Raw genomic sequence first — 64,303 nt, 5'->3', positions numbered from 1 at the left:
GCCAGGTCGGGCCCTGGAGCCTGGCAGAGCCCTGAGCACAGCCGTGGGGCAGGCCCCAAGGGCTGCCCCTGCTCCGAGGAGGCGATGTTGTCCCAGTGGGTGTGCATTTACCTGGCAGAGCTCTGCATGTGGCTGCAGCAGCCGGCCAGAGCCCCTGCAGCACGGTAACCACGCTCCCTTCACTGAGCACGTGTCTGTTTTACATGCAGCCAGCAGGATTTCTGCACAGCTCACAGGGGAACCGCACCTTGCCTTCCCCAGGCACAACCCCAGCAGTTGCACCTGCATCTGTCCACCATCAAGAGACTTTCTCCTCAATTCCTCGTCCTTTTTCCAGCCCACCTCTCCCTGCAGCCTCTCCTCCCGGCCTTTGGGCACGTTTCCAGGGGCCAGGAGCATAAAGGGGCCTCAGCATAGCGGTCAGATCTCCTGGAGGCAAAAATCCAGCAGGGCCGGGCACCCCGGTCCCATCTATAAAACCTTAGGCTCGCTGCTTGCCCTTGTTAGCCTCCAGTACATTAAATCTTTTTTATTATCTGTCTTTTGAAAAACTGGCCATTAGCTACTCATGCTACCAAGTCTTCCTGGCTCTCATGCACACCACAGATCCGGCATTTGTTGTTGGAAGGTGGTTTATTTGAAGGGCCAAGCCCCTCTCTGCTGCATTCCGAGGCACCTGGGAGCGCTGAGAAAAGAGCAGGAATCTCACACACACAAAACCCATCCCACACCACCACATCTGAGGGAGCTGTGGTGATAACACAAGCCAGCACCCCGCTCATCTTCCTGGCAGATGTCGGATCAAGCAGAGCCCCGCTCCTGGCCTGGCAGCCACAGCACCCACTGTTGGAAGGCCTTGGGGTGCTCCCAGCCCCTCAGGGCTCATTCCCCTCAACTCCTTGTTAAAGATGAAGGAAACCCATCAGTGCTCTGGCTCAGACACTGGAAAGCCCTAAGGGTCCCTGCCCCCAGCTGTAACCAGGACAGCCCCACACAGGAACGGCAGCGGGCTCGCTGCAGGCCGCAGGCCCTGGGGAGCGGAGATCTCCCGTCCTGGTGTAGGGTTCGGGGAAGGCTCATCCATTTCCTACAGGTGCTGCTGGTACATATACACCTGCAGCATTTTGGGTTGCTTTTTGTATTTTTTTTTTTTTCTTTAAAAGTGTTGACTTCCAAGCCCAGGTATCTGCATGAGTTCATGTCATTAAGAGGCTCCTTTCACAGTTGCTGCTCAACTCACTGACCTGTAACCAAGACAGCCACCTTGTAGAGCTGCTTCTAGTGCTAAGAAGCAGGGTTAGAACAGTCCTGCTTGAAGTGAGATTCACCTGCACAGTCACATCGAGGAATCCCAACAAAAGAAAACAGCGTCAGCTGTAAACATTCCCCGAATTCCCCAGCAGCTTCTGCTACAGGAACATAAAGGACTGTCAGGTGCACTCAGGGCAGCAACAAGGCATCAACCAGGCTGCCCAAGCTACAGCAAAACAAAGGCCAAATCAGAAACAAGTTCTCAATTAAATGGAAAAGTGCAATTAGTCATGCCCCTGCAAATTACTGCAGCACAGGAAGCTGGAATGGCAAAGCAATAAGCCGACTGAGGGCTATGAAATCTTCAAAGATGTTCATGGAAGAAGCATTTAAATAACAGGGTTAATTTTAGATATGACAAAGTTTCATTGTCAGGAAAGGCCAAACAGTCTGTCTATTCTTACTCTCGTTTTTTCAGGAAATAAGAAATCTCATCGAAGGTCCAGCCAAGCAGCTGCCACTCACTTCCTCCCAAACAAAGCGTTATCCTGCATCCATGCGGGCCTTGGGCTGGAAATGCTCCATGGGGAAACGCTCCCTGATGCTGCTGCAGTGGGCAGAGGCAGCAGGTGCAGCACCAAGGAGCTGCCAGGAGGCTGATGTGTGCCTCAGGGGTGGGACAGCAGCGACAAGCACCCCGCAATGACACCTACCTGTCCCACGTGTGGTGCCTGCCAAGGGCTGAAGCTGATGTCCTTCCATTGCAGACCCACCACAAATCCGCCCGACAGCCACCTGGTAGCTCTGAGGCTGCAGACGAGGATGGTGCTGGCAATCTGGGAGAAGCAGGGGGTGATTTCTGTAAGCAGCAGATGCCCACAGCTCCCTTCTGGGCCACAAGGGCTCAGCTCCACAGGAGGGCTTTGCAACCACACCACACAGCAGCACAGAGCCAGCCACCGGAGCCTCCCTGCCCAAAGAGCAGCAAGCTTTCCCCAGGGTACACGCCGACAGGATTTACCCAGATCAGCTCTTGCAGCAAAGCCACAAGCCCTACACCAAACCTGGGCAGAAAGGCTTTCGGCACCACCTGCACCAAACACCTCCTTGCCCCATCCCAGGGCACACCACCACCTACCCCAGGCTGTGCAGGAGGTGCAGACAGGCCCCAGCACAGCAAGCAGAAAGGCCCCTGCATGTCCTGCTGCTGCAGGCAGGGTGCTCAGCACGCCCAGGGTGCTGCAAAGCCACCAGGGGCTGCTCCAGGCTGAGCAGCAGCACTTTAACCCCGCTCCCCACAGCCATCAGCTGCAGCTGCTCCCTCGCCCAGCTGGCTCCAGCAGCGGCACCCAGCAGGGTGGGACCCCCCTGGGGGGCACCTGCAAGCTCCAAGCCCCCTCCAGCTGGGCAAGCTGGCAAGGCACCGAGTCCTTCCCATGCCTTGTGGCTCAGCGTGCTGCCCGTCTCAGCCACGGTGCTGGCTCTACCTTCATGTGGCTCACACGGAGCAGTGAGCAGACCCAGCCATAAAGGAGCTGGCTGCGAGCTGGGTGCGGTGCAGCTCGAGCCCCAGTCCAAGGGAAGCCATGCGCCTGCTCTCTTTGCACGTACAAGGCCAGGCTGCAATAAAAGCACAGGCACACAGCGAGCAGCCAGCGCTAACCCCGCTGCACCCCAGGGGCACAGGGTGGGTGGGAGATGCCTTGCAGGCGCCTCCCGAGGTGCTTTCAAAGCCCCTCTGAGCCCCCGGACGCTGAAGCGGAGCTGTGTTATCATAAGGCAGCTCCAAGGAGAGGAATGTTTTCCCCAAATTTGTACAACCACTGGAAAAAAGTTACAAACCACTGTGAAATTGATCTGAAGCCATGTTTCCAGGAATTAGAACCAGGGGTTCCCAAACCAAACTCCAGTTTCCTTTCTGGAGCGTTTCCAGAGATGTCTGCTGCGCATTAGCCCTGGTGCGACCTGTAAGATGGATGTGAGTGTTGGCTCTCTGAATGTAAATATTAATTTCCTCCCTGCTCTGCTCAGTTGTCTCAGACATCGGCGTTGCCTATTTCTCTGTCTCTGCTCCTGGAAATGGGACTAAGACTTTCCCTCGGCACACAGTCCTTTACACCCACTTTTGCCCTGGTACCAGTTCTCCACCCACTTGTCACTATTAGCCTTAGTGGAAATCATGTTAGTTCTCATAATTACAGCAAGGGCACTGCCTTTCCTGGATAAAAATATCTTCAAAAGCAGTTAGCAAATCTCCAAAATCCTGTGGAAATCCCCACTCAACATACTGGCTTTGCCCGGAAATCCAGACAAAGCGTTTGCTCCTGGGGCTGGGTGCTGGGGCCGCTGCTGCCTGGCCAGCAGCCTGCACGCCCTGCACCCTGCAGCACCCACGTCGCTGGTCGGTCACTCTGCAGGTCTGGGGGTAGCACTTGCTGACCCTTCCCTGCTAATTCAGGGCTTGAAATTCTGTTGCCCCTTGGTACAGCCCTGGGGAATGTCAGCCGAGCAGAAGCCGGTTTCTGGGCTCATGGTCAGGACCTGTGGTGCCCGGGGCAGTGGAGGGGGCGTCGAGGTGATGGCACAGCCCTGGGGATTGAAAGGAATCAAAAGAGGAAAAGTGAAACTGCAGGTGGGGTAGGGTACCAGAACAGAGAGGAAGAACCAGGAAACAGGTTTGCATTTTGTTTTCTAAAGTTAATGAGTTTAAGAAGGAGGAGCTGCCCTGCGGGGCAGCGTGCCAGCCCCGTGCTCCTCCAGCAGACAAGCAGCCATGCCAAAAGGCACCAAGCCTTTGAAATAAAAGATGTCTTGTCCTGCTCGAGGGAAGTGACTTCTGTGCCGAGAGGATTTGAGGCGTTCAACTTTTCCTCTCGCTCCCACGCCACCTGAGGAAGCCGAGGCCCCCCCACCTCTGCAGGGAGCTGGGCTGAGCACGCAATCCACCTGCAGCCCGAGGCAGCTCCATGCACGGCTGCACCTGACGGGCTGGGGTGCAGTAATAGTGAGTGCCAGGCTGGTCCAAACCGGTCTAGGGAAAGGGTACAAGTCATTAAAATGCTAATACCCGGCCCTGTGTGGTGCTGTACACCTCGGAGCTCTGCATGGAGCCAAGTCAGAACTGGCGGTGCCCCTGTGCAGGCGAGCAGGAGTCCAGGTACAGGCATGGAGGTGTCCAGGTGTGCAGGTACCGGCGTGGAGGTCTCCAGGTGTGCAGGTACAGGTGTGGAGGTGTCCAGGTGTGCAGTCCAGGTGTGCAGGCATGGCAGTGAGGGACGGGCTCCCTGCATGCCCCGTGCTGCCACCTTCTGCCATGTCAGCACGTGAACGTGTCACCCAGGCAGAAAGCCTGCCCGTCCCCCCAGTCCCTGCAGAGCTTCCTTGTGCTTGTTGAGGAACAAGGTGAAATGAAGCTGCCTGAGGCATTCAGCTGTGGGAGCAGGAGGACAAAACTCTCCTCAGTTATTTTCACAGGCCTATATTTTGTCCTCACCTCAATTATTTTCACAGGCCTGTATTTTGTCTGTTCAAGGTCACCGTGCTGGAGCGTCCTCGCGCCGTTCAGTGCATCTCAGCACATTCAGCCACCAGGGAACGGGCGCAGTAAGCAGATCCACCTCCTCGTGCTGGCCTTGCAGTCGGAAACCCCACCACTGCCCGGTGTTTGTTTTCACGGCAGTGTTTGCAGAGGACGTGCCCTTGGAGCCTGCAGATAAGATACCCGTGATTGGGAGCAATTGCATTCACTACGAAAGCCACAGAGCAGCCGGAGAGCTCTCCACACGCTACCTGGCTACAGGCGCGCCCGCGGCGCCCTCCTCCTGCTCCCTGCCTGCTGCCAGCCGGGCGGCGCAGCCCTTCCCCACCAAGCTGCAACTCTGAAACCAACAACAATTCTTAATTAATAGGGCTGGCGCACGGGCCAGACCCGCGTTTCGTTCCTCTCCATTTTTGGTTTCATCGCTTTCCACTCCCAGCGGCAGGACGCAGGGGAGCGCGGGGTCTGCGCGAGCAGGGCTGCCTGCCTGTTTGTGTTCCCTTGGCCTGGGTTTGGAATGGGCCCCTCTTAGAATAAAAATATGTTATTTACTGTGCAGTTAAATATTTGTTTCTTAGTGGGCTGGACTTCAGTGAGCTGTATGTTCTGCAATATTGCCCAAGTATGACTTATGTTCTTTCCCCTTGCCTTTGTTTTTGTCTAATTAATTTTCTTGCTCATTATGGCTTTATTGGCCATACTGAGAGTTTTCAGTGACTTTATACAAGAAAAAAACAAAACATATAAATCATTAAAAAGGGCAAAACCAAAGATTTTGTTAAATGATTTTGAAATTGAATTCATCTTTCGATAATTTGATCTGTAGGAAGTACAGCGCCCAATTGGATAAAGAACATTTCTTAATTACCCAAGAGCACTTCCTCATGCGAGTCCACTGGCCCAGTCTGGACATGCAATGATTTTATTTTTAAATACCACGACCAGGAGATACCGGCATGAGCCGTCACAGCCTTTGCCAGCAGATTATCTGGACCACCGACCCTTTCCCACCTCGCCTGTTTAGCTCTGGGGCGCGCAGTTAATTACAGGACGGTGGCAGGGCAGGGCTGGGTTTCCGAGGGCACCGCAGCGCCTTGGCGCACACCCCGCTTCCTCTGCAGCGCCAGAGCAGCCTCTGCAAGGCATTGTTCTGCGGGGACAGGAAAAGTCCCCCGGGTCAGCCACGTCTTCATCTGCAGACGGAGATACCGGCTGCCTTAGCACCTCGGGGAGAGGGCACGCCGGCACCGCGAAGCCTCGATGCGCAGGAGGGGCAGTTTGTGGGGCGTTTGGTGCGGTTGGTGTTCATGTCAGCCCTGCTGCCTGAGCCCACACAGCCTGCAGTGAGCCCACACAGGCCCCCTGTGTGCTGGGCTGGGCCAGGTCCCTGCGGGGCTGCAGCACCTGCTCGTGGGTTTTGCTTGGGAGGTTGCAGGGGGAAAACTGGACACGCTGAAAAACACTGTCTGTGCATGCTTTACATCACATTACTCACGTCTGATCTGAGGTGACTGCAAATTTTGATGTTCTCTGGACATCATTGCTTACAAATAGTGCAGAAAAATGAAACATTTGGGTATTTTGGTAACCACTTCTTCTGGAAGCTGGAGAGTTCCTCCTTCGCGTCGCATTTCCCGGTGCGGTGCCGGCAGTGTGACTTTCCCGCACGGCCGGAGTCCCCCGGCACCCTGAGCCCCCGCACCCACCGGGGCCCCGTGCCCGGCACTTGGGCAGCACAGAGAGACCCCGCAGGGAGCCGAGATGGGGGCAGGCAGCCTCCAGGCCATGCAGCAGAGACCGGGGCAGGTTTGCAGGAGGGCACTTAGTGCCCAAGACAAGGGCAAGCTGTGATTCTCTGGGTTAATTGCCAGGATGCCAGCGAAGAGGAGAGACAGAGATTTCTTTGTGCCGGCTCCAAGTGCCTCTGTTCCAGGAGAACGGCCCATAACCGACCTTGCTTTGTGTGGCCAGCCCTGGCTGACACTATTTGCTCAAATGGCTGAGCTGACAAAGAGAACATAAGAAATTCTTGGAGATTTTGGGCAGTGAGGTATCCCCTGGAGCCGGCACTGAAGCCCCATTATTTTTTTCCTCCTGGGGTTCAGATCGGAAAACCCCACACCACAACAACCGGGGCAGCTGTCCGCAGTGAGCTGGGCGCTGCGGTGCCTGGGCTGACCTCCCTCTGCTCCTGCACACCCGGTGAGGAGGGAAGAGCTTTCCTAGGCAACAGGGCAAGAGGAGAAATTTGGACACATCTCCCAACACACGTCTGGAGAGCCAGGCTCCTCCGCCCGGCCTCCTTCCACCCCATACATTTGTGGGACGCAGCGAGCCCTCTCCAAAGGCAGGAGGAGCCTGCAGCAGCCCTCTTCTGGCGGATGGCAGACGCTGCCAGGCTGGGGGAACAAACGGCGCGCCAGGAGCAGGCGGCTGGTCCAGGCTCTGGGCTCTGCCAGCACCCTGAGAGCTGCTGCTCCCTCAGAATGCCCCGGGGAGCCTCAGCGGGGCAGCAAATGGGGCCAGCGTCAGCCCGTGGCACTGCCCATGGATGGCCCCAAGCTCTGACAGTGCCATGTGGAAGTGGGACTCGTCCGTGGTTCCGCCAGCCACCACTGCCACTCACTGACACCGTTAAGGCACAAAAAGCAGATTCCCAAGTGGGAAGAAAGTTGCCTTGGCTCATCTTCCGGCTATAAAAACGTTGGAAAACGCATAACAATCAGAGAAAAGTGATGATCATGGGTAGATAGCAGCTACAGACCTTACCTTGGGTGGGTTTTGTGAACAACAGCAGCCATGGAAAGCTACAGAAGTAAGAACTCCTGTGCAACGCACCGCGTCCCTGCCCGGGGGTCACCTGGGTGGCAGCAGCTCCCCGAGCCAGAGGTGTCCCAAGCAGCCAGACCCGGGTGACCCGAACACGGAGGTCAGTTTGGGGAGATTGGGAAAACTCCAGGGAATGAGAAAAAGCCATTAAGTCAGAGGGCAACGATGGCCTGGCAGCCTGGTATTGGTCTCAGGAAAACAAAGCAGGAGCTGATGCTGGGCTTGGTGAGCCAGGAACCGAAGGGAGGAAACAACACCCAGCAGCAGGGGATGGGGAAAAATGGGTTCTGTCAGGCTAACCTGATCTATTTTTAGATAAAGCTGTAATTAAGTCAGTACTTGATAACAGCAGTACTTTCAGGGTAATAGGCCTTCTGTTATGTATCTGACTTGCACCAAATGCAACACGGCACATATTAAATGAATCAGAAGACGTCTGCTGCCCCCGAAACGCAATTACAGAGCAGAGCCCTCATTTGGTGAGTGCGTCCAGGGGAGTCCTGCGGGATTCATCCTGGCTCTGAGCTAGGGCTGGGCGCGAGCACACAGCGTTTGGTTAATATTTAAGGTCATCCGTCACGGAACAAAGGCCGGGAGCCATTCCTCAGCGGGCAGCGCTCCCTCCCGGGAAACCGGGGCTGGAGGACGCCTGCCCGCAGCCCCCGGCACAGCCCCGCGCCCCCGGCCCCGCGCCCCCGGCCCCGCGCCCCCGGCCCCGCGCCGCCTCCCGCGGCCGCTCGGCGCCCTCTGCCGGCCCCGGGGCTCCCCGCGGCTCCTCGCCGCTCCCCGGAGCTCCCCGGGGCTCCCCGCAGCCCCCCGCAGTCCCCCCGGGTTCCTCCGGGGCTCCCCGGCACACGGCCCCCGAACACCAGCCCGGGCTGCAGGCAGCGCGAAAGAGAAACTGTTCCCCTCGCGGTGTTCATAAGGAAGGGTTTCCTGCCTCCCCGAAAGGGAACAGCACGTTTACTCAGTGCCAGGGAGGTATTCCTTATGTATATTTAAAAATAAAAAATAAAAAATGAAATTAAAAAAAATAATAATGTGCTATTTACAGATTGCAAAATAGCCCGAAGAGGGGTGGGTTTTCCAATTTTTGGACCTTAACTTGTCACTTACCTAGCACGTGTCTGAGATAACCAATTTTTTACAGAGTCCCACCTCTGACTGGAGGTTCACACCGTGGGCCCTGTCCCTCATCCTCTGCCTGTCCCTGGGGCCATGTGGTCGGTGCTGGCTGCCGAAACGGCTTCATCTGGAGCTGTGCTGCGGAGACATCCCATGACAAGGGAAATTCGGGTTTCCCTGAGCTTGTCCGGGTAAGGGTGCCCCTGTTTGCACTCACCCTCCGGGCTGCAAAGGGCCCATCCCCTCCTGTCCTGCTCCACGTTGGCTTTACAGTGCATGAAGCCCCCTTGGGGACCAGCCCCACTGCTTGCAGGATCCCCGGCACACAGGGGAGCCCCACAGCCCCTGCCTGCCCCCAGCCCTGTGCACCCTCCTCCAAGCACAGGTGGGATGCTCACAGCTCACCCGAGGGGATGGCGAGCGGTTTGCAGGGCCCAGCACCAGCTTATGTCAAGGCTGCTGCAAGCTGCCAGCATTTGTTAATTGATTTATCTCCTGTCAGCTTCCTGGCAGGCTGCTTCTGTGGGGAAAACGAGAGGAAAATGGTCTGATGGTGCTGGGGAGACTCCAGCCCTGGCGCTGTGCCGCACCCCGGTGCGAGCCCTGGGGGGACGGGGCAGGGGGTGCCTGCGGGACGGGGCGGCCGAGCACCACATACACACCACAGCCTGTTTGCTGTCACCCCCTGACTGCACAGAAGCACTCTGGGGACAGAAATGGCCTTGCAGCAAGAGAGGAAAGGGCTGGGGAGCACACAGGGAACCAGCACCGGCAGCAGGCGCAGCCCCACCACCCAGGCACAGGCACAGGGCCCTGGCAGCGCTCCGGGCGCACGGGGGAGGCGGGCTGGATTAAATCCTTGTCTTTCACCTGGGCTGGAGTCCAGCCCCAAAATAGCAGTCCAAAAGCAAGATCACATGAGGGGAAAAAAATAGCAAGGCAAAGGATTATCCATACTTCCTCGTCCTATGTGGGCACAGCGCAGCGGCCCATGCCCCGGTGACGGCACCGCCGCGCGCTGCCCCAGGCTGGATTTTGCCCGGAGCCAGCACAGCCCCGATGCCGGTGTCGGTCTGAGGGACATCGCTTCTCCTTGGAGCTCTTCCCACGAGCTGCCGTGAGTGCTGCGGGTGCGGGGTGTGCGGGCATCGCGCCGGGAGCTGCCCGGCTTGGGGGCAGCGGGGCGAGGGGCAAGGGGCAGGGTGACCCCCAGCTGCACAGCACTGTGCACCCCGACCTGGCTGCTGGGCGCCCCATGCAGCACCTCCCTGGTGTCCTCTTCGGGGCATGGCCCTTGGAGAGCCACAGCCCTGCCCCGGGCTTTGCAATCTCTTCCCACAAGGTCTGCAACGAGCTTTTGTGGTTCCTAATCCACCACCAGTTTGCAGCTCGGCTGGGTGTGCGTGGCTGGGGAGCGGTTGGGGTTTCTTTGTCCTCGTTCTGGGCTCAGGGACAGAAAATGGGGAGGGGAGGTGGGGGAGGACACTTCAGTGCTGCCTGCAGGTTGCACTGGACTGAGCAGCACTTGCTCAGCCCTTCCAGCAGCGCAGCTCCGAGGAATGAACCCAAACCCTGGGACCTGGGGCACCTTGAGGGGCTCATTTCAAACCCGACTTGCAGGAAGTTCTGCCTGCTGTCAGCGCTGCGTGACCCTGATCTGGGGGACAAGCAGCAACACACAGTGCCTGGGTGCTGAACAGAAAGCAGCACCTCGTGTTTCCTCAAGGAAAACGCCACTCTATGGTTAATTATTTGCCATGCTTCCAAACAACCCCAAGAAATGTGTGTTATTTCTGGGACTCCTAGCCGAGAAGGTCAGCAGATATTCAAGGCAGAGTGGTGAGGGGGTTCCTTACCTGAGGCAGGAGCAGGAGCTGACAAAAGCCATCCAGAGAGCCTAGAAAACAGCGCAGGCATCTGCTGCCACCCGGGCTTCGCCCTGGGGCCCGGGCAGGGAGGGCAGCACTGCGGGGCCGCGGCGGCACCGTCAGCCTTTGGGATTTGGCCAAGCTGCTCCTCGGCACGGGGACTGTTGCAGAGCTCCCAGCCACTGCTCGCTCTGCGCCTTGTGCGGGGCTGCCAGACGATTGCTCTCACCAGAGACGGCTGCGTCCAGGCCAGGCAGGGAGGGCACAGAGCTAAATTTGGGGGGAGGCAGGCGAGCAGTGCCACCCGCAGTGCCCAGGGCCCCCAGCCACCCGGCACAGGGGGAGGCAGGCAGGGGGTGCAGCCCTCCCCACAGCCCAGGAACAGAAGAAGGCAGCTCTGTAAGGAGGCAGGGCTGCATTTCCCAGCACTCCTCCTTCACGAATAACCCGAATGCCTGCCATCCAGGAAAAGCTCAGCCTAATTCAAGGGCAATGTTTGGCTTTGTCTTGCTTGTTGTTCCCTTCCACTGTCAGCACGCAGCTACAATAGCAGGAGGAAATGTGCAGGTTTGTTCCAACACCCAGACACAGGGCAGTGAGCACGGGGATGCTGGGGAGGCCCCGAGCCCACCCGGGCTGTGCCAGATCCACCAAGAATGATCCCCGCGGGCTGCTGTGAACTGCAGTGAACTGGGACATGTTTGTAACAAAACGTCTGGGCTCAGTGTGCTTTGGACTCTGCTTGGCTGCCCAGACATACAGGCTCCGTGTGAACCAGGACGGAAAACACATTTTAAGCAAGCCTGAGATAACCCTGGTCAAACAAGGCTGCAGAAGGCCGGTGGAGGCAGGCCAAGCTCCGCGATGCTTCCTTCACCCCCGCAGCCAGCACAAACCCTGCGTCGTGTGTGTGGCTCAGCAGGTGCCCATGGGCCAGGCACCCTCTGATAGATCCTACACCTGCACCCGGCACTGCTCCCTGAGTCCCAGGGGATACAGATATCAGGCTCAGGGGGATAATTTATCAGGTTCCTGAGAGCACGTCACATTTAAGGCCAATCTCTGCCACTGCGGAGCACCCCAGCATCATCAGCGTGGGGCTGAGGGGTGCAGAGCCCCCATCCCTGCAGCTCAGCCTGGCACTCATTGGGGCAAAGGGGTTCATTGCATCCCGGGAGGGCACAGGACCGGTGCTTGCCCAAAGCAGCAGGACCGCGGGGATGGGAACGAGAAAAGAGAGCCCAAAAAAGCTGGCTCCTCTGCCAGCTTTGTCCTCTCTGCCCCCACGGTGCCGCAGCACCCCGTACCCACGGCAGCGGCAGGCTCTGACCGAGCCAAACCGAGCTGAGCTGAGCTGAGCTGAGCTGAGCTGAGCTGAGCTGAGCTGAGCTGAGCCGAGCCTGCCCTGATGCCGCCAGAGCCCGGCAGGTGCCTGCCACCAGCACAGCTCGGTGCCCGGTGCCCGGTGCCCAGTACCCGGTGCCCGGTGCCCGGTGCCCGGTGCCCGGTGCCTCCCCGTGCTGCGGGCGGGGCGGCAGCAGCAGCAGGGAGCGCTCGGGCCGGAGCCGCGGCCGGGGGGGCGCTCCCCTCCCACCGCAGCGCCTCACCAATAGGCTCCGCTTTGGCTTTTTTTTTTTTTTTTTCCCTATTTTATTTTTCGGTTCTCCCGTGCGCTCTGACACCAGCCAAAGCCCGGGCCCGCCGGCGGCAGCTCCTCCGCGGCAGCGTTACGGGTACGTCCCCCCCCCCGGGGATGCTACGGGGGCTCGGGGGGCGCGGGGAGGCCGCGGTACCCCCGGGATGCGGCGGGGAGGGGGCGGGATGCGGCCCCCACGGGGCCTGGGGCTGCTCCCAGCGGCCGGGGGCCACGCGGGGCCGGGGGCTCCCTGCCTGCTGCTGGGCACCCGCGGGGCGGCAGCGGCCAGGAAAGGGCCCCCGGGGGGGGTTAGGAGCTGACAGCCGGGCCGGGAGGGGGGAAAGAGCGACGGGAGCGGGATGTCGGGCACCGTTCCCCACCTGGCTGCGCCCAGAGCCCCGGTCCCTGCAAGTGTCACCAGGCTCCTGCCCCCGGGAGGGAGGAATTTCGATTTCAAGATGACTGCAAGTGAAAGGAAGGCGTTGACCAGAAGCCGGTGGCACAATCTGAATCGGAATCTTTAAAATATTTTGCTTTGCGAAACGCGGTATTTGGACCATTTTACTTCCAAATAGGAAATTTGCTGAAGTGATACAGCACTATAAAATGGTCCATTTTAAAATAATAATTATTAATAATAATAATTTCCTTTAAAAAAAAGTCCTTGGGCCTGCCCTAGCAGACACCCAAGCCCCCCTCCAGCCCCGGGGTTTGCCTGGATGTGTGGGAGCATCGCCTCGCCTCGCCGCCCCGCTTTGCTCCCCGTGCCTGGGGGTGCAGGCAGGTCCCCCAGCACCACCCCCAGCCCTGCAGGCTCCCGGCCCCACACGGCTGTGTGGGATGTGCTGGAAGCAGGCAGCCCGGGCCCCTCATGGCCCCAGCAGCGATCGCCTTGGAGAGTTCCCGAGCCTTACGGGCAGGTCGGCACAGCCAGGGGTCTAAAGCTTAACGGGTTCCTAAGGGCAGGACCAGCTTGGTGGAGGTAGGGCAGGACAATGCCTGATTGTTCTCCCCACAAGACGGGGTGAGCAAAACTTCCTCCAGCCGCTGCTGCAAGCACCCTGCTGTCTTGGGGCGTGCAGGATCGCGCGCTTGGACCGGGGCTGACCGGAGTTCGGGTCCACCGAGGTCTCCGGCCAGAGCCAGCTTCGCAAGCCCTTTGGATAAACTTTCCTTCCCAGCTCCACCCGAGCCCAGGGGATAGGCTTTCCCTCCCAAGCTCCCCAAATGACTCTGGCCTTCCTCCCACTCCTGAGACCTTGATCTTCCTCCCGGCCACGGCAGCTCCTCAGGCAGCTGGATGCGGCTCCTTCCACGTTGCTCCCCCGGCTGCAGCCCCACGTCCACCACCACCACGCTGGGGGCAGGTACCTGCCCTCAGGCCTCCCTGCGCTTTTTTTGCCAGTGTTTTCCTCTCTGCCAGACAGCATGAGCAAGCTGAAATGCTCACAGGTGTGGGGGGAGAGGCAGGGACAGCAGGGGCTCGGAGGAGGTGCCCAGCTCCATGCCCAGCACCTGCTCCTCCCAAGCAGGGCAATCAGAGCTTGCAGCATTTCTTCTTTGTATTTGACATCTTTGGTGTCTCTGGTTTGGCTTCAACAGCAGTGAGCAGCTCAAAGCATCCTGACGGTGAGGAGTCAGGGCTAAGTGACAGGGTCCACGATGACATTAACCACAGCAGGCTCGTTTCAGTCTGCCTCCTCTTATTTCAGCGTGCTTCTGACGGCGCACTGATAGAGCAGACCACAGTCAGACCCTCCTAAATATTTGTTTTCTCTTCTGATGCCAAGCCAGAAAATAAATAAATAAATAGAAAACCAGAGAGCTTAGCAGCCAGAAAGGCCCTTTTCTTTCCTTTGCAACAAAGATGGGTATTTTCTGCCTAGAAGAGCTGCGACACAGACGGCGTGGCTGCCCTGGAGCCATGCAATGCCAAGGCAGGAGCAGTGCCCACCCCTGGCTGCAGGGGCAGACCCTGCCCGGGGCTGGCCGTGGCTCGGTGCAGGTCCCCAGGTGTGTGACCGCCAGCCCTGCCCCTGTCCTCAGCTCCCGCTGCTCCCTGCAGCCCAGCAGGTGCCTGCAGGTGCTCGGCATGCCCGGGTTTTTCACCCTGTGCTCGCAGGGAACAAGGAAAATTCCCATCACAAGGAAAATTCCCGGGGTCATTTTAGAAGCGCCACTCCCAGTTTCCTGCAGCAATCAATCTCCTCTCAGCTCCGTGCAGTTTTCAGCAGCTCCTAGGGGCTGGATGAGGCCCTTAATTAGTGCAGGAACCCAACCAAACCGCAAATGGCCCCATCCATTTCGCAGCATGCCCATATTTGCATGAGCAACAGCACGTGGGAGGAGGCATGAAAAAGGATTTTTAAGAGACATTGCAATCCTGAACCACAAACACACACATTTCAACAGGAAATAAGCCTCGCTTTAGGGGACTAATTAAAGAAAGTTGTAACTTTTCAGTGAGGAGGCAATCACCAATTTTCACTTTAATGGTGCAATAACTGCTGGCTGGAGGTTGAGTCGGTTCCCATCTCCTGCTGCCTGCGCATCCCAGGCTCTGCCTTCGCAGGGCTGCGTCCTCCTCGTGGTCCCTGTGAGCACCCCGCTCCCTCTGCAGCACCAAACACCACCGGCAGCCACCCGGTGCCACAGTGGGTGCTGGAGCCCTGGCTCCCCACCGGGCAGGGGAACTTACAGATATTACAGAAACTGCTGTTAGATTTTGGCTTCTCCCTGGTAGGAAATAAATGAGACGATCAGAGGAGGCCACTGCCCTGAGCCTGGCACAGTGTCAGGGTGCAGTGCACACAGCCGTGCTGCCCTGGCCCCCAGCATCTTTGCAGCTCCGGGGTAATTCCTATTGGAGCAGGGTGCCGGAGCCCTGCAGTGGTTAAACACCCACCCGGTAACTGCACAGAGACCTCTGGAAGTAGGGCTGGGGCTGCCTTGGTCTGGCCTCACCCTCTGCGAGAGCAGCACCTTCCTCCCCAGAGCCTCCAGGGCGCCAGCCGCAGTAATGCCAAGTATGCTTGCCTGTTGTGTTTAATCATCCTTAATTTCATAACCCCCAGAATCACAGGAGCTGGGATGAGATGAATGCATTCCTCTCTGAATCAGGGCTCAGAAATGAGAGGTTGCAAGGAATGGTGAAGAAAGGTGGTCATTAACCACAGGTCAACCCAAAATGCAGTCATTAACCACGGGTCTGCCCAGAATGTGGTCATTAACCACGGGTCAGACCAAAGCCAGCAGCAGCCCCAGTGAGATCTCAGCAGGCAGAGCCAGCCCCAGCACCACCAAGCACAAGCAGGCGGCCCCGGCCAAGGTGGGGGCTCACCCACTGGAGAGGGGCGCAGCCCCCCACAGCTCGTAGATGAAGGAAGAGGCAGGGGAAGCCTTGCTAGGTGCCACGAGCAGGCTGCCAGCAGGAATTCGGGGCAGCCCAGGGTTTGGGTACCCGGGGAAGGGCAGTGCTGGCACCGTGTCACACAGCCCCCTGGTGACACGGCCGGCTGGGCTGCGTGACACGGCGCGCACTGATTGCCAGCCGCGGTGCTTTTAGAAATCTGACATTCATTTTGTGCAACTGCAAGTCGATGATTACCGTTTGGGCTGGCGGCCTGGCCGGCTTTGCTTTTTAAGCGGCTCACAATAGAAACCTCTCTGCAGAAGAATTTGTTGAAAACCAGTTCAGCGAGAGAGGGAGAGAGAGGAGCTGCTGCTTTGTCATGCTCTCAGCCCCAGCCCGTTGTGTGGCCTGAATAGACGCAATAATCCTCCCTTCCGCTCTCCATTTGTTAAACGAGAGAGACGCCTGACTCAGTAGTTCTCAGTAAGAGCACTTACTATTTTTTGCCTCGCATCCAGCACCAGATTATCTTATTTGAATGCTGCTGTTGCAGTCGGGAGCAGACGCTGCAGCAGTTCCCGGGCAGCAGGGAGCAGAGCAGCCATGCCCGGGACCTGCAGCTGGCACGGCTCTGCCTGCCACCAGCCCCTCTGTACCTGCTGAAATGTCACACCTGAAGGAAAACAGGGGAACAAAATAACTCCATTCTCCTGGCTGCTCAATGTGGCAGACGGAGGCTAACACAAGCCCTCAGAGCACCACGGTTAATATCTATATTATAGACCCGGCTGTCCCCCAGCCTCCTGGCGCGGGGCTGCCAGCTCGCAGCTGCCCTCCCAAAGCCCCGCTGGTTGCCCACAATGGTCTAGACACGGGGCCACGGTGACTCACGGCCTTCGTGCGCTCAGAACATTTGTCCCTGCTTCTGGCTCTTAATTTAGATCCGAGCTCTAAGAGGAGAAATCTGGGCGTCAGCCCTGACCTTGGGGCTTTTCTTCCCACGCCTCTGGCGTTAGCAAACCGCTGCTCCCACCTCGGGCCGAGCACTCACCCTCGCAGGGCCCTTCCTTCTGCCAAAGTTTCTCTTATTTCCATGCCAGGTGCGCAGGCGCCCTCGCAGCCTCGGCTCCCCGCAGCATCCCCAGCCCACGGGGCTCGGGCAGCTCGCCCAGCCCCTGAGCCAAACCCCCGGCACGGCCACCGCGGGCTGCTCCGGGTGGCCCCGATGGCCCTGAAGCCCTCCTGGGTGGTGTTTGGGGCACAGAGCCCCAGGGAAGGCTCCCCAAGCCCAGTTTCCCCCTGCTCTCAGCCCGGTGCTGCCGGGGCGGACAGGAGGGGGAGATCTTTACCGTAACAAATCCCAGCCTGTGCTCCGGGATGGGGACTCCAGGCTTGTGCTGTTTGCCTGTACCGGGGGCACTCTGCGAGCCACAAACCGCCTTGAAAATGCTGCCGGCTGCTGGTGCTCAGTGCCAGGGCTGCTTTTCTGCACATCTCCCCACTCTGCCCGCAAGCAGCCGTCTGCTCCAGGGGCTTTCTGCAGCCCCTGTGCCATCCAAGCAGGAAAGGGACCACCGAGTCCCCTCTGCACGTCTCCAAAGCTCCCAGAGCTCCCTGTGCAGAGCTCTGCCACCTGCCCAGAGCTGCCCTGCCTTTCACAGACTCACTTTTTTCCCCCAGAGAAGTCATTTGTGATTTTTTTCTGCACGTCTTTACAGCACACATTTATGTTGTACATAAGGCTACTCAAGTGGGTACATTTTCAGTTAATTTGCTGGCATTTTCGCTTAGATCCATGTGTCTCCGCCTCCCGTCACCACCGGCAGCCTTGGCCAGGTCTCTGGGGGCCAGCAGGACCCCGCGGTGCCCCCTCCACCAGGTGTGGGTATCTAAAACTGCACTTCCCATGCAGGTGGTTGCTTACGGGGATGAGAAGGGCGGGGGAGCCTGCAGACCACCACCACCACCTCACCTCTCTGCCAGGGGAACGCAGCGGGGCCGGGCTCTGCTTCCCTCGGAGAGGTGCTCCTGCTGCTGACACCGCGGTGGCTCCGCTGTCACTGCAGGTGTCTCACGGGGACCACTTTGGTGCCAACCTCTTCGCAGGTGCAGGTGCCTCGGTATGCTGCTGTCGGGGACAGGAGGACCAGGGTTAGGCTGGCAGCAGCAGCATGCAGCTCGTGCTCCTCTCCGAGGGGCAGCGGGCACCCACAGGCAGCTCGGGGTCCCTGGGGCTGAGCTGAGAAACCCCAAATTTGGCCTCAGACCATGTGCAGAGAAGCAACCTGCCTTGCTCTCCTGGCAGCAGCGTAGATGGAACACACAGCGGGCTCACTAGCTGCGTGCAGAGGTGTTATCCCCCCATTGACTGTCCTGTGGGGCTTTTTTGTTTGTTTTGTGGCTGAGCCTCTCACCCAAATTAACAAAGATTCAGCTTTGAGCTTGCCTTGCTCCAACAGAAAGATCTCATCTGAAACTCTCCCTGCATGTTCTTGTGCACCATGGTTTCACACTGCAAGGCATTTTCCCCAGCCCTCAAGGCACGCAGTTAAGAAAATTATTATTTATCAGTGGATTTTCCCTGTAATTATTATCTCAAGCTTTTGTTGTGCTGTTAAGTTATTGAGCAACAGTGTGCGTGGCAAAACACAGCCCAGGCCGTTTACTCAGGCACCCGTAGCTACCAGACACTGCATTTCGAGGACGATATCAAGCAGCAGAATTAAGAACAGAATCCTCCTAGGCAGTTTTTCTCAGAACGTAACACGACAAGCATATAGCCCTTACACAAATATTTTAGAATGAGCATAATTAACTCCCTGCGTGTTTTCAGGGCAGTAAATCACTGCTAAGCTCATAGTGAACCCAGAAACCAAGCGATTTTCCTTGGAACAACAGAGACTGAGACTCTGCTGGAGGAAGCCTGACTTCTGAGTGATGATATGTCTACTGATGGTTAACCACGAGTATGGCTGTGAGGTTTCACTTGGCCTGGAGATGAAACCCTCACTTCCAGCATTCTCCTCGTCTAGGGGGAAGGACACGGTATAAAGCCTGAACCCAAACTCCAATCCCAGTTTTTGAAGCCTGAGCCAACCCTTGATTAAGCCTGGCTATTCTTCAGAGGGCCAGCTGAAGGAAGTGTTACATCTGACAACACATGCAAATTGCTGCTTTTCGCTCCTAATTCAAGCCTTGTGCCTTATTAACAACAGCACCCTGACGTTTTGGACCCATTTCAGCAATGAGAGCTTGGCATGGGCCCACAGCTGATAGCAGGGCGAAGGAGAGGGGCAGTGACAAGGCACCAGCCTGGAGCGGGGCCGTTGGCAGAGAGCTTTGCTTGGGCTGGGAGCACAGGGTCAGCGGGGACTTAGCCCAGCAGGAGAACCACATCAGCCCCGTGGCGTAAGAGCACAGCATAAAGTAAAATTTTGGGGCTAGAATCTGTCATTTGGGGTCGGCTGATGGTTTTTCTGGGCAGAGCTGCTCTGCAAGCAGCCCGGCTCCCAGCTGCAGGCAGCCACGCTTTTCCTCTCCGCATCTACTCGCTCCCAGAGGGAGGCAGGGAAAAGCTGGGTAAAAGTGCCACAACCAGAGCACAACCAGACGCCGCGAGAAGCCTGCCCCGGGGCCAGGTGCGGCGGTGGCTGGCTGCCGTCCGTCCGTCTGTCCATCCGTGGGCGCCTGGGGCCGGAGCCAGCGGCCGCGGGGCAGCCACACCTGGGCCCAGACAGCTCCCGGCTCTGTGGTCTGACATTTTGCCCAGCGTCCTGCCTGGACACCGGGGGCGGGTGGTGACATTTGTGAGCCCGGCAAGCGTCACCCAGCTTCACCTCCCTGCCCGCCGGGGCTGGGGGAGCGGGTCCCCAGCAGGGCGCACAGGGGCACCCACTCCCCCATCGCCATCCCCAGGGCATCAGCAGCCCCAGCAGCACGGAGCCTTCGTCCCCGGGCACCCAAATCAAGGCCACGAGGGCCGGGTGTCTCGTGGTGTGGTTTAGCAGTCGGTCCCACCTGTGGGTGCCTCTCGGTCAGTGCGAGCGAGGGGCTGGGGGCAGCGCTGCAGGAAAGCAAAGGAGCAGGAGGGTGGGTGCCAGTGCCAGCCTGTGGGGGGGACCTGGAAAAGGCAGCACGTGCCCTCTGCTAGAGGAAAGGGGAAACCCTCAGTATGCGCACTGCACTAATTACCTTCTGTAATTTCTAATAAATGCTGTAAACAGCACCTTAAAGCATGGACAGGAGCAGATCCCCTGCTGGGGAGGGAGCACGGCGCAGGAAGGAGCAGCAGCCACCCCCAGCCCCCAGGCAGCTGCATCGCCTCCAGCTGCAAAGCCCAGAGGTGAAAGGAGCCCCCTTTGCTACGCATCTCCCACCCCCTCCTTCGCTGGAGAAACTGAGCTCTTGTGCTCTGCCCAGGGTGTTCTTTCCATCACAGGTCCCACACATCTGGCGAGCACCGAGCTTAGTGATTAAATCCCGCACACGAGGCCATGGGAGCTGCATCTGCAGCCAGCGCTGCTCATGGATGTGTCCATGGGCTTGGTCCGAGCCCAGCCAGGCCACGGGGAGTGAGACCCTCCTGGCAGAGCTCCTGCTCCCCGGCTGGATCGGCTTCAGGAGCTGGGGCTGTAATTAAGTTAATCACCAGATTGCAGAAGGGTGTGGGTGGGGAGGCAGGAGAGGCTGGAAGGTAATTAGAAAGCAGATCCTCACTTTGTTTTCCTGTCTCCCCACGGGTGCCACGGCTCTGCTGAGATGTTGTGCTGCAGGTCCCAGCCCGGAGAAGTGCAGCAGTCACACACGGCTCTGAAATGCTCAGCTGCTGGCAGGCCGTTCCCTCGGGGCTGCACAGCTCTGGGACGTGCACGCTTCTCCAAGGGCTCCCTGCTGGGAACAAAGAGGGGATGGGAGCTGAGACAGCATCAGGAGGGTTTGACACGGCCATGGTGAGGCCGACCTTACGGCATCCCAGTGCTGGGCCAAGGGTGGAGAGCAGATGACGACTGTGGGCAGGAGTTAAATCAATTCCTACAGCTTTGGTCACACTTTAGAGCACAAATTCCACTTACAAAGGGTAAAACCTGACTGATAAATACGTCATTAAGCAGCTAATTCTACTGCTAGAAATAAAACCTTCCTACCACAAACACTGCCTAGGAACAAGCCAATGCTTTCTGCTGATCTGCACACAACCACCTACTACACATTTATCGCAGGCTTTGCCTACTCATTTACTGAGTCCTCCTCTGAGGATCCGAGGAATCACAGCCGTGCCTGGCACCTCCAGCGGGGCTCCTGGGCTGCCCCAGCCCAGCTCTGACTCCACCACGCTGTGAGTCGTGGAGCCACTTGTAGGAAACTCTTGCTGAGCTCTGATCCTGCCTGCATCTCGCACGGCCTGCTATTCCTGGGTGAGGAAATCCTTCCCACACAGCGCATCTCTAAGACTTGCAAGGAATGAAATCCCTGTTCATCCGAGCAATTTTTCCTCAGCAGGCTCGGGCAGCTCTTGGATCACCCCAGCCAGCTCCCTGAAGCCGCATCTGTCAGCCCCCATGCTTCAGGAATCCACCAGGGCAGACAATGCGTGGAGGAAAGCCAGAACCTAAATTATTTAAAATATTTTACCTGTTGTAACCATTCTCCTACTTCCTATCTAAATTTCCTGGGAAGATTGCTGCCTGAAGCCAAAAGCAGGGCTGGGAAATGAGCCCAACAGGAGGCAGCGCAGTCTGGTGGCACCCTGGGATAAATATGATTTCTGTTTTAATGGAGAAAATAACATGTTCCAGAGTGAAACCAATTGCAGCGTTCCCACTGAACTCACCAGGGCCTAATTCTGAGGACACTGATCTCATTATGTGGAGCCTGAGAAAACCTTAACAAATCCTGAGCGTGGCTGTCTTTTGTTTGGAGCTTTCTCTACGATCATCATCCGACCATCTCAATGACAACTGGCATTAGCTGCACTGCTCACCAACGCCTCCAGATTGTTCTGAAGGGATGCTCAGAGCCCATCCAGAACATTTCCTCCCAGACCTATAAAAGGACCGTATCCAAAGCCAAGAATAGTCTCAATGAATTTGAGTTGTTCTAAGCCAGGTTCGTGAGACATTTCTGGGTTCCTGTGGGCAGCAGCTGGGAGCTTTACGATGAAGACAGCACAGGCTCACCTCACCTGGCCGCCCCGTGAATCCAAGGGTCACAGCAGTCCTGTGGGCTGCCAGCCTCTCACCAGCACCAGCTTTGTACAGGGAGCAAAGGGAAAAACCGTGCCTTTTGGCCAGTGGAGCCTGTACTGATTTTAAAGCAGGGAAGGACGAGGAGCCCCCTGCTCGCTGCCCCAGCGCACCCGCTGGCTTCTGGGCTCACGCAGAGCTCACCTGGTGCTGGCAGCGTGGCTGGCACCCAGCACTCACTCAGATGCTTTCAGAGTTTGGGATTTCACATCAGAGCCTCTGGGTTGGCAGCTGCAACAGCCGGTGATAAAGCCTGGAACCGACCCCAAACATCTCAGATTCTCCTGGCTCCTGGAGCCTCGCACCCGGCTCCTCTCCCCACTGCCATGGGGAGCACGCACGCGGCCAAGCCCCATGGCTGCAGGCCAGTGGGACATGGTCAGAATTAACCTCCGGGTTCAGCTCTCTTCTTAAGTCCTTTTTTATCTCTAGAAAGCTCATTTCTGACCTGGGAGGTTTTGACATCTGCTACTATTAGATGGGGTAAATCCAGATGCCAGATTACAAAAAATTCTCATAAAAAACTAACATTTTCTTGCCAGAAGTATAATAGTAGGGCCTGGAGTGGTACTGTGCATAGAGTACCAACTACACAGTCATAAAAGTATGAGAACAGCAACAGTATTTAGCAAGGAGAGACAATGGGAGTGGAAAATTGTGTTCATTCAGCTTCTCTTGCGGAGTCAAAGGCAGCTGGCGAGCACTGAAGGTGCCCTAAAAATAGCAAAAAACCTTAAAGGAAATACATGAAAATGAAGAAAATTTCCAGCAGAGCTGCTCTGTTAAAGCTATCCATAGATGCACTCAGCCGTGCAGACAGGCAGTAAACAAGGGAAGCACCAGTCTGCACCTCACCCACGTTGGCTGCGGCACAGCGCTGCTGAGCTCCTGCTCTGAGCCCGTGGCTGAGGGAGGTTTGCTTCTCGCTTCTCTCCACCGCCAGCCCAGGAGGTTTCTGAGAGCCCTTTGCCCTCAGAGGGAGGTTGAAGAAAAGCTGTATTTCCAGTAAATTACACAATGCCACTGATCTTGATTAATGCTCAGCAAAGCACCGGAGCCTTATCTACCACACTGAATGACTTGAAGGCTTTCATTCAGAGAAAGCATGGCAGGCTATCGGTATTAAATCTGAACTACTACAAGAAAATCATGATTTCTCAATAGAAACAAGAAAAAAAAAGTTTTGGGAGCAGAAGGTCTCAGAGGTACCTAATTTCAGCTGCCTGACAACTGTGTCAAAAAAGGATGTCAAAGCTGTACCTTGGGAGCCCACCAGCTGCCCTGGAAGGCCACCAGGATGCATACAGCTCCTCCTGAGCAGCCCTGGGACACTTCACTGAGCTCAGTGCAGGGCAGCAGTGCTAGCACCTTCAGCGTGCCACCTCGCTGTCAGCTTATATCACCATCAGTGAGCATTTCCAAAAATACCGGGCTGTGTCAGACGGGACAGCAGGGGCTTTTGCTTCCAAGCGCACACCATCTGAACGTCCCAGCTCTGAGCCTGACGCTGCTTTTGTTCATTTAAGCAGCAAGGAAACCAAGAGAGATGGTTATAAAACTTGGTCTGACTTCTGCAGAGAAAGGTTAATGCTTTTGGCTTTGCAATTAGGGGCAGAGCAGGACCGAGCCTCGGGGAGATGCGCGATGCGGGGTGGAGCTGGCTGGCAGCCGGTTTTGTGAACCTGATAAGCACCAAAACAGCTCCCTGGGCACATCAGCAAAGAGCTGGGGAAACGCGTCTGATAAAGCACGGCTCGCTAGGCATTGTTCCAGAAAACATGACTCCTGAAACAAGATCAGAGCAGTCCTGCAGAAAGGGCAGTGGGGAAAAGTTTAAAATAATACATGGCCGGGCCCCTGCGCCCTGACCCCGCGCTCGGCTGCGGGCCCCCTGACTTCAGCCCTCCAGCTGCAGCACAGCACCGCGGGCCAGGAGGAGAGGGGCCCGTCGGGAACTGCTCGCTGCCAGCAGGAATTTAGGCCTTGGATGACAGAGAACGCTTCTTCCTTCCCGGCTGTTCTCCCCTCCTAGGAAATCTCGCTGTTCTAATAGCGACCCCAAAGGGACGCATCTGAAAGAAAGGGATGAAGCCTGTGAACTAACCAAAGTCGGTGGAAACAGCTGGGCGTGTTTTTAACAACAGCAACAAAGTCTTTATTTTCAAGGTTTTAGTTTTTAGTTCCCAAAACTTTAAAAGAAATGGGCAGTTTCACATATTTTTATCTCCTGCAGACTTTGGGGATCCGCTTGGAGGCATAGTTTCCCCTCCTTGCAGCTGCATTTGCGAAGTTAAATAGTTAGGAGCTTACAGCCAAAGGGTCAGCCTATTCAAGGCAGATTTTAAACGCAGTTTCTAGGCCAGGTGCCTGGCTCTCTGTTTCAGCTGGGATACAAGGGTGCACCAGCATGATATAAGCTCATTATATCCTCAAAGTTCCTTTTTTCACACGCATTTCCACCCACATTCGTGTGGGTAAATCTCCCACTCACTGCCCAGGCAATGAAATCCTCCTGTGCCCTCGTTTATCACCCACAACATCGAAATTTTGGTCTGGCTCTAAGCACGTCTGTGCCTCAGCCAGGTGAGGTGCAGAACGCCAAGACAGGAAGAAAAAAGTTTGCTTATCTAGCAGCGTGCGTGCAGTCCCAGTCATAATCATGACTGAGGTATAATAGTGGAGAGAGTTATTAGCCTGGGCTTCCTGCCTCCCGCGGGCTCCAATCAGACACTGGGTGTTTTCAGACTTTTTCTCGAGTGTGTAATTTTAGTGCGTACGTCAATAGAAAGCAGAAAGAAAACAGCATTCGCTGCGACACAATTAAAAGGCCCCCGGCCCTGCCGCCGATGAGCAGACGACCACCAGCCCTCCCACTCCGGGGAGCATCACCCTGAGGGCTGTGTCACCGCCACCACCACGTGAATCACCTGCCCCGGCCCCCTCCCTGCCTGCCCCTTTTTATAAGCCTGGCACCGTGCGGGGAAGCTCGCCGTGCCCGCTCTCACCTCCCTGTCTCTTGCAGCCTGGGCAGAGGCTGAGGCATGGCCGAGGGGGAGATCACCACGTTCACTGCCCTGACCGAGAAGTTCAACCTGCCCCCGGGGAACTACAAGAAGCCCAAGCTCCTGTACTGCAGCAACGGGGGCCACTTCCTACGGATCCTTCCCGACGGCAAGGTGGACGGGACGCGGGACCGAAGCGACCAGCACAGTAAGCACACACAGCCTGGCTGCTCAGCTCTCCTGCTTGCTCCTGTGCCTGGCGCTGTCTTGGCTACCTTTTTCCCTAGGAAGCATCCCAGCACGCAGCTGGGAGCGGGGCAGCCACGAGGCTGACTGGTCCTTACTGGGATCAGGGGTGGGCAGAGCACCCAGGGCACAACTGGGGTGGTATTTGCAGCTTGGCTGCTTACGAGCAAGCTGGCAGCTGGAAAAAGGGGCTGAGGAGGAGCTGCACATGCTGCGTATGGCCACAGCCATCACACCTGACTCGATGTCCCCCTGTGCTGTCCCTTGGCTGGAGGATTTGGTGCTGGCACCACACGCATGCAGTGCCTGCTGGCAGCACCCCCACCCTGCTCCCTGCACACAGGGCCCCGACCTTTCTGCGGGCAGCACGCGTTTTATCTGTGCGGTGCACATGGTGTCTTCTTGCCTTCGGCACCTTCCCTTTCCCCTAATGCAGTAAATTAAATTCCTGTGGGATATGCAAGTCCAACAGAAGCAAGAATCAGCCAAAAAAAAAGTTATTTAGTGACTCTCAGTTTTAAAAATGCAGGGACAGCAAGGAAAGGTGCTGTCTGCCCTTTCCAGAAGCTCCCCACGGCACCGACAGTTCCTTCCCTCTCCCTGCCAACAGCCAAGCCCGTGGCCGAGGTGCTGAGCTCTCCAGCTTTGACCGAGCTGTGCCAAGCCACCAGAGGAGAGCTGCACGCCTGGCCTGACGCAGAGCCCCCTGCCCCCACTGCACTTTCAAAGTGCTTGAGAGGATTTGGGAAACTGCACCCAAGAGAGCGGGGCAGGCAGAGCAGCTCCTGGGGCACAGGGGTTAGGGCTGGGGCCGGATCCTGCCCCTCTCTGCTCACCCTGCTCAGCAGCAACCTTTCCACAGCCTGTGTACACCGTACCCTGGGCACTTACGGGAATAGAGCTGGGATCTGCCAGGCTCCTGTTTGGTTAGAAAGGAGCGCTGGGAGGAGCCCAATTAGCCTTACAAATTCTAAGAACAGCATTTTTTTTTTCTTTAAACCACAAGCGTCCACGTGGCTTTCTCCCCCAAAGTCAACCTTCCCTCATGTTGCTTTCAAGAAGAGGCAGTTTGTGCAGAGTTTCAAGTACAAATATCCTTCCCCTGCCCTTCGCAGCACCCTCGGTAGCGTTAGGGAGAGCTCAGCACCCCGGCCCTGAGCCCAGTGCCCCCTCCCTGGGGCTGCCCCCGCAGCGAGCATCTCCCCTCCGGCCACCAGTGCCAGCCCCGGCACGCTCGCACCTCGCCAGCTGCCGTCCTGGCCGTGTGTTTGGGAACCTGTGCCAGCAGGGAACCTCCTGCAAACGATCCCATAAACGTGGATATCCGACCGTGCAAATATTTACAGAGGAAACTCCGTGCAGGGCGGCGTGCCAGCAGGAGGTGTGCCTCTGGGCACCAAACACCGCGCGCTCCGGGGTCCCTGCCTGCGTGCTGCAGGCACCAACGCTGCTCCTTGTCACAGTGCCCCGGGGTGTACCAGGAGCAGAGCAGGATGCTGGCCTCCATGGGACGCTGCTTGCTCAAGGAGGATATCTAATGGGAAAATAAAAGCCACTCGTCCTGGGCACTCAGCACCCAGCCCTACGTACTGATTCCTTCCCTGGTCCTTTGCTGCAGCAGTTGGGCATCCCGAGCCTTCACCGTGAAATGAAAAGGAACCTTACCAGAGCATTTTTGGCTCTTGAGGACGAAGCTCAACACATTCCCAAAACCAGCCTCATCTTCTCTACTTCATAGAATTACTTCATGGATGGAAATCTCCGTACAGAGACGTGAAAAGACCTGCAAGAACTGATGCACCTTCCCCTGGCCAGTTTTGGGGGCAGCTCCATGGCTCTGGTCCCACCGCCCCTTCCCTGGCCAGGCGGGTGGGAGGCAGCCCCGCGGGATCACCAGGCAGGCTGGGGGCTGCAGCCCCACTGTGCCCCCACCAAACCCCTCCAGCTGAGCAGGGAGCACCAAAAGCAAGGAATGGACCCGTCGCAGTAAAGATTTCCCTGGGACCTGCTTCTGCCACACCAAGAGGTCACACTGCACGCTGTTCCAGAAAGGATTAAACAAAGTAAATTAAGAAAAAAAAAAAAAGGAGGAAGGAGCTGGAGTGAAGGAGTCTGCTCACACTTCACTCAAACCAACCCCAACATTTCTGTTACAAATCTCTACAGGAAAAGATCAGGAGAAAGAGCTGACTTGGAAATGGGAGCAGTATTTTGGAAGAGCTGGGGTTTTGCACGACACCCCAGGCGCACCCACAGCCCCCGCAGGTGCCGATGAAGCCGCTCAGCGTGTGCCCATGGTGGTGATGTGCACGCTGCTGGAACCACGTGCAGGAGAACCACCCCCGGGCTGCACCCTCACTGCCTCTGCCCTTCTCTTCTGACAAATCCATTGATCAACAGCTAGAGCCAAGCTGTAATCACTGTAATTAGCTAAGGAAGGAAGAAAGAAACCCACGGGGGTAAAATAAGTAACCGCACAAAGGGGAAGGCTAAACAGGCTGGGGAGGGAGGTGGCACAGACACTCGGCCTGCCGCTGACCCAGCTCATCTCCCACAACAGGAGGCCAACGAGGAGTTTGGTCTTTTTTTTTTTTTTTTTTGCTTTGGCATTAGGAGCCTGAGCCCAGCACTGCTCAGGGTGCCCAACCCCACGGGCTGTGCCAATGGCTGTGCTGCAGCCCAACGCTCTGCACCGGCAGGCCCAGATCCCAGTCGCTATCAAAGTCATGCCTCCTGCTCACTTCAGCTGCAGTGATACCAGGCACAGCTCCTGGACATCTGCAGGATGCCCGTGTTGCTCTCCAGGATGAAGGGCAGCGCTTGCTGCCCCTCTGCAGCTTGCTGGAGCTCCCCAGCTCCCCCACTGCGCCCGGCAGCCCCGGTAAGGCAGCCTCCGACAGGATGCTTTGGGGCACGGTTTCGAAACGCCGGCATCTGAAGCCTGTCTGTCCCCGGTTTAGCTCTCAAAATACTTCTTCGTGTGTCACTCCTCAAGTGTCTTGTCGAAACCACATGAGAAATTTATAAATTAGAGCCAGAATTAAAACCCCAATCTCCTGTGTCCCATTCCAGCGTCTTAACCAAAAGGCTGCCCTTCCTTTGATGTAAAATAAGGAAAAAATTGGTCTTTGGTTCCTAAAACATGGCTGTGGGGTTTCTTTGAAGGGGAGGGCACAGGGAGATGTTTTCATTACGCTCTGTACTGTTCCCTATAAACTCTTTATAACCCAAGCTTCAGCACCAAAATACCCTGCTAACTTTCCTAGCAGCTTAGACATTATCTCTCACTTTTTTCGCCCCCTGTTTTTATTTTCCTCTTATTTTTGTTGTTGTTTTATTTTTACTTTCAGTTCAGCTCCAGCTAAGCGCGGAAAGCGTGGGTGAGGTTTATATAAAGAGCACCAAGTCTGGGCAGTACCTGGCAATGGACACCAACGGGCTCTTGTACGGCTCGGTAAGCGCGAGGCTCCTGTGGGACCGGGCACCGAGAGGTTTTGAGGTCTGCAGAAATCTCGTAGCTCTGAGTAATGCAAACCGCAAGCAACAATTAGCCTCTGTTTGTTATTTTGGCAGCTGGACGGCCACTCTCCGTCCAGCTTTATTTTGGGGGGCGGGAGGAACAAACAAATAACCCAATAGCACCATTTGCAGCCCTGCCTCGAGCACCGGGCAAACACCACGAGTTGTGCTTGGAGCAGCAGCTGCTCCCTACCAGCTCGGCAGCTGCTGGCTCCAGGAGCAGGACCCCCACAGACCCCGAGCTGTGCCAGCTCCACAAGGGGGCTGCGGGCTGCCAACAGGGCTGTGGGGAAGCAGAAACCTGTCTGGGTTTTCCCTCTGCATCCTCAGTTCTCCAGCCCTGCACCAGAGGTGGTGACAGTGCCAGCACAAGCAGGATGGTGTGGGGAAGGAGCTCCTGTGCCCAGGAGCCATAGGACACAGTGTCACCAAAAATAATCCATGTCTTTGGGAATAGTCCCATTTATAGCAAAGTGGGTGTCATGTAATCCTGTCAGCAGGCTTCTGAGCCTCGCCAGAGAGCTGCTTTGTTCCCTGTGCTTGTCTTCTTAAACCCACGGCCAGCACCAACCACTGCCAGAGCAGGAGCGTGCACCAGCACCAGCTTACGGAGAGTGGTGCTCGGCTCAGACATTGCCAAATGAAATGCCTGGGTCAGGGACAGGGCCCCCAGGCCAGGGAGATAAATCAAGGCCACATACCTTCACGCTTCCCATCACCTTGGCAGGGCACAGAGACGGGGCAGGGGCTCACTGCCGCCACGCGCGGCTCTCTTCCAGCAGCTACTGGGCGAGGAGTGCCTGTTCCTGGAGCGGATCGAGGAGAACCATTACAACACCTACATCTCCAAGAAGCACGCCGATAAGAACTGGTTCGTCGGCCTGAAGAAGAACGGGAACAGCAAGCTGGGGCCACGGACTCACTACGGGCAGAAGGCGATCCTCTTCCTCCCGCTGCCCGTGTCGGCCGACTGAGCCCCCACCACGACCCCCACCCGAGCCCCCCCGTGCCACCCTCCCTCTCGCTGCCCCTCTTTGGCTGGTCTGGCAGAGCCAACCAAGCGTTAGTGCTCCCAGCTTTAGGTAAAGGCTTTAACAAAACCAAAGCAGAGCTACCCAGCCCCACACGATGCTTCACAGAGGTGGTGGAGAACTGGAGAATCCCGGCACCTCGGCCTCACCCTGCGGGGCTGAGGACGCCCCGGGACATGCACCTTCCCAGCCCAGCACCTCTCTGGGTGCTCTGTGCTCAAGTATTTATCCATCCCAGCACGTCGCTGCTAGAACACCCTCCGAGCCATTCCGAAGGGCACTGTTATTCATGCCATGGAGTCAACGCCTGGTGAAAGGCCTGCAGATAGCCTCGTCGTGCTAAGCTAAACTAACAGCAGCCAAAAGCTCCGAGTCCTCGAAATCTTAGCCTTCCTTCCACCTCAAATATTGCTATATTTCATGCTAGTATCAGCCATATGTTACTCATATTTATTTATTAAGTAAACCTGTCTCTTACACAACCTGTCCAGAAGTGGCACCAACACCCTAATGTTATCCTGGAGGTGACAGAGCAGAGTGGGAGTGACCAAAGCCTGATTTGGGGGCTCTGTGGAAAAGGCACCGGGGCCCCTCAGTGAGTTTGGGGTTCAGCCATGGCATGGTGCAGCCCGTGTTCCCTGGAACACCACACAGATGTGGCTGGGCACTGAACAGACTGAACGGAGCAAGGATGAGGGCAGGGAGCTGCGGGGAGCCCTGCACATGTTGCAGTGAAACGGCCGTGCTGCAACACTACCAGGCAGGCTGCTGGCATCACGGCACAGCAATGTGCTGGGGCCCAACTTCAGGTCAGCCCTCTCCGTCATAGATGGAAGTTTCAAGCTGTAAATATGATGTACCGGTACAGTGGCAGAGTAATAAAGTTTGATATGAAATACTGGGACAGGCTACACTTGTTCTTCCATTCCCCAGGCCCCGGGGATGTGGGGAAGGCGCTGCCCTCTCCTGGCACAGCCTGGCAAGCCAGCTCCACGTGGGAGGTGGAGACAACAGGCGCTGCGGGTCACATATTTCTGCAGCAGTAATTAGCCACTAATTACTGCTCTCTGGCATTGCTCTGCTAATTACTGCACTCCTGAAGCTCTGCACTCGCTGGCTCTGAAGCCTCTCCCATGCTGATGGCATTGCCCCCACCAGCCCTCCCAGCACACAACCATGGGAAGGGGGAGCGTGGTGGTGCCAGCACCATGGGGACAGCACCAGCACCCTCCCCACACGTCCCTTCCACATCCCTCCAGTGCCCCACGCCTGTAGGACCACGAGGGCACCAGCTTACCTGGGATTCCTGCCCTCCCTGGAGGGTCACATTCAGGCAGCAAAGCCTCCACGCAGATGCCCACGGGGAGGGTCAGCTGCACACTGAAAGCTTGAAGGACTACAGGTAGCACTTTGCAGCTTTCACTTACAACCCCCAACAGCCAAAAAGGCATGTTTTTGCTGTATGCAGCAATGAAAACATTTTAATTAAAAGGAAGAAGAAAATAATACTCATAAAATTCTACTCAGTACAAACACCTTCTCACCCCCCCAAAAAAAAATTTAAAAAAAAATAAAAATGTGATGGTAGCATATCTTGGGGTTTTATCAATATTCTGGCACCACAGGGAGGCAAGGTGACTACCCCTACACTGGCAAATACCTGGGACTATCTTGTTCCCTTATTTTATACATCCCAGCACATGCACCCTAACTCATAGCAGGTGCACCCAACCCCATCACCAAAGGCTAACAACTAACAATTTACCAGCTGTGCCACCACCAGAAACCTGCACAGGTTCTTAATTACCTGGGCAGGGAGGTGAAATGCACCCTTCTGAATCCTGGTGGCACTGTGGGTCCCGCAGCAGTGCCACTTTGGGGACAGTGCCACAGCTCCCCACCAGGCTGAGCCCTGCGGTCTCTCCTCTCACTGCTCCTACAAACTTGCTATTCCTTAATGTCAGGGGATAAGAGACAGGAAGCCAGACATTTAAAGCGGTGCTTAGCAGTACCCAGCAATGACCCAATATCTGCCAAAATCCCGGCTTTAGGCCATTGAGCTGCAGGAGGAGCGGGGATAAGAGAAGGGCCCGGCCACCTGCCCTGCCCCAGGCACTGCCAGTGCTTGGGAAATGCTGCAGACGATGTTTGCAATGGCAGACACAAAGATTCAAGCTGGAACAAGATGGAGCGATGTGGACAGCAAGCAACATCAACAGCTTGCTGAAATATTGTGATAATTCTCCCCGTGAAATGCTGGGCTGTCACTCAACCAAAGAAATGAGTGAGTGCATGAACAGGAGATCCGGGTTTCTAATTAAACTGGAAAGTTGGAAAATGCAATACTGGATTTAGCTGTGCTGCCTTCCAACACCTCATTAACCGCAGGGCATTCCTCTCATTAGACTTCTACGCTCAGAAATTACCACCTCAGATACGCACTTGACGCCCAACTGGGGGAAAATGTCAACACTTTGTCTGAAAAATAATCCCTAAGGAAGCCACAGTAATTGCTTCAGACAGATGAACAAGCAAGGATGACGTTACCCAGAGAAACCACACTCAGCCTGGAGAGTTTTGTCCTTAGGGTGAGAGGTGAGGGGGGAAACAAAAAAGACTTGTAGGATGTAATAGCGTCGTTGTGCTTGAAGCTCTTCCCCAGCACGCGCGGAGAGGGCAGGTGTGCTGCACGGGGCCACCGCTGGTGCCACCCCTTGGCCACCACAGCAGCTGCTCACCAGCACGACAATCCAGCACGGTGACCCAGCACGATGATGATCCCACGTCGAGGCTTCTTCCAGCATCCTGCAGCGCGGGAGGAGGCGGCGCAGGGCAGGTGCGGTGAGGGGGGATCCCACAGCCCCCTCTGCCCGCGCTCCCTCTTGCTCCTGCTCTGCGGGGCTGCGTGGTGCAGCAGCTTGGCCCCGTCCAGGTCTGCAAATCCACAGAAAGCTCGGCAGCCTGCGAGTTCGGCCAGCGCGCCGGCAGCCACGCACAGCACCAAGCCGCAGAGCTCTAAATCTCGGGCGCTCCCGGCTTTTGTTTGGCTCAGGAGTCCTCTGCCGAGATTTAAAACCCGGCTGCTCGTTCCTGTTAAATGTTTATCCTGCACCAGGAAGGGCATGAAAAGTCACACAAACTATTGCGCTGGAAGGGCTGAAGCTATTTTTTTAAAAATATCACACTTTACATTAAATAAACAACCCTCTGACATGCTGCCATTTGTTAGGAAAGAATGTAAATCCGGGTCTAATGGCTCCCATATGTTCCCCGGGGATGACATGGAAATGCCCATGAAAGGTAAAACGCTGGGAAGGGCCGGGCAGCTCCGCGGGGCTTCGCTGCAAGGTACGCTAGGGGGTGGCAGCACCCTGGGGACAGACGGACTGCCCGGTCCTTCTGTCCAACGGAGCTGCCTTTAAAGGCGAGGAGGTGCCAGCTCAGACCTTACCGGTCCCTGTGCCCCTGGGGAGGTTATTCCCTGCAGAAGGGACTTTTTTGACAGCTGAGGCGCTGCCTTCCCTTGCACTCGCTGGGGCTGCTGCAGCGTGGGACCCAGGGTGCAGGGACTGGGGGTGGCAGAAGGCTGCTGTGTGCCATAACCCCCCCCACACACACAGCCCCTGGAAACAGCCTGGCAGTGTGGGCTGATGCTCTGGAGGATGCAATTGGGGTCAAAACCCCAAATCCTGGCGGCGAGGACCGGGCACCTGCTGCCCCCCGGCCGTTCCCAACAGGACCGGGGCCGGCTGGGCTGTCGGGCAGCGCTGTGCTGGGGCGGACTGACCCTAAAAAAAACCCACAAGATGCCAGGAGCCCCCTCTGCCGGACCCCCCCTCGCCGTGCGCTCCCGGTCCGAGGCCGGCAGGGGGAGCTGCGGGGGCGCGGCTGCGGAGGGGGCACCGCGGGGGGGGCTCGGGGCGCACCGGGACCCCCGGAGCTGGGACGGGGGTCGGGGCGGGCTCGGGGCTCCCAGGGGGGTGCTTGGCCCAGGGGACAGCCCCGGCCCGAAACGGCAAAGCAAGCGGGGCGAGGGAGCCTGAAATGATCCGTGATTGAGCTCTGGGAACTGCTGGGAATCGGAGCAAAAGGCAGGCTTTGGGTTTCCGCCGCTTTGCTGCGGTTGGCATTTTGGAGAGGCTGCCGGAGGACACACACATCTCGGCGGTGGGCGGCCAGGGCCAGGGCTGCAGCACCCGCTGTGCCACCAGCAGCTTCCCCCTGTGGGCAGGGGCTGCGGGGAGCCACGGGACACCGTCCCCAGCATCGGCCCCAGCATCGGCCCCCACCATGCCCACCCCAAACCCCCGCCAGGGATCTGAGGCAGTGCCAGTCGGTTGTTTAAACGGGACCAATTTCCATGGTGAGGGTCACATTAGGAAGGGGGGGGGAATTTGCAGGAGCTGGAGCAAGATCCTGCACACCCTCCCCCTGCAGCACCGCCATGGTCCCCATACCTGCTTCGCCTCCCCAAGGCCCTTCCTGGCTCTCAGGGTTTTCCCTTCCCTGCTGACTTGGTGCTGCAGGAAACTCTGCTTCCCACATTAAGCGCACTGCCTGCACCAGCACAGACAAATACATTTATCACGCCGAATTCCCGAGCTGTTACACCGCGGAGTTTCCGGGATGTGAATCCTCTGCCTCTCACATCCTCCCCGGCCCCGTTTCCGGAGCTGCTGTGCATTCATCACCCCCAGCATGCAGTGTCCCCAGTGTCCCTTCCACGAGGGGACAGCCCTGCTCCGAGGGCACAGCCACAGGCCCAAGCTGTGGGAACGCTTGTGACAAGCACAAAGCCCTCCCCAGCACCCCAAAGCTGTCGTTTCACCGCAGAGTGCCCCCTCCCCATTTTTCCAGCACTGATTTCCTCCCCCTGGCAAAGGGGCTGGGAAGGAGGATGGCACCTGCCACCAGATGTGCAGGAAGAGCTGGGCTCTGCAGCCTGCCTCGCAAAGAAAAGGTGCTGCTGGGTTCAGAGCCAGTCGGTGAGCTCTGGGCTAACCCTGGAGGAAGGGGCTCCGTTGAGCACTGCAGGGCAGGAGGCTGCGACCAGGCTTTGCAGCCCCATCCCCGGGTGCTCCCGCCGCTGTTTTTGTGTCTCAGACATACCCGTGGTCCTGGCAGCAGGCTTCTCCTCCAGCCTGCCCTGCCTCAGCCATCCGAATCTCATTTATCCTGCAGCTGACGTGCTTTTTTTTTTTTTTTTTCTTCTTCTGAGATGCGAACGATTTCTGTGGATCCATCTGGATGTTATTAGGGAAACGTCTTGGGTCCACAGAGGCTGCTGGCAGCAGGCTCCTTCCTCGCTTCCTCTGTCCCGGACACGTGAGGCGAGGAGCCGGCCCGCATGAGGAGCCTGCAGCATCCGTGCACAAGGAGCAGCAGCCAGGAAATTTTGGGCACGGGGCTCCCAGGACTTCCCATGCAGCTGCCCCACAGCGGGGCCACACAGGGACCCACCCTGGTGACAAACTTGTGGATGAGCTGGGGAGAACATAAGGTTGGAAACCTCCCCGTCGCCTGCTGTTCCCAGCACCTCTCCCCTGTCCCAGCCCCACGTCCACAAGCCCCCCAGCTCCACAGCTGGCTCTGGCACTGCCCTGCCCTCTCCACCTGGGGACACAGCAGGACAGAGGGAACTGTGCTCATGGTGACTGCAGGGACCCCTCAGTGCTGCTTTAAACGTGTCGTAAATGTTCCTCAGCAGCACTCTCACCACTCGGCCCCCTCTTTCTGCACCCCCTTAGTTCAGTCCTTTCCCCTCGTTCTGCGCAGTGATTTGCAGTACCCACAGTTTGCTTGTACAACAGCATGGTTCCCTTGGGCCTCGGCTGACAGCTTCCATGGCTTTGGGTATGTTTTTATTTAGCCATTACAGCTACATCCTGAATGTGGCTATAAAGCGCATTTATCCTTTATGACTTAACTCGGTGCCAAACCCGTCCCAGCCACAGCCTGTGCTGGGGTGCGTTTGGGCTGTTTGCTGCCTGCGCTGACGGCTGATGGCATAAAGGGAATAAACGGGGAATAAAGACAGAGGGACAGCAGTGAGGGGGGCCGGTGGTGCTGAGCCTGGCCAGCAGAGCATCCTGGGCACAGCAGCGTGGGCAGACGGTGGCACAGGCAGCTCTGCTGGCAGCTCCTGGAGTGAAAGGCAGCGGCCCCTGAGGTGCCCGTCCTGGGCAGCGTGCAGGCACCGGAGAGCAGGAGTCAGCTCGTTCAAAGGATGAGTGCAGCTTCCAGTTGGTCATGCATTAAAATCACACCTTAAACACAGGACAAAGGAAGGAGGAAAAGACTGTCCAGGCACAGCTGTGCGAAGTTCGCAGTGTGAGCTATTCAGGCTGGAGGTGTTTGCTCTGCGGAGAGCACGGCTGCAGCCTCGGGCCCAGGCGTCCATCTCCAAGAACACTTCCAGCTTCCAAAGCACACCCAGTTGCAATCCAGAGGCGCCTGAGCGCAGTCATTACTCACCCAGGCAGACCATTCCCTGTCACTGATCATGGAAAGTCAGTACACAACAAGAATTTGCAACAAAAAAATGAACTTCTGTTTGTTTTCAAAGAAGCAAGTTTGGTCTCAACTCTCTTCTCTTGCAAAGAGAGCCGGTATCACTGCTGCTTAATTACTTTTACCCTCTTTAATTACCTCACAAACTAAATGAAAAGGAATCAGGAAGGCTGTGGGCACTGTCGCACTCTTTGGCAAGATACGTACTGGTCAAAGGTGCAGTCCCAAGGCCATGAATTAAAACCAAAATACCATTTTACTAGTTTTCCTCAGAGTTTCTGGACAGATTCTCCCCAGCCTCCACAGAGAATACTGGTATTTTTTTTCCAGCCAAATTTTCGACCCAAGAGTTTGAGAAGGGCATTCAGAAGGAAGGCAGACCAAACCCGCACCGCCTCTGCCTCTACCAGCGCTCCCGGCTCAGGAAAACGCACGCAGACAACTTGGGTTTCCTCACCCAGCCTCCTCCAAACACCTGGCACAGTCTGGTGGGAGCAAGAGGAGGAATTTAGGGATGGGAGTTTTTGCAGGGTGCTTTTTTAGCAGAGAACAAAGAAATAAATTGCGTAAGTAGAAATGTATGTTTGCACTAGCCGGGGTCATCGCTGTTCCCAGGCTCGTTTCTGTATGTTTTTGTTCCATTCTGAAATCCTGTTATGGAAAAACAGATTGTGACAAAGTAGCAGGAAGGGAAAAGCAACACAACCATCCTGCAGACTCCGAAGCTTAGCAGATGCTGTCGTGCCCAGAGGAAAAGGCTGGTGCACGGACACTGCTGCAGCCAGGCTCCGAGCAGCGCTGAACCCAAACATCCTCACCTCAGCTCACATCCCTGCCGCCGTGCCCTGGAGCTGCAGGCTCACCACTGCAAGCTTTAACTCGCTGCGTGTGCATGCAGTTTGTATCGTGTTAAGCCCATCCAGACAGCTAGCGATTGCCTCGTGCTCAACAGCCCCTCTGCTCTCCCTGACACCCGTGCTAAGCCTGGCCGATTATCACTGTCCCCAGGAGGGTCCCCGTGGCCACAAATGCCTCGGCCCCTCCAGCCTGCCCCGGGCTGTGCTGTGTGCCTGCAGCACGCTGCCGTCCCTCTCAGTGCCTGCTGTGCACACTCCTGAGTTTCGTAGAGGCTGCAGTATCAGAGTGCAGCCATGGCTTCAGGAACCATCCTGAGCTCTCAGCCAGGCCTACCCCATCCCATTACCCTGGACCCTTCAAAGTCTTCTCTTTCCCTCCCAGCCGGAACCACAGTTTTAATCCTTGATTTTTCTAGACCAGTAGAAGACTTTTCCTGCTTCTCCCCCACCGCCCACTTCCCCACTCTCACAGCCCCAGCCCCATGTCACTGTCCCAGGGCTCTGTGCCACCAGCACCCTCCCTGGGTTGGGGCTCAGACACGTCCCTCCGCTCACTTTGCTCCTGTGACTTTCACATAAAGTCACTCCCAGTCATCACCTCGATTCCAGTGCTTTTCCCCAAGCTTTTGAGGCTGACCACGGAGCCTGTGCTCCCCCTTCCTTATCCCCCGGCCTCCAAACCATCCCCAGCAGCAGAGGGGCTTCACCGGTCCCAGTGCCACCACAGGAGCAGGGGAGGTCCCCAGCCACCCTGCTGAAGTGAGTCCAGTTTGATAGCAGCAATACCGAGCTTGCCTGAAGTGCTTTCCAGGGGCAGGAACAACCCAGCCATCCTCAGGAGTGTTGCTCAGATTTAATTCAGGCTCTTTAGAAACTCCTTCTGTCTCTTTGGTGCCGTTTCCCTGCACCCAGCAGCCCAGGGTGAAGCTGGCATTTATCTGCAGGTCCGACACAAACTTCCACAGGGGGCGAGCCCCTAATTCTGACAAACCTGCAAATAAGCAAGTGTCAAAAGGGAGAAGGAAAGAAGAAAGAGAGGCACCCGGGGAAGGAAGGCATGCCGGGAATGGCTCTGTTTGGGCACGTCGCCTGTTGGTGCTCACCACACTGCTGCGAAAATGGATGGTCACGTCTGGGCAGCAGCAAAGGGGCTGGCTCAGACCCCGAGGGATTCGTTTGGTTAAAAGGACGAGGGCTGCAGGCAGTTCCCAGCTGAAGCGGGGGCCACACAGCTCGGATTCCTAAAATCGGGTCAGCACGAGGTGGTGCGGGCAGGGCACGGGGGCTGCAGCCCCACCGCTGGTGCCTCTCCGGGTGAGCCACTGCTTCCTGCCTGCACTTCATTTATCCCATGTCTTGTGCTGTATGGTTTGTCCTGAAATATGCCAGTGTGCAACTTTCCAGGCTTTTCCATCCCGCTGGGGTAAACCCGACGCATGTGGGATGACACGGCAGATGAAATCAGCCCTCACTGCTGGTGCTGTGCTGGGCTCCTGCCAGCTCTGCAGAGGTTTTGTGGGGGCTTGGGGCTGGGGTTTCTTTTTCTGGTTTGTTTGTTGAATTTATTTTTTTTTTTAACTGAAGTGGTGCTTTAAACACTTGCTATCTTCAACCTTTTCAAAAAGTCGGAAATGAAAATAAAGCTCTGCCCAGATCTACTTTTCCACAGTCCCACAGAGGTGAGAGGATCTCTCTGGTGACTGCTGGGGCATGCAAACAGAGCCGTGACCGCAGGTCCTGTCCTACAGGGTGCAGTGGTGCTCCCCAGCCCCACCACCCCTTAGTCCCACACATTTTGAGGCCGAGCATTTACTTACACAGCCGAGACCAGAAGGAGGCATTTCTCTACCTTCCGCCTGGTTTTGCCCGTGTTCTGCAGTGCTGTTGTGGGCCATGCCAGAGGAAGCAGGAGGCAGCACGTGGGACCCTAGCCTACGTGCTGCCCCAGCCTAGAACCCATCCCACAGCATCAGCATCCCCATGGGATGGACGTGAGCACTGTAAAACAGAGCCATCACCCTGTCCTTGTCACAGGGTGGGACTAGGGTCAGACACCAGCTCCAAAACCCTCCCGCAGCACAGAGGTACCTTAGGACATCTGCAAGTTCCTGGCAGTGAGCTGATTTTTTTTTTTTTATCCTCCTCCCTGATTTAGTCCTGGGTCAAAACTCAGCACAGGAGCACTTCGCGTAAGCAGCTCCTCGGCAGCTGACTTCACGGAAGCCCAGTGCCTGCCCAGCACAATTTGCTTCCCAGAAGGACCCCGTGCTCTCATGTCCCTGCTGCCACCGGCTCAGTCAGTGGGGACGATGCCCATGGCCACCCGGCTGCCCCTGCCCTGCCCTCGCCCACCAGCCCAGCCCCTGCGCCCTGGAGCAGCACTGAGCCTCCGCCACCGCCACCACCATCCCCCAGCCCCAGCAGCAAGAATGAGAATTAAAGGAGAAGAACTCTTTGAAATCAGTTTTAAGTAAACAAAAAATTGATCTCACAAGCTTCAGTAACCACAAGCATAAATTTGGGTTTGGCTGCTTTCTGTGTTTTGCTTGGGTTCTTCTGCATCACATATGAAGACTATTTTAAGACGATTTGCTCGAGCGGCTCAGCGTATCTCCAGGCCAGCGTGCACTCCACAGTCACCTAGGAGCCACCGCTGTCCCCATGGCCACCAGATCCCTCCTGGAGCGGGGAGAGACCGAGCTGGCCTGAAATGCAAACAAAGTCCCTTATCCTGGGGCTCCTATCTCCACAGGCAGGCTCTGTCGGGAGCTAGCTCGGTATCCCCAGGAAACGGAAGGTGGGGAAAGGTAAAAGCATTCCCTTTCCAGAATTAAGACAAAACAGTAATTCTATGCGTGCCCTCATTTTATTCCAGCAAAGGGCAGGCATTCGGTCAGCGGAGCGGAACAAATCTTGTGTCACACCAGGAAAAACGTCGTGCTTATGAGTTTGAGTCCAGATCCCTCCTGTATCTGAAGCAAAGAGCCGTCACCCCTCCATTCCCTGCACAAAGACCTCAAAACTGGCCACGTCTGCAGTGGGGATGTACTGACCTGCAGGTTTGACCCGGGCAGCATTGAAGTGGTGAGATGTGGATCTGGAGAGGACGGCCGCCGGCCGGATGCTGCTCAGACCCACTCACCGTCACGAATAACAAAACTAAAATAAAACAACCCCAAGTAATTCTCGCTTGCTTGGTAATTGCCCCCCAAATCAGGCATCTGCATCTTCAGCAGGCACCAGGGCGCAAAGAGGAAGGGCAATCAGGGCTCCTGGTGCCTGCACGGAGCTCGGCTGGTCAGCTGGGGAGTGGTGGGAGAGAGCCTAAGTTTCAGAGGGAAAAGGGGAAAAAGAGCAGAAAAGTAACTAAAGAAAGGTGGTGTCGTGCTTGTCTCCCTAGTGCCCGCAGCAGCCTGTCAACCACACCACCCAACAAATGGCCTGGGATAAAAGAGAGGGAAAAGCACCATTACGGGGCCGCGTGTGCTCGTTAGGCTGTCTCTCCCTCTGCTGCTCTCCGGGGAGCGCTGCCATTCCCGGGAAAGGTAGCAGACGATCACTTTACAAGGCAAGGGAGGGAGGAAACTGCAGAAGAGGAAAGAGAGCAGACAAATTGCTAAATGAAAAGGCAAATGAGACGCTGTGAGCAAACACGGCGCTGCCTCCGCGGGGCCGGCGCTCCGGCTGCAGACCTCTGGGCAGAGGCACAGCCTGGGGCTGCGAGCTCGGGCTCGTGGCTGTTTGTACAGCAACATCAAAAGTCATCTTCATGCAACGCTTCCTGAACATTTCCACATTCAATTTTGCAAACCTCCAGGCAAAATTCCTTCCAAATCACAGGCCTTGGCTCACACGTGAATATCACAAAAGCAGAAAAGAAAAAGAAGAAAAAAAAGAAAAAAAGAAAAAAAAAAAAAAAAGCACAAAGAGCTATCATTTCTAGCAAAGCATTTCTCGTTTCCGCTTGGAGAAGCTCTGGAGGTTATTTGCAGCCTTTAAACTAATGAGCGGCCGGCAGAGCGCAGGCAGTGGAGGAGGATAGCAGCAGCTGCCAAGTAATGATACTTTACACTTACGGATGCTTTTATCCGTGTTTCTCCGAGCACTTCACAGGAGATAGCAGGGTGTTATTATCACTCCCCTATTTATGTGGAAGCTGAGGAATAGTTTAGAGTGAAATATTTTGGTCTTCCTTAAGACTCCTTACTCTGGAGGCTTGTTTAGGAAGGGGGGTGCACGATGAATTGCCCTCCCCCAGATGCACTCCCTGGTGCAGGCACAACTGGGAGCCAAGCAGATTGCCAGGCAGCTCCAAGCGGGATGCAGGGGGGTTTGAATTGCTGGAAGGCTGATCCTGGAGCTACCTTTGTGCAAAATCCCTCCCCCATCATGGTCCTGTATGGGATTGCACAGGAAGGTGAAGAGGAAGGAGAGGACAGCATGGGGAAGCTTTCATTTCTTACAACATTTTGCACATGTTTAAGGCTGCTTTTACTAAAGTTTTACCGAAACTTCTATGCAAAACCTCACACAAAATGGAATCCTTAATGATGCCTGTAGTGTGGATAAGAAGGAAAATACCCATTACTTTGATTTTTTTATTCCTAAGCAGTAAAATCTTCCAGAGACAACCCAGTGAGCCACAATTACTCAGCACATTGGATCTGCACATGGGCTTTCACCTAAGCGCACTCACCTACACTAAATACCTGCTGGTTTAAGCTATTCCTGCACATAGCAGAGGAAGTCAGCAGTTTACACACAGCTCTCCAGGTCTCTGCCTGCAGATGCCAGTGCTGCTGGTGCTCATTTATGCAACCAAGAACAATTAGAAATAAACAGGCAAGGAAAATTACACTTTTAGTGGAACTGAGTGTGATCTCATGTCAGCAAAAATCACACCTCCAGATGAAATGCCGGCTCACACGCTGACTGCCAGACCCCTTCCCCATTCACACTCCACAGCATGCATCCAGGGGGTGGCTGCATTCATACATTACAAGTCTCCCAGTGCCCCTCCACCCCATCGCACCCCTTCCCTAGCCCCTCCTCAGGACCATCAGCAGCAGGTGAATTTTTCCTTCTTCCCAGCCCCAAACATCCTCACCTGGGACCAAACGTGCCCCTTGTCTTGCTTTTACCTGCAGCTGGGGGAGAAGACAGAGCCTGCTGCAGGCACATGGGTCCAGCCCACACAGGGCACAGAGCTGCAGTGGTGTAGGAGTGTTAGTTGTGCTTGCTTGGGCTGGCAGATAACTGATTTTATGCACATGATGTATAAATCTGTGGCTTTACCTATTGTGAAAAAAAATGAATAAACCAAATCCATGCCCATAAAACATTTACAGTTCTTTGTGCATTCCCCAAGTATTTATTGTTTGAAGAATGAGTGTTGTTTCACTTGAGACTAGGGTGTTGTATGGCAAAGAAAAAAAAAAAAAAAAAAGACTGGCATGATTTTAAATCATGACATCTAAGAGCTTTCTACACATGCTGCAGAGATGGCGAGTGCCCAAGCCAGTAAATTTCATTCAGAAAGAAAGTCAGCCAGCTGGGATGCCCGCTCCTCCAGGGCTACATCCCAAAATGTACTTTGTCCTGAGAGCCGGTCACTATCTTCTGCGAGGTCTCGGTGGTCTCCAGAGCTGCCACCCTCAAGGTTCACAGAGGCAGAAGCTGTCTCCCCGTGCTCACCATGGGGCAGGGTGTCCCACACAGGGCCATCAGCAGGGATTCTGCACCTCACTGCTGGATCATAAAACACACATTTACATTTTTTCATTTTTTTTATTCAAATCTGATAGATCTGAATCTCTCCAGCAGCAGCATTTCAGAAGTAGTGCCATGGAGGAGCAGCATCTCTGCCAGTACCTGCCGTGGGACACGAGGATCAAGCACCTCGTCGATGGGACCTGTCTTTCCCCGGTCCCCAGAGCAGAACAAGCGCACGCAGCAGCCCGCAAATGCCTTGCTCGGCAGCACACAGTAGCCTGCACCACCTGCTGCAAACGGAAAATGAAAACACCAGGGAGAAAAGGCAAATTTTATTGTGTCTGGAGAACTACGACTCTGTGAAGCAGAAGTATTTAAATAGACAAGACTCTTTTGTCCAGGAAACTGAGTACTAATAATAACATTTCGGCTTCCTGCAAAGAAGGCTCCTTCCCCAGCTGCTTTCCACGGTCTCTGCCCCCTTCCCATCCTGCTGGCACTGTCCCAGCCCTGCTCGTCCCCCACCCTCGCCTGCTCCAGCCCTATTCCCCCACCAGGCAACCAGACACCCCGAGATGTTCCAGGCTCACCCTGTTCTCCAGCCTCGAGAAGAGGTACTTGGCTTTTCTATGGGATTCCCTGCTCGACTTTCTCCTCCAGGCTGTCTCGGCAAACAAGCACAGAGCAGAGAAACCTCTCCCCTCCGCTCCTGGTACCCTGGACCCCAGCCCTATAACTTGCTGGCACAGGACCCGGGGGCTGCTCCCACATCCTCAGCTGTCCCCGGCCAGGGGAGCTTCAGCAGGGCTGAGAAGGGCTCAGCTCCACGCTCCTTCTCCCCATCCTCTTCCAAAGCACTGGCCAGAGCACGGAGGTGTCACAGCTATTCGGACAGCTGCAGATTATTTATTCATTCATTCATTTCGTATGGGCAAACGGCCCAAACCAGCCCTTAAAAAAATTCCACCCCAGGACACCAGCCCAAGCCGTGGGTGTCGAGATTTGCCGCTGTGGGAGCAGAAAGGCACTTTGTGCAGTCGTACACCTCATAAAGAGAGGACAGGAAATTTCATGGGAGCGAAGACAATGGCCTAATTTTTTCCTGCCAGTGTCAAAACAATGCTCTTGAAGAGCCAGAAGCCATGGTCTGTGAGAACTAAATTGGTGGTCCCCATCCGGCTGCTCTGCAGTAACGGCCCTGTCACCACGCGGCGTGAAGCGGTCCCAGGGGGGAGCAGAGGCTGGGCAAGGAGGAGCAGGGGCTCCGAGCTCCTGCCTTGGTGAGCCCCGGGCCAGCAGAGAGGGAAGGGGAGAGCCCCTCACGGCCCCGCTGCCGCCCGCCCTGCCCTCGCTCCTCTGTCGGGGAAAACTCCACCAGAAAAGCCTGGACGGCCAGAAACAACAGCTTCTGGAAATCAAGCATTACCTCTAGGAAATGTAGGGCTGAGCGAGTTATATCTAGCATGGAAATGAGCTGGATTAAAGCAGTGTTTGCTGCTGCTTAGAGATTGCAGCTCAAATCCTTCAATATCCTGCCGCTGGCGGTAGGGACCGGAGAGCCTCAGCAGAACTGGGGCTTTATAAGGTGACAAATCTGAATACCAATGTGCTTTGTAACAAGGCGAATAGAAAAGCGGGCAAAAATAAAGGCTTTTAAGGAAAACATATCTCATTTCCACCCTGCCTAGCATGAAAGAAGTTAAAGAGGCAGGAAAAGTTTTGCTCTAAGCATCACATTGAGTGGAATCAGTTCAACAGAAAATTCACAAATGATAGAAAAATATCGTTCCATCAGGTCTGAAGTGTTGGTGCAAAGTCTTTTGTCAACTGGACTAAAGCAAACTGGATTTGGAGTTGTTTTGGTTTCTCGACTGCAGCAGGGCCCCGCCGCTCCTCTGTACCCACGGGCAGCTTCACCACGGCACCCAGGCATGGCTTTAACGGCAGTATGTAAACTAGGTTCACATGTCCTGACACAAAAACCTAAAGAAACTGGATCCCAAGTGACAGTTTTAATTAAATAGTAGCTCAGCACAGCTTGGAATATTCCAAAAATCCCAGAAAGTAATATATAATTGTGCATCTACAAAGCATCATTCAGAGTGATGACTCAAAATACTCTATTGATTTGAAATACATTGTCCAATTGTATTTTACATAAATATGTATATAATACTTGTTAGTTTAATAAATATGTGGAGAAAACAGAGAAATATGTATCCACATTCAGAAACAAATGGCTAGATCACAGAACTATTCATTTTTCATGAGAAAATTGAAGAAGAGGCTTCACTCCTTTTGTTTTTATTTTATTTTGTTTTGTTTTATTTTATTCTTACACAAATAATGATTTAGAAAATGAACATTATCATCAACACTATAATCACAGTCTCAAATCTATAATCCCACGAAGGAAGCCTGTGCTGCACAGAAACTAAGTCTATTGGGGTTGTTGAAGCTTAAGTTCCTTAAGTATTATTTTTAAGTTCCTCTCCATCAAGGATATTATGAGTAATAAGAGTAGCTGCAATTGTGGCTTTTTAGAAAGTGTTCTTACCAGCTTGTTCTAGAAAGGCTATTTTAAAGGTCACATTGCTGAGCTTGTGGTGCATTGCCTTGGCTAGCTGGTATAAAGTAAGTGCATTTCAGCTGGCATCTGGTTTAGACTATATTTTCATTTGTAAAAATTGAAAAATTCTTGGAAGAACTCCACAGCCTACAAAAAAATGTTCTTCTTGAAAACGAGTTATGAGTTAATGATAATTCCACTTTGGGCAGGAAGGAAGGGTTTAGGCTGGACGTCCCCGGGTGAGTCGGGAGGATGTTAACCACAGCCCTGCTCTGCTCGGGTCCAACGCGCGGCCCCTGCCGAACGGGACAAAACACCCCATTTCCAGGAGGTGGATGCATTAAATGTACTCCATGGAAGCTAATTACTTTTATAAGCACTAAGTAATTCTGAATATGTGAAAACTTTCTGAATAGAGTTTAAATCCAGCTTTTCCTTTGATACATCCCTAGAAGGAACTTCAAATATTAAATCCTAAGAAATGTAGATGAAACCGCGTAAAAGCTGTAGACATCCTAAATTTGTACAATGGGATCCCTTATGCCGAAGATACAGTGGAACATTCATGGCCATTACAGTAAAATTCAAATTCTGATTTATTCCTGCATTTACCTACAACTGGGTTACAATTCTGGTTAGAGCATCCATCTGCCTAAAATAAATATTTTTAACGACCTTAATGAGCTTTGGAGTGATCCTGCGTCAAAGTCTCTTCATGGGAAAAAAACAGGTCACTTTTTGGAAGGACCTGCTCTAACTCCCACATGAGGAGCAGCCTGCAGCACTGGAAATAACCGACACGAAGCCGTAAAAGCACGGAGGCAGATATACGACCTCTCCTCTCGCATGAGAGAAAAAAGCTGCTGTGCTATTAATTTGCTTTCAATTAAACGCACAAACTTAAGACGACGAACGTGAATTATCAGAGGTAAGGGCAGGAGCAGCTGTTGGTAGCTCTGCAGCAGCGCAGGGGCACGCACACAGTACAGAAATAGAGGAAGGGGCTGGGGCTCCCCAGAAGCAGTCGCTGCAAGGCAGATGTGGCTAGCAGACCCACGCGGACGCTGTGCCCGGTGTCCTCTGCACTCCCCGGCTGCGGCCTCACCACGGCTCAATGAACGCAGCGGGATGGGACTGGCCCAGCCCAGCCTGGTTGCTCTGTAAATCAGGGCACCTGGAAGATCCTCATCTGGGAAAAGGGAGGAGGTGTGTGTGTCCTGCAACCCCTTTGTCAGCAGCGCTCACCGGCTGGCGCGTGGCGCGGGACGGCCCCGGCGCGAGAGCTCCGCGGCAGAGAGCTGGAGCAGGTCCCACGCTCATAAACGTTTCGCTGCGCTTCTGAAAAACAGACGGCCGCTTTTTAGCAGCCTATGAAACAATATTGTAAACAGTTCAACTATTCTCCCCTCTGGTCCTGGGAGCTTCGAGAACAATGTGCATTCAGGGATGAGCCCTCAGCCTCGGATGCTCGCTAACCCGCACCGCTCGGCATCGCTGGCCCGGCCGTGGGCAGCGACCCACAGCTCCCACTGCCACCAGGACAGGGCCGTGTGGAGGGACGTAAGGTGAACAATGCAGGAGAGAGGGTTTAGAGTGAGGAAAAAAGCTGAAGTTGATCCAAATAGCAGGGTTTAACTTCGGAGCCAGCGAGCACGCTGGGCTGGATGCGCTCGCCTGGAAAACAAAAATCCAATAAAATGGGCAGATGGTCCTGAAGAAATGGGGGGGAGGAGGGCAGAAAGAAGGAAATGAGATATTAAAAAATGTAAATGAGAGGGAAATTATAAAAAGCATAAAGCTCCTGTCCCTCAGGGAACAGCTGTGTATGCTAATCCCTCCTGGGCTGCTCCTTTTGGATCTCCCTTCCTTCCTTCCTCCGTCCCTCTCTAATAGCTCCCTTGTTCCTGCTGGACAAAACTGGCCCTTTGTGGCTGCTCTCAGAACAACATTAAAAACAGGAATAGGGAAATTGTAAACAGGAGGCTTTTGGCCTACAGGCCAAGGCACACACCGGCCTCTGAGGTCTACTTCATGCTAAGCAAAGAAACAGATCTTTGTTGCTGAAGGGATTAGGGCTGCGGGATTTCTGAGGCACGGCGGAGGCATTCAGCTGGCCTGAAGTAGGGGCTTTGTAAAGAGATACCTCCATTATAGATCCGCGAGCGGAAATCGTTCGTGCTCTTTATACAATCTGGGTAATGCGATATTGTTGGACTGCTGAAGGGCTCTGGTGAAGCAGGGCCCTATCTACTCAATGGCAAATTCTTCAGCAGCTAAATAGATGGTGGTATAATTACCTTTACTGGCTGGGGGAGAGAGGGAAACGATCCGTCTTTAACCCTTAGGTGCTTCATGAGCACGCTCACCGCGGGCTACTGCAGAGTTTGCTAACAGACTGCGGTCACCACGGCTTCCAGATGAGGTTTCAACAGCCAGGACAGATTTACCTCAAATTCCTCATGAAACAACTACGTGCATGCCATAAAATACCCACTGCCTGCATTACTGCAAGGCTTCCCAGACCCACCTCTGCTCTGTGCCCCGCATGGAGGGCCAATGGTCCCTGCTCGAACACCAGCAGAACCCGTGACCAAAACCATCCACCACTCCAGCCACCAAGGGCTGCCTGGGCTGAGGCTGTGAAAACCCCGTGGTGGTTGGTTTGGGGGTTTGGGGATTTGTGGTGGGATTTTTTTTGTTTTAGAAACAGTTAACTGACTCCTTTCTGATGAACAATAACCTACATTCAGGTTTGCATTAAGGTTATTCAGCAGTTACTCACAGCCCACACCACCTATATCCCAGTATTATGGATTTTTCCACGGTTAACTTCTAATTAAATTATCCGGCTGAGCATAAGAGCGATATGCACACAACCAGCATGCCATGGCGCTGAAAGCCCCAGCACTTCCAGTGCAGCAGGCACTGGAAATCTCTCCTGGAAAGCAGGTGGCACTGAGCCTGCCTGCAGGGAAAGCTGTCTCCATCGGCCCAAACATGCGCTTCCTTCACATTTGCATGGCATAGTACCATAGTACCTCCAGAGATGGATTTTTACACTTCTGCTAGTGATAACTAATAATAACTCACTTTCCCCCGCACCAAAACTGAGAGCATCTGCAACCAGGAAAGTAAGTCTGCTCTGGAAAAATAATAGAAGTCAGTTGCGACATTTAGATAGAAAAACAGATACGAAATCCTTCTGCTCCGGGGCAGCCCGACCTGAGTTCCTGCTCGGGCCATGAGCTGGTCTCTGTCCTCTGCTGCTGGCTGAGCACCTGCACCCGCTGGCCCCCACTGCTGCTCCAGGAGCACCCCCAGGAGCTGCCCCGCACCGCAGGGGAGGAAGGGCAGAGCTGGTTTGGATGTCACCATTCCAATTTTTCAAGGAACGAAGACCGTATATAAATGATGTTCATGAGAACCCATGAATACAAAATGTGCAGGTTAGAAATGCGCACACAACCAGTCATACCCTTCTGCCAGCATTTGCTCGCTTTATTCAGCAAGCTCAGAAGCCTGCTGTTCTGCATTTTGAAGAAATATTTGGCCTGATAATAATACAAGAATTAGCAAGTAGTCTTTTTTTTTTTTTTTCTTCTTCAAGCACTGTCTACATCTCAGCCTTCCACTTTTTTGGCTCTAATTTCAGACTCTCTTCCCAGGAAAATATTTGTAAAAATAATTTGCTATAATTAGAAAAACGCTTCATTGAAAACTCATTACTGGAACCCTGTCCTCCAGCTCGGAGCTAGGCAGGCTCCAAGACACTTTTTTTCTGGTACATGTCACTGGTAAACTGACAACCAAAATGATGCCCATGCTTGGTTTACAAGAACTTATTCTGAAGTCCTGGCTCCTAGAATCCAATGCTCGTGTGAGGTGTGCTACATCTACCAATACCTGCTCCAACAGGCAGTGCTGACCAGTGCTGTGGCTGTTTCTTAGCCTGGCCACCAGAAGCATCAGGCAGCGCTGGTGGGGCCACCTGGGGGGACCAGCGCTGCAAGGAGGATCCATGGGGACAAAGCACATGGGGTGATGCGACCAAGTCTGAACAATGGCTGAGTTTTAGGTGTTCACACAACTGCACATCCCTGTTCTGAAGAGCTTTTCCTTATCACACCCATGTATGTGAACAGAACAGCTCCAGCACACACCGCTCCTTACTACTCAGAAGCGTAGTGTTTGCTCTGGATGTTGGAAGGGGAGATAGTAACAAAAGGCAACCTTGAGCAAATGCCTCTGAGCTGGGATTTTGAGATTTTAACATCCCTAACGTGGCAGAGCAGACTGGGGGCTGAGCGATGGTAACGCTCTGCCCAATTACAAAGTAATTAAAAGACCAGTGTGGGCTCCACAGAGAAAGCTTTGCATATGGACTTCAATTATTATACCACAGTCTTGCCAGAAAAACACAAAAGAGGATCTCAGGCAGCGCAGAGGATGCATATGGCTTGTGTAGGTGGAGAAAGCTAAGAGACTGTTACTTTGGGTAGGAAGTGGATTTTCTCTCTCCTATAATCTTGTTAAATTACCCTGTTTTTAAATCAATGATTTATATTGCTCTCTTCAAACCCAGAGGAAAAAAAAAAAAAAAAAAAAAGAAAAAAAAAAGCCTCTCTAAACAGCAAGTATGTGACAAGCAATGCATTTTCACTTTCATTTATCCTCATATTGCGAAGTTCACTCAGCAAACCAAAAGTGTTACAGGAAAATGCTGGGAAGGACTGCTTAAAAAGAAAACCTTGGCTGAAATGAGATGGAAAACAGATTTCCCGGTTTAGGTAAGTATCAGAAAATAATACATAATGTTAGACATCTGAAAAAGGAAGTAGGAAAATATTCAGGAATTTGCATAGCCATTTGCAGTCTGAGTGGAGCAGAGAAAAACAGTGTCAGGACAGGGAGCGCGTTGAGCAGGCGGCGGTGCCGGGAGGCGCAGCGAGCATCGCCCCGCGTCTCCAGTCCCAGCCCTCCCTCCACCCCTGGTTCCAGCAGCCCATGAGCTTCACCAAAACATGGTAAGAAACTGCATTTCTGTTGCACGTGCCCATGTACAAGTGGAGGAGGACTCCCATATTTTCCTTTGTGCTGCTGGTGGTTTGGCTTTCAGGGAGCCCCCCCTCCCTTTTACGCCAGTTGTGCATCTGGGTAGGGCTGGCAGCTTCCATGGGGGACTTCCACGGAACTCCCAGCTTCCACCTCTTGGCAACACTCGCAAAAATAAAATAAAAACACAAAGCTGTGGGATATGCAAGACAGCTGCCCACCTGCAGCAGGTGGAGGGCAGGACACTGAGACAAGCCAACAGCCACTGACTTTTAGATTGGAAGAAGAAAGAATATCATCAAGATCCTCTTCTTTATGGAGCTGTTTGTACTGGATTCGAATGACCCCGAGAGGGTCTGGCCCTCTGTCTGCAGGCTGCTGCTGACTCTCTGCCCCTCACTCTGGCAGGTACTACAACTACTTTAAATCTATCCACCTAGCAGCCCATCTACCTTTTAATTTCCAAGAGTCCCACTGTGCTGCCGTGGAGCACCAAGTCTTCACTGCTGTCCCGAGGGTGGATGGTTTCGCCCTACTTCCCAAGTGCTCAGCGCAAGGTTTCACCAGCTGCACCAGAGAGGAGCAGCATCGGACAGTCAAAAGGGAAGCGCTGACATCAGGGACAGACGTCTTTAGCTCTGCTGACTCACTGCTTCTTTCCCCCGCAGGGAAAACAAGCCCGAGCACCAAGAACTTTCCCACAGCAGCCCACGTTGCTGCCAGGAGCCCTGCGACGGAGCAAGGAGTGGGGAAGCGCGGCTAAACCCCCTTCTATTTCCAGCCCCTGGGTGAGGTGGATGGAAGTCACAAGGCTGCCGATTCACATGGGAAGCCATTAATAACCTCCTAAGCACTGCCACATCCTCTCACGTGCGTGCCGTGAAGGGCTGTCGGGAGAGGAGCCGCTGGGTGTGTAAGTCCTTCCACGTGCTGCCCGGGCACAGCACCTGGGGCGCCGCTGTGCACCTGCCTGCAGCGCGGAAGGTGTGTTGGAAAAGGAAATCCTGCCCCAGGGGCTCAGCGACTGCTGGGGAAATAAAGCCAACAGGTCACTGAGACGTGCTGCTTCCAACCACTGAATATAAAGAGCTTGTATGAAAGGATCTTGCCTGGATGCAAATTCCCTCTTGCAAACAAACCTTACAGGTCTTAGCCCCAGTTTCTAAGGGAAATTCCAGTCTGATTATTTGCTCAGTATGCCTTAAATCCCCCCCTGTAGTTACAAATGAATAAAACTTGAAATTCCTTTTTTTTTTTTTTTTTCTGAGACATATTAAAAACTTACTGAATTTTACCTTGTGGTGCCCTTCCCAGGGATATTTAGCGGATCTGGGACCTCTCTGGGTGAAAGACAAGCCATTCAATTTGTTCCTTGCACTAGTTGTTCTCCAGAACACCGCCCACGCACCGAGGTTCGAGACCTCCACAACAGCACAGCACACGCTGAATTTTATCTCACAGACGTGCATCGCTACTGACTATTTTTGGATGACTGCCTAAACCAGGGAGCACAGCAAGGTGCACAGTAAGAGTATGAAGAAAAGGTAGAATGAGAAGTGCTCAGCAGGGGGTTCTGACTTCCTCTGAGCAGCAGCCCTGGAAAGCATCTGTGTTAAAAGAGCTTCATGTGGTGAGTTTTCCTGGGTGGGATGAGGACTGACTATTGCTGCAGAAACAATGCACACACGATGACTCCATAAATCCTCCAGCAGCAGTCAAAGGAGGAAACGCCACTACCCCTAAGTGTGAAATGCATTTGTTGGCTGATGGTCAGCAAGAAAAACCACCCCATGGGCTGTTCCGCTGCAGTGCACAGGAACACCGAGGCAGCACCACGACTCCCTTGAGCACGAACCTCTCATCTCTGCACAGGCACCCGCTTTTTCTCAGATAATTAATTCAGCTTCTCAGGTTTTCCACTTCCATTTAAACACACAAGCCTGAAAACTCCCCAAACTGCAACACAAACTGGCCAAGCCGTTGCTCCGTGTCCCTTCCAGAGAGCATCCCTGCCCTGGGCCGTGCCCTGCTCCCCCGGAGTGTGGTGGCTCCAGTTCATCCCAGTGGGCACGTGCCTGTCAGTAAAGGGGTCTGACCCTGGGTCAGGAATAGCCTGACTTCTTTCCCTTGCTCAGTGCATTGCTTTTCTATAATGTTTAAAAACAGACACAGAGAAGAAGGAAAATGATAAAACTAAGAGCCTACTGAATATTAAGCAGATCACACACCATGACCACCTCTCATAGCCGTCCTTCCCCGGGAGTGGAGCCCAACCCCAGATCTCCCATCTGGTACAGAACCAGTATCGTCCTCTTGGCCTGCAGGCAACACAACTGCGAGGTTTGGTGTTAAATGAAATTCATGAAAGAAAGCCCAATTGTGAGCGTCTCGTGCCCATTAGCAGGACAGAAGCTGCTGGCAGCTGCCAAGCAGCACTAACACCAGTGCCAGGGCAGAAGGAACCAGGGGAGCCGGTGCTTGGAACACGCCTGATTTTGGCATTGAAAGTGTTACAGAAAACATGCCATAAAGTTCCTCTGAGGCTTTAATTTCCCTCCCCCTGATCTTCCTTTGATTTTGATCCCCTCCTTTCCTTATGTCCTTTGAACTTTTAAAAAGGCACTTTGAAGACATGTCATAAAGCAGTTTTTTATTCATGATCCCCTCTTTGATGCTCTTGCTACTTTGTATGAACTGCAGCCTCGCAGGATGTGGCAGCCAGAGGAGCTGAAAGCTGACACTGGGAAGACAGGGCAGAAAAGTAAAAGCGTGGACACTGTTTGTCAATAACTCGCTCGAGCCGTGCACATGGACACAGCATCCCTTATTCTTTGGTGCGTTGACTTCTGAGCAATACAGACCTGGTCGCACCTACAATGAATCTGCTCCTCCAAGGAGCCAGAGGGCGGCCAGGAAGGTGGCACCAAGGCAGAGGGCAGCTGGCTGGCAGGTCCTTCGTCCCAAAGGCTGCCCCCATCCACCACATCCACCCAACCTCAACGACCTATTTTCCATGATAGGTATCAGCTGTGTTTTGGGATCACCCAGGATGTTATTGGGTCTTCCTGGCAGAGAAAGACCAAAGAAAGGATTACGTGTAATCACATAATTCTGCATGTACAGCTCCTTAAATATTGAATTGCTGCTACAGGATTATATACATTTGATACTTCCTGAATCAAGCAGACTGTGTAATTCGTCTTGATCAAAGTTACAAGGAGTTTTTTCCCCGTGCACACGTGCTGCACGTTCTCCACAAACAGGTCTTTGGCCTGGAAGTCCAACCAGCAGGCAGACGATGAAGCTGCCACAGCAGAAGAAAGGGAAAACAGAGCACACCACCATCACCAACTCTTCAGGCCTTGGAGAACTACTTTTCTTGAATCATGCTTTCTGTATTAAAGTATCTTCCTCTCATATCAAAAAGCTCGGGGCTGAAGCCCAGGCTAGGTAACATTTTTCCCCTCCTGAGTTTTAATCTGAATTAGAATCGGACACTTCCACAGAGAAGCGTTTTTGCAAAGCTGGCCTCTGTGGCACGAAGCCACTGGTCAGAGCCTCTCAACTTTATTTCACCTTTGTGTAGGGAATTGCATTAGCTCAGCACAAGAAGACCTCTCAGCAATGAAGGAACAGATGTTCAGGCATTAGATAAGCCACAAGCAAGTCCGTGGTGTTTATCAGCAGGGGTGAGGTTTGGGCTTATTATTTTTAGAGGCTGCCCGGTGGTAGGAGCTATTCTGAAATAAGTGAAAATTATCCTGAAAACTGCTTGATGGACTTTTGAAAGATTATGTTTTAAATATATATTTTTTTGCTCCTTTTTACCTGCAACACTGATTTAGTGCCTTTTTTTTTTTTTCCTGGTGTGTTTTTCCTCATTTTATTACAGCCAAGTGTCTGTTCCTGGGACTGAATGCAGATGCATCTGGAACAGGAAATTCTAACATGCTTCCAAACCTGGGAATTTTTCATTTTAAACTTGAGATAAAGAGAGAACTTGTTTTACAGACAGATGTCCCGTAACAAAGGACAAATATTTCCATAGGGGCCAAACCACAGCACTCCTGAGAAACCAGTACTGCAGAAAAAGTAGCAAAATGTAAAGATGTGTTATGATTCCAGTGTGCATTTAGTAAATTATCCCTATTTAACACACTTCTTCCTGCTCGGGTGAAACAAAACAAAAACAAAGTGAGAAAAAACACTGAAATACCCATATGAGGGTTATTTCTTTTGATTTTGTTAACCTTACAGCATCTGTTGGTTAAGCTATGATCTCAAACTCCTTGCTCTGCAATTCAAGCCAAAGCAGGTCTCTGGAGGCAAAATCTGGCCATCCCATCTCCGTGAGCTGTGTATGAGCATACACACACTCACGTGAAACCTTCCATTTGAGTTTTTCAGGGCTCTGTGTGTGGCAGTTCATTTCACTAGAGGCCACCTTGCACTGCTTGAAGATGTGTTTTTAAGTCAACCCTGCAAAATTGCTGGTGTTTCTGTCAATAACTGGGCGACTTTCTGTGTAGGTAAGTACCGAGGAGCTGCACTGCACTGACCCCAGCACTGCATGGGAAGTTCTGGTCAACTCCCCCATGGCATTTCAGACCTTACTGTCCCAACCACCGTTAGTGGGACCAAAATTTCAGTCCACAGAATGAAATGATTTGCCCAAAGCCACACACTAGTACACAGACACATCTGCAGATCTCACTCTTGCATAAAGGACTTCTAATCATGACTTCATGACACAGCCAAGCTTCTACGTAGGTGGCTACCCACAAAGTAGAAGGAGATCTGGGGGTGACAGCCATGCAGTGCTCAGGATTGTCCCCTTAGAACATTCAAACAACATCCCAGGCACTTTGAGGTGCCATGTGCTATCAACACCCAAACAAAGCGTCAGTTTTATTGCCCAGAAGATGTCACAGAAGGTGAGCTGTGGCAGAGTGCCTGGGGCTCCCCACGATGCCACCATGCCACCGCAGCCGCCTGCTTCTTCCCACCAGCAGGCTTCAGGAGAGCAAGCAAAGAGACATTTAAGGTGGTAAACAAAACCTGAATGCTTTGTGAAGGGTATTTTGTGTTACTAACCTACAGCAGGTTTTTTAAAAGGTGCTCAAACATCCAAAGCTGCAAGTGTGGAAGCTGGCACCGTGAGAAGCCTGGCCCCGTGCCAGCCCGGGTCTGAATGGCCCCAAGCCCAAGGTGTTTGCAGGGCTCTCCTCCTCAAGTCCTGCTCTCCTGCTAGAGCAGGCACCTTCCCTGTTGAGAAGATGAGAGATTTTGGAGCTGGAAATAGAAGAAAACCAAGGTAAACAGAAGAAGAACATATGCACAAGTGTGCATCTAAAGTGGTGAACACACAGGGAGAAAAGGAAAATAACCTCATGGAGCATTTCCCTCAGGGCGAGAGCACTGACCCTCACCTGCCCTGTCCCTGCTCAAGTGCTTCGGGGTGCTTCCCATGAACGTCAGAAAAACAGGGCACTGATGGGTGGTAAAGACCTCAGATAACATTTGTACAGCACTTTGACACAGAAAGCCCCAAATTCCCCTCTATTGAGGCAAAGTCTGACAAAGGCATAATGGAAATAGGCTTCCGGCTGACAAAAATGTCACTCTGGCACTGGTACAAGTCCACATAAACTTTCCGGCCTGCCCTCCAAGTGCAAGCACTGGCGTATCCATTAAGTGCCTGAAGACGCAGAAGGCATCCGGAGCAAAAGTAAACTCCCAACCAGAGCGAGCACGATCCTGGGCTTGAAAGTTTCCATGGGACTTCTGCAAGTAGTTTCCCAGCAGGAGCAGGGGTCACCCTGGCAAACTGGGGGGTTTTGTGACTGCCACACAGAGAGGAGCCCACACGCGGCCATTTGAGAGGGTCTGTTTGGAGCTATCACCAGGAGCATCTGTCAGAGGAGGGCTGGAAGTGCCTGCAGTGCCTGGAGCTGCACTGAAGGCTGAATGCAGCCAAGCACTGGCAGAAACCTGCATTGGGCATGCTGGTGGAGGCCAGGCAGGAGCAGCAGGAGCCAGGACCATGCTTTGTGCAGGGCCAATGCAGCTCAGCCCCACACCACTCACACAGGGGCTTCCATCAGCACCTGAGCATCAGCTGCCCCAGCCCAGAGAACTGACGCTGGCTGCTGCCCACTGCCCACTTCCACTCCCCCGTGTGCTGGGGTCCCCTGTGGGCAGCACGTCCCAAGGCAGCCCTGGGGCACAGCAGAGCACAGCAGGGCTTGGGGGAGGAGGAGAGCACCCCTCGCAAGGTCTGTGCCCATGCCTCACACTGACCAGCTCCCATCCGTGCGGATGTGAAAGCTGCACCACTGCCTCCACAGGAAAGTTATGTTAGAATAGTAATTAATGGATTTCTGGCTGCATTTTAATGAAACTGTGCAGCTGGAAGCAGGCAAGCAGCCAGTGCCACGTGACCACGTCGTGCTCCCTTGGACGCCTGTCAGGAATCTCTCCTCTCAAGTATCCAGTTGTCCTGCGTGACATTTTTTCCCCCAAAAGTGAACTAATCAATGTCTGGCTACTAGTTATCATGAAGAAAGGGAGAAACACATACTGAGAAGCTGTTGTACATCAGCCGCTGTGTTATAAATACACTGGAGATACAGCTAGGCACAGTATTTTATTGCACACTATTATATTTATCTTCATGCAGGCAGAAAGGCTGCGAGCGATGAGTGTCTGCCACAGAGAGCACTTCTAAGTCAGGTTATTGCATTCTTGACTTAAGCCCATTTTTCTGGTTTCCCTGCAAACGTCAATGAATTTTAAAAGGGAGCATTCAGCCAGGAGCTTCCCATTCAGCCAAAATACAGCATCCCTCTGGGTGGGGATTGTACCCCTGCATGGCACAGGGATGAGCCCAATGGACTTCTTCTGCCCCTCACACGTGGGACCCCTGAGGGACCCCCAACTTGCTCAAAGCTCACATCCCAGTCACTCACATCAGCTGCTACAGATCTTCTCAGAAGTGCCTGGCATTTTCTGAAAGCACAGGGATAGATACGCCTGCACCTCGTGCGCGTACACACATACAGGTGTGTGCCCAAGACCAAAGACAACAGGAATGTAAATATGTTTTACGCCTAATTATGGAAAGTACTTTGGCAGGAGGCGACTGGGGACACAAAGAGCTACTATTTGGGTTCTCCAGGCTATGGCCTCCATTCAGTACACAATTGGCAATATTTGGACAGTACGGGCCAGTTCCTTCCTTCGCAAGGTAACTTCCTCTGCCTGGCAGCCCTCGAGCAGGCTATAAAATGACCTTATGTTTAAGGACAGTGTCAGATTAAATAAGCAGAGGAGAAGTGCTCTCGCTTGCTCTCCCTGCATCCCTGCGGTTGTTTTACAGCTCCCTTCTGCTTTGTCTTCGGGGTGCAGGCAGCTGCTCCTGGCAGCGCTGCCCGCGGTGCTCCTGCCCACGGCGACGCGCACAAAGCCCAACAAGCACACAGCGTGCCAGGGAGAAAATGAGGGAAACAGCAGCATGCAAAATAAAATGTAGATATTAATCTTACAAGACTCTCTGTTTGGGTTCTGCCTCTCCCCTCTCAGCTTCCAGCCCTCCCCAGATAAATGCTCTCCTCTGACGTGCCTGAATGCCTCCTGGCGCCTGGCCTGCCAGCGGGCACAGCTTCGTGAGCGCTCCCTTGCCATTCATTGCCCCATCCCAACCTGCTACAACACACATCGCTTCTGAATCTGGCTGTGAAACCAAACAGAAAGCTTTCCATTGACACTCCAATGCATGTGCAGCAATTCAAAAGCCTTATTTTAAGTTTTACGGTGCTCCCACCTGAATAAATTAATTTTAAGGGCCACTTTTCCATTTGTGGATTATGAAATGTTGGGAGGTCTGGATGCCATAGCCAGGTACCAAAAGGTACCATGTTACAGACTGCGTGGCTCTGTCAGTGCTGCTCTAATTCACAGCAACCATCACTGTGAAGCCCCACAGAGCTCTCCCCCACACAGCCCCCCGAGCATGACCAGTCTCACTGCTCAGACCCACAGCCACAGACGGACGGACAGCAGCAGGACTGCTGCTCCCAGGGGTGACCATGAGCCATGAAGCCATGGGGGGACTCGAGCATTACATGTCTCAGTGGAAAAAAAATTACTAATATTAAACTTTTCCTAATCCACCCACCTTCCTGCTCCCCTCCGGAGCAGAACAGCTGCATTGTACCATGGGGTTTGCTCAGGCCAGAGCTGGAGCCCGTGCGGGAAAAGGAGGGCTCCTGCCGCCCATCAGCACAGCTCCTGTCGGGGCTGGCTTCCTGCAGCCACCCCGTTGGGATACAGATGTGACCGTGGCCATGCTCAGCCATGAAGCACAGCATTGCCCTGTAACGTGTATCTGTGTGGGTGTAAATGCACGTGCATGCAACAGATGTCGGCACGCTCACCGCACTGACACCCACAAGAGAAATCTGGAGAAGTAAGATGCAATGGGATCGCTGGCTCTGCTTTGGTTCATCTGAAACTCTGACTTCTTTTGGGAGGAACCTGAATACAGAGAGAGAGGAGAGGGGGCAGGCAGAGGAAGGAGCAGTACAGAAACTGGTGTGTGCTGCAAAACCAGGCACAGCCAGCACAGCTACTGCTTCAAAATTACTACACTGCACATTAACTTTTGGACCACCACCTAGATTTAATTTCCATGTGTTTATAATCACATGGGATGATTGTTGAGGTGTATCAGAGCATCAAAGAGTACAGGTCCAGAGGACAAAGGTGTTCTCTGAGCACGGCTAAAAGATCTGAAGCTTTGTCCACAGAGGGAACATCTTACTTGTTTCACGGGGTGATACCTACCAGCAAGTTCAGCATCTTTTAGAAAGGATTCGCCAGGTTTAAATCCTGGTCACAAGGAGCCCCAGATCCAAAGGTATTTATGTAAGCTTGTTTCCTTCCATCCAGCATACAAAAGGTTTGCTACAGCCCTTGGCTCCCCTCTAGCAAAACAGAGCAGGTCTAAGTTTACTCCACTCATGCAAGGAAACTCCTCTGCCGAGGCAAACACACACGTTTGGCTGGGGAGGCTGCAGCACAGGGCTCCTTGCACAGACCAACCTTCCACAGTAATGCAGGGACAGAAGCACTAGGTGGCAAAAAAAGCCAGCAGGTCCTCATTAGTTGTACTCAGAAGATGAGCATTAAGGCACCTACAACATTTCAGGTTGTTCAACAGCAGCTGTGACGGGTGTCAGCAGGGCCCACACACCCGTCGGTAGGGTTTGTTGTTTGCAATGAAAGAACTGAACTGAGGGCTCACACATATCAAAAGAAGAAGGGGAGAAAGGGGTTAAACTGCCAAATTGTTACTGAATAAACGTTAAAGTACAAATAGCATCGTACTTGGATTTCTGTGCACTGCTTCCTTCCTGGTAATTGCAGTATAATAAAGCATCAAAATAAACAGTAATCCAAAGAAAAGGCTAAAATTGGTCTGTATTCCAGATGAGAAACATCTGCAGCAGTAGATCAGATCTTTTCTCTTTTTCCTGGCAATTACTTAGACAATGTTACACTCTCATAGGTAAAATTATTCTCCCAGCCTCTTCTATCACTTCATAAATTAAATCAGTATTTTTGGAAGGGAAGTAAAAATCGATAAAGACCTCTAGATAAATAAGAGCAAAAGACTCCCTCAGATGTAGTTTAGATGCCTGCCTTTGTGAACACTTCCTGTGCAGCCGCTCTCATTCCTAGCTGCATTTTCTCAAACGGATGGGGAAAAAAATCCCTCAAACACTTAAAATTTTTAAATAAGAGCATAATTTTTCATGAACTAAAATGAATAAGAGAGGGGTAGGATTAGACCAACGTATTAACTGTCTGACTTGTTACCAGACAATAAAGAAGGGCAGTTGCATTAGCTCTGGAACCACTACTGCCAATTATGAAAGCATTGTGTTTGCCATACACATTGATTAGAAAAGCTGTTTATTTGAACTAATAAGCAGTAAATGAGCCGAAATTGTCTTTTCTTTATTTTTAATATGATAAATGGAATAAACTGTGAGTACATCTGCTCTGAGCCTCTTTTCCACAATACGTTACGCCTGAAAAGCCTGAAAAATGCTCTTTGCTATTCCAACATTTCAAATTAGTGATTTTCTCCAAAGCATTACCTACAAAACATACATCAGTGCTTGCATGGTTCAGCCCTCATTCTGCATTTAGTTCACCAGCGCCGTGCCTTACAGGGGGCAAGCACCGAGCTTGTGCACAAGCCCCCGCTGCAGCGTCAGGCAGGTTCCCTGCTGAGTTCAGCTGGATGGAAAAGCTGCAAACAGAGGGAAAAAGGGTGTCAGCAGATAATGAACACTTTATTTTAGGCTGTGGTCAAGTAATTTGCTTTTCTGAGGAGGGATTTTTTTTATTGTACTTGGTGGGGCTTTTAGGGCAACCACGGTAAAGTTTCTCCATAAAGGAAAAGCAAACAGCTGAAGAGTCTTCCCCAGGCTTTAAATCTCCCTGCAGAGAGTAAACCATGAAGTGTTTGTTAAAATCCTAATCCGATTTAAGACTGCTTTTGACCATGTTAGGGAAGGAAGTGCTGGCTGTCGGTGCCCCATCCAGCTGGGGCTTTTACAGCCACGCTGCTCTGCCTGGGAAAAATCTGCACCGTGCTCTCAGGCTCGCTGAGCCTAAACACAGCCATCCAGAAAGGAAGCTCAATTAAAGTGGGCAGTGAACAGGTCTCTGTGGTTGGGTTCTCCCTGGAGAAGGGATCCCTGTCCCTGCAGAGGTGACCCCAGCCCAGGTAGGTGCAATGGCAGAGGACGGCTCCAGCCAGGCCCTGCCCACGTCTCTTGCTGCATTTCACATCTCCAAAGCAAGCAGGAAATCCTGAGCACGTCCTTGGGGCAGGAGAGGGCTTTTCTCACAGGTCAGCCACCTCCACTTAGATGGGGAAAGAGAGGGAAGTCAACACAGCCTGCCCCTGGTGCTGATACACAGGCTGTAAGCATGCAGAGGTATTCCAGAAAATCCTGAATCCCTCAAAAGCAAACAAAATACTCACATTGGCATCGTTGCAGGAATGGGCCAATTCCTGTTGATCACTAATTCATGAAAATTCATGATTCTATTGATCACTCATTCATGAAATTGTGCAGATCCGTGCAGCTCCCTGGTACCTGAGCTCTCACCTGCAGGTTTAAGAGCCAGAAGGCTGCTCTGTGCCGACAGCTGCCGGTAGAGACTTGAAAATAACCTAAAGCCAGATAATTGCTTTGCAGATGACACATCAGGAAGCCTGAGCACCGCATGGATGACCCATGCCTGAACACATTCCTCAGGTCACTGAGGTAGGAATGCCACCAGGAGTGAGAGGCTGGCAGCCTGCTGGGCCAGGCACCGAGGCTGGCTGGCCCCACTGCAGTGAGCCCTGCTCACATCCCAACCCTGTGTGCAGCCATCCCAGCAGCAACAAGCAGCTCCTGCACCACTGGACAGTGCTTCTGTAATGCAGGGCTGGAGGGGTGCATTTCTGGGCTTTCTTAAACAAAAAAAAAAATCATTTCTTATGAATTCATCTCATAAAACTATTTCTACTTTCTTTTTAAAATATCATTATCAAAGGGAATCACAATCAAGCAACCTGCACAGACCTGTTACAGCTATATATTGATATTCCAAGCAAATCACTCAGGATTTGGCCCCAACAAACAGCTAACCCTCTGACAGCAGTCCATCACGTTCCTCCCTCGTGGAGCAGCAGGAGGTGACACTGATGCTACATTTTGGTTGCAGAGATGCTCAGCCCTCTGGCCAGCAGCACCTGCTGCTGATGGAGAAGTAGCCACCGAGCCACACTGCTGCACCTTTCCCTTGGTGAGAAAGGGAGCAGACGTGCTCCTGGGGACAGGCAGCACCACAGCCTGCCAAGAAGGATGAGAGGCTGCAGCTCACCGCCCCGCTCCCCTGGCCTCACCACCGCAGTGGGGAGCACGCGAGGAGCAGGGGTCAGGGCCACTCGGTTCTCTGCAGCTCCGAGCAGTGCAGCAGGGCTTCAGCGTCAGGCAGTGCACAGCAAAGCCTAATGAGCGAAGTTGTTTTGAGAGCACAAAGTGTCCTTATTCTTCACAAAATGGAAATTTTGTGAGATGTCCACAGGCAAGCCAAGGAAAACACAAACCGCATGCCTGCCGTGGCACGGGGGCACAAACGCTGTTATTGTTAATGTGACAAAGTCGCATGTCTAGTCACACAAATTACCAGAATGCAGAATTCCCGAGTTTAAAGAAAAACAAAAGTACTGTTAAAATGAGGCGCGCTTAGGCCAGGGCACGCTTGACTGCATTCCTTCAAACTGTTCTGAGCTTCCTTGCTTTTGAGAGAGGAGAGAGGGAAACCAGGATCTCACTCTGTACCAAGGAGTATCAGTAATTTGAATGTGCAACAACAACAACAAAGTCAAAATAGGCTCTAACTGCCCTAGATAACCTGTTCCTGCTGCCATCCACTCAAGGTCCTAGCTGAAAGCCTTGGTGCAGATAGCTGAGGGGGTCACCTGCAGCTCCCTCGCAGAATATCAGCAAATGCACATATGTGTAAATATATTTTGTTGTTGTTGTTACACCACCCACCGTTTCATTTATTTCAATACCTTATTATTCTCTGGATCTGCCCATTTTGCTGTCAACAAAGAGCATCAGGCTGTGGGATACCCAGAAGCGCAGCTTGGCACGGGCACGCTGCTGCCCCCCGGGCGCTCCCCTCCTGCAGAGCCCCGCGGCCGTGCAGGGCTCTGCTGCGCCAGGAGCCACGCGGCCAGAGCGACAGCCCCGGCTTCACAGCATTTACAGAGGGGAAAAACAGGAACTTTAAAGATTTAAGCTCTTGACATCTGGATTCTGTCATTGTAATAGGATAAAACAAAGCTGTGATCCAGCCTTCTTTGGTCAGGCGCAGATCAGGAGATGAACTTCCACATCTCGGCGCGGCGTGTCATTATTTGCTATACGCACAATCCCCCAGGAGATTCTCAGGAGCACAGATTGCAACACGAAAACCAAGGCCCCGGCGCACCAGGATCAGAAACGTGCTGGTAACTGGAAAGATTTCTGAAGAGTTTCCTTGGCTAGAGCTGATAAGCAGAGGTTTTGCCTTGGAACTGTTTATAAATCCTGGCTCCAGAAAAGCTTAAGAGAATCAATGTGATCATTCACACAGAACTGGTATGCGTGCTTCAAGATGCAGGTGTCAGTTCTGGGGAGATCGAATAGCGTGGTTCTTTGGGGAAAAAAAAATGCTCTTCTATGTGCCAACACACATTTAGTCATGACTGCCGCTCTCATGTTACTGGGTCCCAGCTTGAACATGGCCTAAAGAGCTGTTTCAGCCCAACAATTACTTAATGTTTTTCAGAAAATTTCAGGAGGTAGGAACAGGGGAAAGACAACATGAGGAACCTTCCCTCTATTCCAAGAGCAACTTTTAAAGAGCAAGATGACCTTTAGTTCAGTAGAATGTGCTTATGTAGCAAGAAGGTTATATTTTTTTAAATGATCCCTTTTCAAACAATTAAAATACACACCCACACCATATGCAAGTACACAAGTCAAAAATCTCTGCTTTACATCATGCACAGCACTTTTAAATGACATCTCCTTTTTCCGGGGTGGAAAATCACAGTCAGCATTTGTATATAAATATTATTACACAGCTTGAACGTACAAGCCAGGAAACAGAGTGCTGCATGACAACGTGCTAAAAATTCCTTGCTGCATTTTTTTTTACATTAAGAACCCAGCCCTGTCTGTACAGTAATTCCATTGTCACACACAGCTCTCAGCGGCTTGCAGTTCTCACAGCTTCAGCACCAACACTTCATCCGAAGTGAAGCGCAGCCGCGCATCGGAAATCCTCTCCTCTTCTTGTGGCAGTGATGCAGTGCTCTCCTGAAACCTACAGACCAAAGCTGC

The 64,303-nt window shown here is 53.7% G+C and overlaps 1 protein-coding gene across 3 annotated transcripts; it reads left to right on the top strand.

Annotated features, from left to right (window-relative positions):
• The first annotated feature begins 9,712 nt into the window (after positions 1–9,712).
• On the top strand, positions 9,713–30,532 carry FGF1 (fibroblast growth factor 1). Of its 3 annotated transcripts, none has more exons than XM_082771687.1 (4): positions 9,713–9,860; positions 24,864–25,051; positions 28,440–28,543; positions 29,391–30,532. In XM_082771687.1, the coding sequence occupies exons 2-4, from the start codon at positions 24,883–24,885 to the stop codon at positions 29,580–29,582; spliced, it is 465 nt and encodes a 154-aa protein (XP_082627813.1). In that variant the 5' UTR covers positions 9,713–9,860; positions 24,864–24,882; the 3' UTR covers positions 29,583–30,532. The 3 variants fall into 3 exon arrangements, with proteins under 3 accessions (XP_082627813.1, XP_082627811.1, XP_082627812.1); XM_082771685.1 differs by having other exon boundaries at positions 29,388–30,531; XM_082771686.1 differs by having other exon boundaries at positions 9,740–9,860; positions 24,873–25,051; positions 29,388–30,532.
• The last annotated feature ends 33,771 nt before the right edge of the window (positions 30,533–64,303 follow it).

Source organism: Aythya marila (assembly GCF_965140915.1).
Source record: "Aythya marila genome assembly, chromosome: 14".
Taxonomy (NCBI): domain Eukaryota; kingdom Metazoa; phylum Chordata; class Aves; order Anseriformes; family Anatidae; genus Aythya; species Aythya marila.
Note: the sequence above shows the minus strand (reverse complement) of the source record. Positions and strands in the feature narration are given on the sequence as shown.

Bases quoted from the DNA above. Each gene is read 5' to 3' on its own strand.
- FGF1 (XM_082771686.1), top strand. From the start codon at position 24,883: ATGGCCGAGGGGGAGATCACCACGTTCACTGCCCTGACCGAGAAGTTC. The intron at 25,052-28,439 runs GTAAGCACACAC...TTTTACTTTCAG, and splicing joins GGACCGAAGCGACCAGCACA to TTCAGCTCCAGCTAAGCGCG. The intron at 28,544-29,387 runs GTAAGCGCGAGG...GCTCTCTTCCAG, and splicing joins ACGGGCTCTTGTACGGCTCG to CAGCTACTGGGCGAGGAGTG.